General features: G+C 52.1%; 6 protein-coding genes across 6 annotated transcripts; 3 read left to right on the top strand and 3 right to left on the bottom strand.

The window, feature by feature from the left end:
* Positions 1-12432: 12432 nt before the first annotated feature.
* LOC136787256 (olfactory receptor 14C36-like) lies at positions 12433-14008 on the top strand. Its single transcript, XM_066984413.1, has one exon. The coding sequence runs from the start codon at positions 12433-12435 to the stop codon at positions 13345-13347; it is 915 nt and encodes a 304-aa protein (XP_066840514.1). The 3' UTR covers positions 13348-14008.
* A 4860-nt stretch (positions 14009-18868) lies between these two features.
* Positions 18869-20855, top strand: LOC136787157 (olfactory receptor 14C36-like). Its single transcript, XM_066984290.1, has 2 exons — positions 18869-19799; positions 20764-20855. Exons 1-2 carry the CDS (start codon positions 18869-18871, stop codon positions 20853-20855), a joined length of 1023 nt encoding a protein of 340 aa, XP_066840391.1.
* A 3157-nt stretch (positions 20856-24012) lies between these two features.
* Positions 24013-25396, bottom strand: LOC136787039 (olfactory receptor 14C36-like). Its single transcript, XM_066984146.1, has one exon. It carries the CDS (start codon positions 25052-25054, stop codon positions 24119-24121), a length of 936 nt encoding a protein of 311 aa, XP_066840247.1. The 5' UTR covers positions 25055-25396; the 3' UTR covers positions 24013-24118.
* An 11786-nt stretch (positions 25397-37182) lies between these two features.
* On the top strand, positions 37183-38646 carry LOC136787302 (olfactory receptor 14C36-like). The gene has a single exon (XM_066984462.1). The coding sequence runs from the start codon at positions 37608-37610 to the stop codon at positions 38565-38567; it is 960 nt and encodes a 319-aa protein (XP_066840563.1). The 5' UTR covers positions 37183-37607; the 3' UTR covers positions 38568-38646.
* A 5422-nt stretch (positions 38647-44068) lies between these two features.
* LOC136787156 (olfactory receptor 14A16-like) lies at positions 44069-56283 on the bottom strand. Its single transcript, XM_066984289.1, has 2 exons — positions 55289-56283; positions 44069-44175 (listed from the first exon to the last, which is right to left on the bottom strand). The coding sequence occupies exons 1-2, from the start codon at positions 56253-56255 to the stop codon at positions 44069-44071; spliced, it is 1074 nt and encodes a 357-aa protein (XP_066840390.1). The 5' UTR covers positions 56256-56283.
* Positions 56284-62373: 6090 nt separating this feature from the next.
* Positions 62374-63648, bottom strand: LOC136787316 (olfactory receptor 14C36-like). Its single transcript, XM_066984475.1, has one exon. The coding sequence runs from the start codon at positions 63539-63541 to the stop codon at positions 62597-62599; it is 945 nt and encodes a 314-aa protein (XP_066840576.1). The 5' UTR covers positions 63542-63648; the 3' UTR covers positions 62374-62596.
* Positions 63649-69165: the final 5517 nt, after the last annotated feature.

Below are 69165 nucleotides of genomic sequence, written 5' to 3'. Positions count from 1 at the left end.
AGTGCAAACCTTCCAAGGTACACTTTGTGGCAATTTTTTCTTTCATGCTCTTTCCTACTACCTTAGAAAGCTCCATAAGGGTAGAAACCACTCCTGAAGTAGGCATCCCAACCCATCAGGCTCCTTGCGGCCTCTCAGCCAACCAGACAGGAGTCACCTCACCAGCATCTTCCAAGACATGGGCCTGCTGCTGGCCTTGCAGCTTCTTGGCCAGATGCACCCAAGCCTTGTGCCTCCTGCTGTCCAGTCATGGACTCAAGCAGAAGGGACAGCACAACCCATATGCGGGCCTTCTTTCTGCCTGGGTCCTCCTGGGTATGTAGGCAGAGGGGATCCCACAGTCAGCATGCCAACCAGATGCCTTCTGCTGGCCTTCCAGGGCCACTGGCAGATGTCAGCCAAAAAGTACAGATCCCAGGGAGAAGGCAAGGGTGACCTGTCAGCTACTTCAGACAGAAGTGACCTCACAGTCCCTTTCCGTGACATGTTCCTGCTGCTGCCCTATCAACTGCAGAGACAGAAGTGACCTCACAGTCACTGTCCCAGTCACATTCCTCCTGCTGGGGCAGGAGATCCTGAGGCAGAGCTGAGCTCATCAGAACATTCCCACCCATCTCCTCCTTGTGTTTGACGAGCTGATCAGATCCATGGCCCCTCACATTCATCTTTGAATGCCATGTGTCTGCACAGCAATCTCAAATTTCTGCCCTGCCCCAAAGGGCCAAGTGCATAAAGTTAAGGGTTAGGAGAGGGGTTGAAGGTGAGGAGGTTAATGCACAGGAACAGGGGCTTTGGGTTTTAGTTGTTCATGTATAGGATTAGGGACTAGGGCTCACCTTTCTGAGTTAGAGATTAAGGAAAATTTAGTGGAAGTGTTTGGTGTTCTGTTTAAGGTGTGACGTCTGTGGTTAGGGTATGGACAAGCTTTGTGGTTTAGGGTTTTGTTTAGGTCTGTTAAGAAGAAGTCCAGGGTTAAACAGCCATGTGACTGCACAGCAACCCCACTTTCCCTGCACTGCCCCAAGGGGTCAAGAACCTAAAGTTAAGGGTGTTAGGTATGGTTACTTATGGGATTAGGGACTAAGGACCACCTTTCATGGTGAGAGCTTAAGGAAATGTTTAGTGGGAGGGTTTGGTGTTCTGCTTGGTGTGTCAGGTCCATGGTTAGGGTATGGGCAAGCTCTTTGGTTTAGCGTTTTGTTTATATCTGCAAGAATACTAGAGTTAAATAAAGCATTTTAATGCTAGTTTTAAGGGCAGGGATCAGGGTGAGCAAGAGAGTAAAGGTAATGGAAAAAGGTTTATGGACTAATTTTTGCTTCAAGGGATATTGTGGTCAGAAATTAGAGCAGTGGATTCCTGTCAGGGTGTGGAGTGGCATTTAGATTTAGGTATTAATGTTACAGGTTAGACTAGGGCCTCACCTGTCTGCTTTAAGTCTGCTTTATGGTGGGATCAACATTACCTGAACATTCTTACCTCTTCAAAATCATTAGCTTCTGCTGTCCAAGCTCCTCTTCCCTCCCCCAAATCTCGCACCTCTCCTGTCCAGGCTTCTCCTGACTTCCCCATATCAGTCATCTTCTTACGGGCAGCTTTCTGATGGCTTTCATGATCTCAGAGTATTTGTCTCACCTCGGCTGGCTACTCTGTTCCTGAGAAAGAAGCAGCTCGTAAGCCAGCAAGGAGAAGGACACCAAGGTCTGTAGGAGCACCCTTCACAATGTGCCCAGCAGCTCTGCAACACCACAAAAGCAGCCCTGAAGGATGAGTTCAGGCAAAAGCGGATACCTCTGACATGACAACCCCAGTCCAAGACCTCTTCCTCTATGGGGCCTACCAGCTACTTAGGAAGAGAGGATCTCACAAACTGTGTGCAAAGCAGGTGCATCTGCTGGCCTATCATGGACCCTTGGAAGATGTGAGCCTAAAGACACAGATGCCATCCGGGAGTCAAGGGGCGGCCTGTTGGCTACTTCGGAAAAAAGTCACCTCACAGGCTATTTAACAGCCATTAGCTTCCTACTGGACTTACAGCTTCTGAGGCATCACTGCCCTCGTAATACCATACGTACAAAACACCCCCTTTTTGGCCCAGAATCTGCCCAGCTAGAAGTGATCTGGTTGTGATCCTTCAAGCCCATGGCACACCTCCCGGGCTCCCAGCCTCTCTGACACACAGGAGCCAGTGCCGTGCCGGTTCTGTGAGGTGCTAGAGCAGGAGGAACCTTGCAGTCAAATCACTCGCCAGACTCCTTTGCTGGGGCTGCTGCGTGCCCTGGGGCTGCAGAGCTCTCCTCTGCCTGCTCGCACCAGATTGAGCACTTGAGCTCTGGTCAGTCCACCTTTGAGGAGATCACTCCTTAGGAGGGAAGTGCTGCAGTGGAGGCTGGCTGTGCCACTGCTGTGCCCACTGCCTGTCCCTGCCTGCAGTCCCAGCACAGCCCCACAGCAGCACTGCCACCAAGCTACAGGAGCAGCCAGGCCTGACCCCACCAGCAGGGCTCAGCAGGAGAGGGTGGCAGTGGCAAGAGAGCATCTCTGCATGCACCAGGCGCTGGTGTTCCCTGGCCGTGCTGCTGGGCCACGTCTCTTTCCCCCTCCACATCTGCACAAGGGCACTGGCTCTGCATACACAGAAAAGACCTTAGAGGAAGGATATTACAACAGAAGTCAATTGAATTGGTTTAAATAAACAAGCAATCTGAAGAATGACTTCTAATGGTGAACAACATTTCTAAGAATAAAGCTGGGAAGAAATACCACAAACCAGAACACAAGAAAGGCTTGACGTATAATGAGGAACATTATGAATGATTTGCAGAACAAAGCAGGCAGTTTTTTGCTTATGAAAAACAGATGAGCTTCAGCTTCCACACAGCACCCTTGAGCTCCTTGTTCCTCATGCTGTAGATGACGGGGTTCACTGATGGAGGTACCACTGAGTACAGAACTGCCACCACCAGGTCCAGGGATGGGGGCTTCAGCTGTGCAAACATGATAGTACTGATAAAGAGGGAGACCACAACCAGGTGAGGGATGCACATGGAAAAGGCTTTGTGACATCCCTGCTGGGAGGGGATCGTCAGCACAACTCTGAAGATCTGCACATAGGACAGAGCAATGAAAACAAAACACCCCCCAAATAGAAAAGCATTAATCACAACCATTCCAGCTTCCCTTAAGTAGGAGTTTGAGCAGGAGAGCTTGAGGATCTGGGGGATTTCACAGAAGAACTGGTCCATGGCATTACCATTGCACAGAGGTAGTGAAAATATATTGGCAGTGTGCAGCAGAGCATAGAGAACCCCACTGCCCCAGGCAGCTGCTGCCGTCTGGGCACAAGCTCTGCTGCCCAGGAGGCTCCCGTAGTGCAGGGGCATGCAGATGGCAACATAGCAGTCATAGGACATGACAGTGAGAAGAAAAAACTGCTGGTATCAAGAAGACAAATGAAAAGACCTGTGAAGCACATCCTTGATAGGAGATGGCCCTGGTGTCCCAGAGGGAATTGGCCGTGGCTTTGGGGAGAGTGGTAGAGATGCAGCCCAGGTCGAGGACGGCGAGGTTGAGGAGGAAGAAGTACATGGGGGTGTGGAGGCGGTGGTCGTAGGCTACGGCGGTGAGGATGAGGCCATTGCCCAGGAGGGCAGCCAGGCAGATGGCCAGGAAGAGCGCGAAGTGCAGGAGCTGCAGCTCCCGCGTGTCTGCAAATGCCAGCAGGAGGAACTCGCTCACAGAGCTGCTGTTGGGCATTTGCTGGTTCTGGCCATGGGGACTTGCCCAAGGAGGAAAAGTAAAGTAAGAAAATACAACAGACTTATCTGACAAGGAGTAATTCATGCACATATATGTCAAGTCCCTTTGATGAGTTCTGTCCAGTTCTGCCTGAGGGTGTCCCTGGGAGCAGAGGACACTGCTTTGGTAATGCAGGAGGTAAACCTGCTCTACAGCAACAGATAAAGACAGGCAAAGGGTAATGCCAGATTCAATTCATTCCTGATATGTGATTATCCACATTTTTGCTCCCAATTCACCTGAAAGGAAGCGGGGCTGCAGGCCTCTTTTTTGCATATTTTCCTTCCTGCTGCACTCCAGGTGAAACCTGGATCTTCAGAGAAAGGGACACTCCCTTTAGTTCAGAATATCCTTCAGAGGGGAATGCCCATCTGTCTATCAAGGCTGGTCTCTTCTGCTGGCATCTCTTTCAGCTGTATGACAATGACAGTCACATCCTCACCTGAAAAGAACCAGGACACTGCTGAGAGCAGAGGAATCCAGGCTCAAAGTGCACATCTCCAGACCCCCCACCCTGTCCCCATACTCCCCTTCCCCCAAGCACACCGAGGGCTCACTCCATGGGCATGTGAAACCCCCATCCCCAGCCAGCCTGGGAACAAGACCAGCAGCAGCACGGCCAGGTGGAGAAGCCAGGAGGAATGGCAGCGTGCTGCTGCCAGGGGAGGCAAGGCCAGGGAGGGACAGACGGACACTCAGCAGACCCTCCTGTGCTGCCATCTGGCTGCAGAGGAGGCAGCTCATGCTCGTTGCAATTGCTGTGTGCTCTGCTTTGGCCTGCAGACACCTCCCAAAGCCAGGGGGTATCAGGGGGTTTGTAGCTCCTAAAAATCAGCTAGGATAAAACCTAGCTGGGTAAAAGGATGAAAATATGATGTTGGTGCAGTCCGTGAGATGAGGTTTGGGAAGGTACTTTACAAATTTAATCACTGACATTCTGATTTCTCAGTGCAATGCTCCAGGAGTCTCAGCCTCCTGTACAATACTGACAATTCATTAACATGAAATCTGGCTCCCCTCCACTGCAGGAATCTGAAAGCACGGACTGCAGAAAAAGCCTTACCCTTCAGATAAACCAAGACTTGATCTTCCTATTGAAATGTCCCCTCATAATGCCATTCTCTAAAGCGCTTCAGAAACAGAGAGAACTGTCCTGACAGATGCTATCAGCCATCGGATGTGCCAGCTGTAGAAGACCCCTCTGGCAACTGCACCTGCATTGCCCTGCTGCCAGAGACTCACGGTGTCAAGAGTCTGCAGGAGCCCGGCCCAGCTCAGCAGCACAGCACCCGACCGTGGCATCGCTTGCTCTGTGCCATTGGGCTCCCTCGAGGTGTCCCCAAGGCCTCGGGGCTGACAGCTCCTGAAGGCAGCAGGGTCTCTCCTGGGGTGTGGTGTTTGAAGCAGACTGAAGGCATCACTGACTGCTCCTCTCTGACCATGGGAGAAAAGCATTTTAGAAGTGTGATTTGTGCTGGAGTGTGTGGTTTTCTAACAACAGTACAAATGATTAACCCTTCCCTTTTCCATGGTGCGGTAGCACACCTCAGCCATGGCAGGCAGGGATCATTTTAACCATTCAAACACCCTTCACCATTTCTTTTAGGAACTGAGAAAGAAACATCTTGCTTATTGGTGTCCTAACAAGAGATAGGGGAACAGAATGCTCTAAAAGGGTTTCCGTGAAGAAAGGGGAGTGGGAGACTAAGACACCATTTGTTGAGTTTCCCCAGCTGTTCATCTGGAAGATCCTCTACCCATAGACAAATCTCTTCTTCCTCTCTCGCATGACCAGCACGGTGACTGGGATGTGGAACACCCTCATCATTGTGCTGGTGCCTACAAGCTAACACCTGCAGATGCCCGTGGCCTTCTTCCTGGGGGAGATTTGTTCTCCTTGCAGACCTTGTACAGCTCCACCACCCTGTGCCAGATGCAGGACAGCTTCCTGACTGGGGACAGCACCCCCTTTGCTCACAGAGGTGGGAGCACTATCAGCTGCACCTTCTGCATGAATTGAGTGCTTCCTGCTGAGGGCCATGTCCTACGGTCAGCCCTGGGCTGTATGCCATCCCTGTTCTCTGCAAGGCTCGAAAGTGGAAGGTGTGACTCTAGAAGGCAGCTGTACCTTAACACAAGGGATTTCTTTCATGCACAGAAACCATTTAATTCTTTTCCCAGCTACAGTTCTGTGGTCCCAATGTTGTGGACCCCTTCTGTGATTTTTCCCCTTGCTGGAGCTCTCCTGCAGTGCCACGGTGATTCTCATAGTCTTTGCCTTCATAATCTGCATTTTGGATCCAATTTTCCTTCTCATGTGGTTTTCATGTGTGTGCATCCTGTGTTGGCATGCCCAAGGCCTTATCCACCTGCTCCTCTCTCCTCACTAGTGTCACTGTTTTCTATGATACTGCCATCATTGTCAGTGTGGAACCCATAACAGCCTGCCCTGGTTTTGGCTAGGATAGAGTTAATTTTATCTCCTAGTTGCTGCTATGGTGCTGTGTTTGGGATTTAGGATGAGAATAATGTTGATATCACAATGATGTTTTAATTGTTGCAGAGCAGTGCTTACACTAAGCCAAGGACTTTTCAGCTTCTCGCTCTGTCCTGCCAGCGGGCAGGCTGGGGGTGCAGCAGGAGCTGGGAGGGGACAGACCCAGGACAGCTGACCCCAACTGGCCAAAGGGGTATTCCATACCATCTGACGTCATGCTAAACAATATATAGGGGTGGCTAGCAGGGGTGGGGTGGGCAGCTGCTCAGAGATAGGCTGGGCATCAGTCAGTGGGTGGTGAGCAATTGCGTTGTGCATCACTTGTTTTGTATACATTATTATCAGTATTATTATTATAATTATTATTTTTTTCCTTTCTTTTCTGTCCTAATAAACTGTCTCTATCTCAACCCACAGGCTTTATTTTCCTGATTCTCTCCCCTATCCCAGAGAGGGAGGGAGGAGGGGGAGCGAATGGCTGTGTGGTGCTTAGCTGCCGGCCGGGTTAAACCACAACGTAGCCCTCCTCAGAGATTTTAAGCAAGCCTTTTCCAAAACCTTCATCATGCTCCTGGTCAATCCTCAGGTTGAATAGAGGTGATGTGGGAAGGGTGGGAAAGGTGCTGGTTGAGCTGCTGACGTAGTCATAAGACCTGTCTCAAAGAGATGGGAAAGGACAAATTGATCAATGACATTCCTTGGGACTCAGAAAAGGCAGATGTCAAACCCATTTCCTACTAGAAGCACGAGCAGAAGGATGATTATGCCTAGTCAAGAATTAAAATGCTAGCCTTAACCCTAGCCCTCAGCCAAGAACTAAACAAAACTCTAACCCACAAAGTTTGCCCTCATCCTACACCTTGAGTAGGCATCTTGAGCAATCCCACCAATCCCTCCCTCAAAGCCCTTGCCATTCCATTAGCCATTCCATTAGCCCAAGCAGTTGACTTCTAATCTCTAAACGTTAAATTGAACACCTAAACCCCAAAGCTTTCCACTACACACAGAGCACATCTCATCTTCAACACCACTCCTACCCCTAACTTCAGCTGTTTGTCCCCTTGGGCAGGGCAGGGATTGTGAGGTCCTTGAACAAAGAGTCACTCTCCATCTTTTTTATAAGCCACCTTTAAGTACTGAAAGGCTGCGATGAGGTCACCCAGGAACCTTCTCTTCTCCAGGCTGTACAGCCCCAGCTCTCTCAGCCTTTCTTCAAAGGAGAGGTGCTCCAGCCCCTTGATCATCTTCTTGGCCCTCCTCTGGACCTGTTCTAACAGATCCACATGCTTCTTGTGCTGGGGGCCCCACACCTGGACACAGGACTCCAAGTGGGGCCTCAAAAGGGCAGAACAGAGGGGGACAATCACCTCCCTCCACCTGCTGCCCACTCCTCTCTTGATGCAGCCCAGGATACAGTTGGCCTTCTGGGCTACAACCACGCACTGCTGGCTCATGTTGAGCTTTTCGTCCAGCAGAGCCTCCAAATCCTTCTCTGCAGGGCTGCTCTCAATGAGTTCTTCTCCCAGCTGTCCCTCCTGTCTGGGACTTCCCCAGCCCAGGTGCAGCACCTTGCACTCGGACTTGTTGAACCTCCTTAGGTTCACATGGGCCCACTTCTCAAGCTTGTCCAGGACCCTCCGGACAGCATCCCTTCCTCTGTTGCATCAACTACACCTCTCAGCTTGGTGTCATCTGCAAGCTTGCTGAAGGTGCACTCGACCCCACTGTCTATGTCATTGATAAAGACATTAAAAAGTACTGGTCCGAGGACAGACCCCTAAGGTACACCACTCATCACCAGCCTCCACCTGGACATAGAGCCATTGACCGCTGCTCTCTGGGTGTGACCTTCAAGCCAACTCCCTATCCACTCAATGGTGCACCCATCAAATGCATCTCTCTCCAGTTTGGAGACCAGGATGTCGTGTGGGACCGTGTCAAATGTCTTACGGAAATTCAAGTAGATGACATTGGTTGGTCTTCCCTTGTTTTCCGATGTGGTCACTCCATTGTGGAAAGCCACCAGATTGGTCAGGCATGATTTACCCTTTGGTGAAGCCATGCTGGCTGTCTGAGATCACCTCTTTGTCTTGCAAGTGCCTTGACATTGATTCCAGGAGGATCTTTTCCATGATCTTGCCAGTCAGTGAGGCGAGGCTCACCATTCTGTAGTTCCCTGGGTCCTCCTTTCTACCCTTTTTTAAAATGGGAGTGATGTTTTCCCTTTTCCAGTCACCAGGGACTTCACCCGACTGCCAGAACTTTTCAAATATGATGGAGAGAGGCTTGGCAACTACATCAGCCAGTTCCCTCCGGACCCTGGGATGCAAGTCATCAGGCCCCATAGACTTGTATGTGTTTATGTTCATCAGGTGGTCCTGAACCTGCTCTTCACTTACAGCAGGTGGGACTTTGCCCCCCCAGCTTCCATCTATGGGTTCAGGGAAACGAAAGACTTGGGAAGCCTGACTGGCAGTGAAGACTGAGGCAAAGAAGTTGTTGAGTACCTCAGCCTTCTCTGTGTCTGTCATTACCAGTTCACCCCTCTCATCCGTCACAGGGGGTACACTCTCCTTGGCCTTTCTTTTCTGAGCAATGTATCTATAGAATCCCTTCCTGTTACGCTTTGCATCCCTTGCCAAGCTCAGTTCCATCCGTGCCTTGGCTTTCCTTATCCCATCCCTGCTCATCCGAAACTGAAGCATGCGTGAGGGCCTGGGAAAAGGAACCCTGGATCCATAGAAGCCATTTGGGAAACAAAACTTGTAGGTAGGAAGCGCAATTTTGTGGAGGTGCAGAGCTGATGGACACACTGTGGAGGATGCTCCTAAAGACATGTATGTCCTTTTCCCTCCTGACTACAATGCCACTTCCTTCTCAGGAATGGAGTAAGCCAACAGAGGTGAGACAGATACTCTACGATCATCAATGTCATCAGAAAGCTGATCCCAATAAAACATGGGAAGGTTAAGAGCAGCCTGGACAAGAAAGACGTGAGATTTTGGGGTGGGAAGAGGAGCATGGAAGCAGAAAATAATGATTTTGTAGAGGTAAGAGGGGTCATGTAATGTAGATATTGCGGTAACACTGACTTAAAACAGTCATGTATGGCCCTTACCTTATTTTAACCAGTAGTTTTAATCCCTAAACCTAAATGCTACTCCAGCACTCTGACAGAAATCCCCTACTCTAATGCTTGAACTCAAAGTATCCCGTGAAGCAAAACTCAGGCCATAGCCCCTTTCCCTTACCTTTATTCTCTTACTCACCCAAATGCCTTCCCTTGACACTAGCATTAAAATGCTCTATTTATCCCTAGACTTCTTGGCAGACCTAAACAAAACCCTAAACAGCAGAGCTTGTCCATACCCTAAACACAGAAGCACACCAAAACTTCCCAGTAAAAGTCTGTTTACTCTCTAACCCAGAAAGGTGAGCCCTAACCCCTAAGGGACTAGAGAGAGGTCAGCTCTGCCTCAGGATCCCCTGCCCCAGCAGGAGGAATGTGACTGGGGCAGTGACTGTGAGGTCACTTCTGTCTGAAGTAGCTGACAGGTCACCCTTTGCTTCTCCCTGGGATCTGTACTTTTTGGCTGACATCTGCCAGTGGCCCTGGTAGGCCAGCAGAAGGCACCTGGTTGGCATGCTGACTGTGGGATCCCCTCTGCCTACATACCCAGGAGGACCCAGGCAGAAAGAAGGCCCACATATGAGTTGTCCTGTCCCTTCTGCTTGAGTCCATGACTGGACAGCAGGAGGCACAAGGCTTGGGTGTGTCTAGCCAAGAAGTGCAAGGCCAGCAGCAGGCCCATGGCTTGGAAGATGCTGGTGAGGTGACTTCTGTCTGGTTGGCTGACAGGCCACAAGAAGGCTGATGGGTTGGGATGCCTACTTTAGGAGTGGTTTCCACCCTGATGGAGCTTTCTTTGGTGGCAGAAAAGATCAGGAGAGAAAAAACTGCCACAAAGTGCACATTGGAAGGTTGGCACTGGCCATGAGGAGGAAGAAATGCCCAGGGGATCAACTGCTCTTGCTCTAGAGACTGAGGCAAAGAAGGCATTAAGTGCCTCAGCCTTTACCTCATCTCTTGTCACCAGGTTTCCTCCCACATCCAATAAAGGAAGATGATTCTCCTTAATCCTCCTTTATTTAAAGTGTTTATATAAACAGTTTTTGTTTTCTTTGACAGTAATAGACTGATTGACCTCCAGCTGGGCTTTGGCTCTTCTAATTTTGACTTGCACAGCCCCATAACATTTAGGACACAGCTCCAGACAAACTGACAGTATGCATGAGAATGAAGAACAGAAAAGGTGGAACCTGGCAGCATTCCATCCCCTACCCTTCTGTGACTCTATGCTGCAATTCCATTCAGCTGGTTACTCCTGTATTATCCAAACTTTCCTGCAACTCCTGATGCTGCCATCTTGTCAGAGAGAGCACAATCACGTGAAGGTTGAACTGTCTGCCTGCAGACATTAAACGCTGACAAAATGGAGCATCAGTGTGGGGGAATCTTGAGAAACTGCAGGATTCTGCCTACAGAAACATCCTGACATTTACAACGAGAAGAGCCTGGTCCTACACCAGAGGAAGAGGAACCCCACACATCAGGACAGATTGGGACCCTGCTGAGTGAGCCGTGCCCAGGAGGAGGAGGGCCTGGGCACCGTGAGGGATCTCATACAAGCTACTCAGCTAAGACCCAGTGTGACACAACATGGACAAGTGTCTACAGCCAGCTGGGAAAGAGGTCTAGGTCTGGGAGACACTAGGATACTCTGGCCTTTAGAGGAGCAAGGACATAGGCAAGGCTGAAAGTCCCAACAGGACCCAGGTCTTTGTGTCCATGGCTATGGCTGTTGTCTCTGCCACTGAGGCCTATGAGGAGACAGCTTATCGTTAAAGCACCAGGGCCTCATTTCCTCCTCACCACCAACCATGAACCAGGCAGGGGTCATACCATTCTCCTGCACTTGGCCATGCACATCTCCATCTCCTACTGCCCCAGGAAGAACGCTGAGCAAGGTGTGAAGGGAAAGGATCTCCCTTCCCAGGGGCCTGGGGACAAGGCCTAGTCCTTTTCTTTGGTGAAACACATCCAGGTTGTCTACACATCAGTGTCACCTTCACATTGCCTTTATCTCCTTGTCCTCACTGCCTCCAATGTTCTGCTCTAACGAGCTCCAAGGGAGGCTGTGTCAGTCCTGGCCCTCGAGGGACACTGCAGGAAACTTGCATCTGACTTGAACTTCTTGAGAGATTTCTTCAATTGTCTCTCAGTGCCTGAGGTTCGTGGGCTCATCACCAAAGCCCCCAGAGGGGTGATTCCAATGCCTTGGGCTGGGCCTCTGGTGCTGAGCTGGGCCGGGCTCCTGGGACAGAGAGCTCCTGGCAAGAGGGCCCTGGTGCAGAGACACAGCTCTGCCCAGGAGCAGCGCCTCTGCACAGCTCAGCAGGGCTGGGGGCTCTGACTGAAGCAGAGACACAGAGAAGAGAGAAGGAGAGGGGTTGAAGGCAGTTGGGAGTGGGAGGATGCTGAGAGCTGACTGCAGGAGAAATCTGCACAGCCCTTGACAAGGTAAGTGTCTGGCTGCAGGGCCATGCAGCTGCACGTCCTGGAAGGGTCTCCTCCTGGGTCTGGTTTTCAGAGAGAAAAGCTGAGATCCTGCTCATGCACCTGCAGACAAGGTGAGGATTCTGTCCAGCTGCACTGGGACTGGGGCTTTAAGCTGTCTCCATTTATTGGGAAACACAAGAGTGTGATCATTGTCCTAAGCAAAAGAAAATCTGCCTTGCTCCACACTGTGGTTGGAGGTGTACTTTGCAACAACACTGCAAAGTTCATGGATCTGATAAGTGGACTGAACTTGAGTTTCCCCCATGGTCCTGCTTCCCGCCTGCTTCACGGCAGGAGGGACTCCTCTGGAGCCCACAGCAATCCCTGCTCCCAGTGCCACTCTCAGACAGCATCAGCTGGGACTCGAGTGATAGAGCTGCAGAAATGTTCTCTTGCAAAGAGAGAGGCTCAGGCGTGGGTTGCTCTAAGTTTTGTGATAGGTTTTCCTCAGAGAAGTCTCTTCTAACTTTTTTCTGCCTTATCCTCTTCAACAGACATCTGTGTCCAATGTCAGAAAATGCCCAACAGCAGCTCCATCACCGAGTTCCTCCTGCTGGCATTCGCAGACACGCGGGAGCAGCAGCTCCTGCACTTCGCGCTCTTCCTGGCCATCTACCTGGCTGCCCTCCTGGGCAACGGCCTCATCCTCACCGCCGTAGCCTGCGACCACCGCCTCCACACCCCCATGTACTTCTTCCTCCTCAACCTAGCCCTCCTCGACTTGGGCTGCATCTCCACCACTCTCCCCAAAGCCATGGCCAATTCCCTCTGGGACACCAGGGCCATCTCCTATCAAGGGTGTGCTTCACAAGTCCTGTTTTTCGTCTTCTTCTTTGGTTCAGAGTATTCTCTTCTCACCATCATGTCCTACGATCGCTACGTTGCCATCTGCAAGCCCCTGCACTACGGGAGCCTCCTGGGCAGCAGAGCTTGTGCCCAGATGGCAGCAGCTGCCTGGGGCAGTGGCTTTCTCAATGCTGTCCTGCACACTGCCAATACATTTTCCCTGCCCCTCTGCCAAGGCAATGCTGTGGAGCAGTTCTTCTGTGAAATCCCCCAGATCCTCAAGCTCTCTTGCTCAGATGCCTACCTCAGAGAATTTGAGCTACTTGTTTTCAGTCTTTCTTTAGTATTTGGTTGTTTTGTTTTCATTGTGTTATCCTATGTGCAGATCTTCAGGACTGTGCTGAGGATGCCCTCTGAGCAGGGCCGGCACAAAGCCTTTTCCACGTGCCTCCCTCACCTGGCTGTGGTCTCCCTGTTTGTCAGTACAGACATGTTTGCCCACCTGAAGCCCCCCTCCATCTCTTCCCCATCCATGGACCTGGTGGTGTCAGTTCTGTACTCCGTGGTGCCCCCGGCAGTGAACCCCCTCATCTACAGCATGAGGAACCAGGAGCTCAAGGATGCCTTGAGGAAACTGATGACCTGATATCTTTCAAAAAAAAAAAAAAAAAGCCCATTTTCTTCTGCATATGACTCATAATTCATTGCAGGAACACGGTTATCTTTTTGGTCATTTTTCATACTCTGGAGAGCGTCATCACAAGCTCAGAGCTGTGGGGTGTATGGGTAGGAGGTTCAGCAATAGTTGACCAGGCCATTGCTCATTGCTCACTTGGGAAATGCTCCCTGGGAGACAGGATTTTCCAGAAGATCAGGGCCTGCTGTATGTGCATGGGAGATGTGGAAAGAGAAACCCAGTGCTGGTGCCAGCAGGCACATCATATGCATGTGGAGAGATGAACACGATGGAGCACCAAGTCCATCAGCTATTCCTACAAGTGTCACGAAGGCCAGTTGGGCAGATAGTGTCACAAGACTAAGTAACGTCCCCTGGGAAGCCACCTGAAGGCAGCTCTGGGATGTGCTTCCTTGAACCGCGGTCCCTGTGCCCATTCCTCATGTCCTGGGGTATCTCAGACGAGGGAAGAGCACGGTGAGGTACTGCAGGGCTGAGGTGCCTCCCAGCCTCTGGCAGTGGCTGCAGGAGCCAGAGGGACACTGCAAATAGTGCATTGCACTGTGCATGGGTGTGCAAGGCAGAGAGTCATATCTCTCAACAGCCCTGTGTGTATGAGGCAAGCTCAGATGTGGACACCTCACAGAGCCCTGCCATTGCCCTGTGTGACTCCAGAAACAACCCCCAGTGTCCCTGTGAGATTTCTGTCACCCCCCTTGCACACGTTCATTGCAGATGCCCCTCTCTGCTATGTCACACTACCCTGCCTTTCTGGACCAGGCCATCAAGCATTTGGATCAGCAAGATTTCTGGGGACTTGGAAAAGGCAGGCATCAAACACATCTTCAGGAAGGGCAAGAAAAAGGATTGGCAGAATTGCAATTGTCACCTCTACCCCTGGGAACGTGGTGGGGAAAGTCCTGCCACAGCCATCTTCAGGGACATGGAGGAAACAAAGGAACTGCTGAAACAGAAGGGGAGGGGAAAGAAGGCATTGTGGTGAACCTGGACTTTAGCAAGGCCTTTGCCATGGTCTCCTGGAGTCTCCCTTTAGCCAGACTGGTGATATTTGGACTGAAGAAGGGGATGATGTTGGGGGAAGGAAGGTGGCTGGACATTAGTGGAAAAAAGTCCCTCAAGGGGTCCCTCAAAAAGGGGCTAGACTTTGACTAGACTTTTAGCCTAGACATCAGGAAGAGGTTCTTCACCAAAAGGGTGGTTGCACACTGGAACAGGCTCCCCAGTGAAGCAGTCACTGCACCAAGCCTGTCCGAATTTAAGAAGAGATTGGACTGTGCACTTAGTCACATGGTCTAAACTTTAGGGCAGACCTGTGCGGTGCCAGGAGTTGAACTTGATGATCCTTATGGGTCCCTTCCAACTTGGGATATTCTATGATTCTATGAAAGTCTTCCTGCCAGCCAGTTACCAGCAGCACGCTTTAGTCATGGGCACTTGGGCTAACACTGTCGACCCTCTTTTTTATCTTCCTTTATGATGGCATTGAACACATTTCTCAATCTTGATCTCTTAAACGGGAGTTATTCTTTAATTCAGTGACTTCTTTCCTTGGAGTTCTGCTTGAAGACAGAGGAAGCAGAGGAAGAAGAAAAAAAAAAGTTGGGAAATATATTTTGGTAAATGTTTGCATAAGGCTATTCACAGAAAAAGCGTAATTTGGTTGATTGTACTTGTTCACAGTGCCGTCAATTTTTAAAAAAAAAAAAAAAAGAGAGAGAGAATAAATCAAGAAAATTCATAGAAAAAAAGCTGGTGGTGCTGCCAAAAAAGACTCTTTCAGCTATTACTTAGAGCCCTTTTATGCACAGGTTTCCATTGTTTCCTAGATCTACTTTTATGGCTGGTTTCAATTCCCTATTCAGAGGTGGCCACTGCCTCCAGGATGCCCTGGGGTAGCCAAGGCACGCAGGTGGGACAAGTGACGCAGGACCTAGGGGAGTACTTTTGGAGCACAAGCTGGGGGGCATGAACTGAGGCTGGGCCCCGCAGGGGCTGTACAGGGCTGCTAAGCACAGAATCATAGAAGGGCTTGGGTTGGAAGGGACCTTAAAGATCCTGTGGTTCCATTAGGTTCACATGCACCCAGATCTCAAGCTTGTGCTGCACTGGTGCTGGCCTAGGCCTTTTATTTCAGGTGCAGGCCTTTTCCTGGAGCATATACTGCATTGGTCATGGCACAAAAATGCTGTTTCTACACCAGCGATCTGGAGCCTCCTTCTTGTTAGGCCACATTTCAGTGTCCTTCCTGCTGCTTAGATTTTTTTTATCGCATGGACGAACTGGATCACTGAGTATTCTGAAGCCAATTACCATGCTTTGTGTTTTTTTGTTTTGTTTTGTTTTGCTTTGTTTTTTCCTCTGAAGTACAATCATAAAATCATAGAACGGCTTGAGTTGGAATGGACCTCAAAGATCATCTAGTTCCAATCCCCCTGCCATAGGCAGGGACACCACCCACTAGATCAGGTTGCTCAGGGCCTCATCTAACATGGTCTTGAACATCCCCAAGGAAGAAACATCCACAAACTCTCTAGGCAAACTGTTCCAGTACCTTACCACCCTCTGAGTGAAGAATTTCCTCCTAACCTCTAATCTATATCTCCCTTCTTTTAGTTTAAAACCATTTCCCCTTGTCTTGGGCTGTGTGCCATCCCTGTTCTCTGCAAGGCTCATGAAGTGGAAGGTCTGACTCCAGAAGGCAGCTGTACCTGAACCAGGGGAATTTCTCTCATGTACAGTAATTATTTCTCCTCCTCCCAGCTACAGTGCTGTGGCCCCACTGTCATGAACCTCTTCAGTGATTTTGCCCCATTGCTGGAGCTCTCCTGCAGTGCCACAGTGATACTCATGGTTTTGCTTTCATAATCTGTATTTTGGATCCAATCTTCCTCTTTCAAATCATGCAGTTTTCATGTGTGTGCGTCCTGTGTTGGCAGACCCAAGGCCTTATCGACCTGCTCTTCTGTCCTCATGAGTGTCACTGTTTTCTATGGCACCATCATCACTGTGTGTGAAGTGCATAACAGCGCATAACAGAAGCTACTAATACAATCACCAAGTCAAAAAAAAAACAAAAGAAATCAGTATCTTATTCCCTTCAAGCATTTGTTACAGCATTGTTTTTACAGTAATCATAATATTAGTCTTTCCACACAGGAACAGGACATACTCATAGGCATGCATAAAAGTTTCTTTGTAGAGAGAAGAACTTTTGGTCTTCCTCCTCAGAGATTTTAACCAAGCCCTTTCCCAAACCAACATCATTCTCCCGGTCAGCCCTCAGGTTGCTTAGAGGTGGTGTGGGAAGGATGAGAGAGGTGCTGGTGGAGCTGCAGATGTAACCATAAGACCTCTCTCAAAGACCTTGGAAAGGCCAGATAAAGGAGAGACGTTGCTCAGGATTTTGAAAAGGCAGATGTAAAAGGCATCTTCTACAAGAAGGGTAAACACAAGGATGATTAAGCCTAACGAAGGATTAAAATGCCAGCCTTAACCCTAGCCCTCTAACCAAATCTAAACTAAAAGCCTCAAAACTTGTGCTTATCCCAAATCTTGAGCAGGCAGCTTGAGCAGAACACCAATCCCTCCCTTGATGCCCTTGCCATTCCCTTAACCCTGGAGGGTGACCTCTAATCCGTAAACATTAACCTGATCATCTAACCCGCAAAGACCTCCACCATGCACACAGCACACCTCATCTTCAACCCCACTCCTACCCCGAACTTCAGCTCTTTGTCCCCTTGTGGGAGGGCAGGGACTGTGAGGTCCTGCAGCAGTCCCATGGCATTGGAAGAGGCGTGTGAGGTGATAGGTATGTGGTCAGATCAGAGGCCACAGGGAGGAGCTGGCTGGGAATGCTGTGATGAGGTCAGGTGTGCCTCAGGATCTGCTGGGCCTGCAGGAGGCCCATGGCTGTGAAGGAGGCTGGGAGGTCACTTCTGTCTCTGGAGCAGACGGACCATCAGGAGGAATGTGGCACAGATATGGACTGTAAAGGCCAGAAGCATGCACATGGCATTGAAGATGATGGTGAGGCACCTTCTCTTCTGGTCAGGTGATAGACCACCGGAAGGCTAATGGGATGGGAGCCATGCTTGAGGTATAGTTTGTGAGACCATAGAATCATAGAATGGCTCCTGTTGGATAAGACCAACAGTGCTGGCCCTCAGGGGGACGCTGCAGGAAACTTGCATCCGACTTGGACTTCTTGAGAGATTTCTTCAGTTTGCTCTCAGTGCCTGAGGTTTGTGGGCTCATCACCAAAGCCCCCAGAGGGGTGATTCCAATGCCTTGGGCTGGGCCTCTGGTGCTGAGCTGGGCCGGGCTTCTGGGACAGAGAGCGCTCGTGGCAAGAGGGCCCTGGTGCAGAGACACAGCTCTGCCCAGGAGCAGCTCCTCTGCACAGCGCAGCAGGGCTGGGGGCTCTGACCGCAGGTAACACACGGAGAGAAGAGAAGGAGAGGGGTTGAAGGCAGTTGGGAGTGGGAGGATGCTGAGAGCTGATTGCAGGAGAAATCTGCACAGCCCTTGACAAGGTAAGTGTCTGGCTGCAGGGCTATGCAGCTGCACGTCCTGGAAGGGTCTCCTCCTGGGTCTTGTTTCTGGGAGGGCAGTGGGCAATGCAGTAGGCTTTGAGAGTCCTGCTGGATTGCACTGCGAGGTGAGGAAGTCTGGCAGAAGCCCCTTGGAGTGTCATAACCTAGCTGCCCCTAGTAAACCAAAAGCAGAGTGGCCAAGCCTGCTCCAGACACTGCAGGGGTGCAGCTGGGGTGCTGGGACACCCCAGCTTGCAAATATTCATCTCTGTCCTTGGGGCGTCCTCCTGGTGTGCAGGCTGCTCTCCAGCAGGATGCAGCTCTCTCATGGCATCCTTGTGTTATCCAGGTGCCCGAAGGAGAAGACACCTCCGTGCTAAGGCCATGTCCGTGCTGCTGGATGGCTGTCTGTGGGCAGCTGGAGGGAGGCATCTGCAGCCCTGGTTAGGAGGAAAGAGCTGAGATCCTGCTCATGCACCTGCAGACAAGGTGAGGATTCTGTCCAGCTGCACTGGGACTGGGGCTTTAAGCTGTCTCCATTTATTGGGAAACACAAGAGTGTGATCATTGCCCTAAGCAAAAGAAAATCTGCCTTGCTCTACACTGTGGTTGGAGGTGTTCTTTGCAACAACACTGCAAAGTTCATGGATCTGATAAGTGGACTGAACTTGAGTTTCCCCCGTGGTCCTGCTTCCCGCCTGCTTCACGGCAGGAGGGACTCCTCTGGAGCCCACAGCAATCCCTACTCCCAGTGCCACTCTCAGACAGCATCAGCTGGGACTCAAGTGACAGAGCTGCAGAAATGTTCTCTTGCAAAGAGAGAGGCTCAGGCGTGGGTTGCTCTAAGTTTTGTGATAGGTTTTCCTCAGAGAAGTCTCTTCTAACTTTTTTCTGCCTTATCCTCTTCAACAGACATCTGTGGGCAATGTCAGAAAATGCCCAACAGCAGCTCCATCACCGAGTTCCTCTTGCTGGCATTTGCAGACACGCGGGAGCTGCAGCTCCTGCACTTCGCGCTCTTTCTGGCCATCTACCTGGCTGCCCTCCTGGGCAACGGCCTCATCCTCACCGCCGTAGCCTGCGACCACCGCCTCCACACCCCCATGTACTTCTTCCTCCTCAACCTCACCCTCCTTGACCTGGGCTGCATCTCCACCACCGTCCCCAAAGCCATGGCCAATTCCCTTCATGATACCAGGGCCATTTCCTATGCAGGATGTGTTGCCCAGGTCTTTCTGTTCGTCTTCCTGTTTTCAGCAGAGTATTCTCTTCTCACCATCATGGCCTATGACCGCTATGTTGCCATCTGCAAGCCCCTGCACTATGGGACCCTTCTGGGCAGCAGAGCTTGTGCCCAGATGGCAGCAGCTGCCTGGGGCAGTGGGGTTCTCTATGCTCTGCTGCACACGGCCAATACATTTTCCCTGCCCCTCTGCCAAGGCAATGCTGTGGACCAGTTCTTCTGTGAAATCCCCCAGATCCTCAAGCTCTCCTGTTTACAGTCCTTCCTCAGTGAAGTTTGGGTTCTTGTGGGTAATGTTTTCATCGACTTTGGGTGTTTTGTATTCATTGTGCTCTCCTATGTTCAGATCATCAGGGCCGTGCTGAGGATGCCCTCTGAGCAGGGACGGTACAAAGCCTTCTCCATGTGCCTCCCTCACCTGGCTGTGGTCTCTCTCTTTATCAGCACTGTCATGTTTACCTACTTGAAGCCCCCCTCCATCTCCTCCACATCCCTAGACCTGGTTGTGGCAATTCTGTACTCGGTGGTGCCCCCAGCAGTGAACCCCTTCATCTACAGCATGAGAAACCAGGAGCTGAAAGTTGCACTGAACAAAGTGATTTCATTGGCATTTTTCACTGGTGGTAAACTTCTCATCTGTCTCCACAAATGACTCACAGTATATTCATTGTATATTCAGTACATTCCTGTGTGTTGTATTATTATTATTATTGTTATTATTATATTATATTATTTTTGTTGTTGTTGTTAAGTACCATTGTGATGTTCCTACACACATTTGGCTTCATCTCATTTCATCTGAAACATCAACCTGCTCTCTTTCTCTGTAGCCCCTATAAAATATGTGTGCCACTGGGACTGAGCTGACTCTCCCATAGTGTCTGTTTGATATCTCGGCTTCTACAGGCAAATGAGATGTTTGCAGTCTCCACGGAGGAAATGTGGACCCAGCGGGCACAGGGAAGGTGGGTCTGGAAAAGGATTCATGTCATCCTCAGGCACAAAGGCATGGCACAAAGCTGCACCAGGGGAGGTTCAGACTGGACATTAGGAAAAATTTCCTTACCATGAGGGTGGTCAGACAGTAAAGACTATCCCCACACCCACAGGCCCTCAAGCCAGGTGTGTCAGGGCACAGATTCAGCCCAGTTTGTAACATGAACAAAAAGGAGAAACTGCCCAAGAAAGCTACCACCAGCCCCCGCCCCTCACAGTTCCCAGCACCAGCCTTCCACCACGGTTTGGGGAGGGCTGCTTGCTGAAATGTGAGCAGTTCCATCCTCCTGCTGGGCTCAGGGCCTGTACCGGGGGAACGGCCAGCCCAGCCTGGTTCCTCTCTGGGCCCAGAGCCCAGCCAGCCCCATGCTGGATTGGCCTCTATGAGAACAGATTTAAGGAAGGGGAAAAAAAACCTGCTCTGAAGCTGCAGCTGGGAGAGAGGAGTGAGAAAATGTCGTGAGAAGCAGTCCTTGGTACGGACACCAAGGTCAGTGCAGAAGGAGGGCAGGAGGTGCTCCATGCACCAGAGCAGAAGTTCCCCTGCGGCCTGTGGACAGGCCCCTGGTGGAGCAGGCTGTCCCCCTGCAGCCCATGGGTCCCACATGGAGCAGATCTCCATGCTGCAGCCCGTGGAGAAGCCCTCGGTGGAGCAGGTGGATGTGGCCTGGAGGAGGCTGTAGCCCATGGAGGACCCCTGCCGGAGCAGACTCCAGGCTGGACTGTATCCCATGGAGAGGAGCCCACGCAGGAGCTGGGGGCCTGGGAGGATCAGTTCGGGAAGGATGGTATCCATGGGAGGGACCCCATACTGGAGCAGGGGCAGAGGGTGACCATGAAGGAGCGGCAGACACAAAGTGTTATAGACTGACTGCAGCCCCCATTCCCTGTTCCGCTGCACCACTGGGGGGAGGAGGTAGAAGACGGTGGACGGGGGTGAAGGTGGTTTTAGGCCTTTAGTTTCTCACTGCTCTCGTCTGTTAGTAATGCTCAATAACTTACCTGAATCTCTCTATGAAGTCTGTTAAGACCATGACTGAAATATATCAGTCATCTGCCTCTCCCTTAAATCAACCCTGGAGTCCTTTTCCATTTTTTTTCTCCAGATTTTCCTTTAGAGGGGAACATGCTCAGCCATGTTATTGGCAACATCTTTGAAAGAAGAGACAGGATTTCAGGCAGTGCACTGGGGAGATTCCATTTTATTAAGCAGATGCTAAGAGAGAGTACTGGCATCCAGGTAGACAAAAAATGTCCAGAGAAAAAAAAATAGCAATTTCATACCTCGGGAGAAGTGGGGTGAATAAAATACTTCTTTCTACAAAAGTAATACATGGAAATGACACTGAAGATAAATATAACATCATGGTAATGAAAGTAAGTACCAAGCCTCCAAGGGAAACCAAAGGAAGTCACTTGTGGAGAAAGAGGAGAAATGTATCAATCTTAAGAAAAATCCATGTAATCACTTTCCTGATAGCACGCTTGAGCTCCCTGTTTCTCATGCTGTAGATGAAAGGGTTGAATATCGGGGGCACCACTGAATACAGAAGTGCCACCACCAGATCCAGGGACGGGGAGGAGAGGGAGGGGGGCTGCAGGTAGGCAAACATGCCAGTGCTGAGAAACAGAAAGACCACAAACAGGTGAGGGAGGCACGTGGAAAAGGCTTTGTGCCGGCCCTGCTCAGAGGGCATCCTCAGCACGGCCCTAAAGATCTGCAAATAGGAGAGTACAATGGAAGCAAAACAACCCAAAACCAGAACACTACTGAATGTGAGAAGCCCAGCTTCCCTGAGGTAGGAGTTAGTGCAGGAGAGCTTGAGGATCTGGGGGATTTCACAGAAGAACTGGTCCACAGCATTGCCTTGGCAGAGGGGCAGGGAAAATGTATTGGCAGTGTGCAGCAGAGCATAGAGAACCCCACTGCCCCAGGCAGCTGCTGCCATCTGGATTTATGGAATTTATGGAAGGCAGGTCCTGCTTGACGAACCTGTTCTCCTATGAAAAGGTGATGCACTTAGTGGATGAGGGAGAGGCTGTGGATGTTGTCTGCCTAAGGTTTAGTAAAGGTTTTGACTCTGTTTCCCAGAGTTAAATCCAATTGGCGGCCAGCCACAAGTGGTGTCCCCCACGGCTCAGCGACAGGACAAGAAGAAATGGCCTCGCGTTGCACCAGGGGAGGTTTAGGTTGGATATTGGGAAAAATGTCTTCCCTGAAAGGGTTGTGATACATTGCAACAGGCTGCCCAGCGATGTGGTGGTGGGGTCATCTCTGGAGGTATTCACAAGACATACAGATGTGGTGCTTAGGGACATGGTTTAGTGATAGACGTGGCAGTGTTAGGTTAACGGTTGAACTTGATGATCTGAGAGGTCTTTTCCAATCTACATGATTCTGTGGTTCCATGGTTCTAGGAGTCTAACATAGGTCATAATCATTGGAAGGCAGCCACTGCAGTCTGGGAACTCGAGACTATGGCCTGGACAAGACCATAGGCTGTGTGAGGGATTCCTGTGGGCTGGCACCATGCATCCTGGCACACGTTCCAGTGGATTCCTGGAGTTAACTACACTTGAAATGGCCATTGAGACCCCCAAGAAAATCGTTTTGGTCCATGTGCGATAAACTCAGGCTGAAAGACTCAAGAGCAGGTGATTTTGAGTGGCTGTGGCAGAGCCCAGCAGCTTGCCCCAGTCTGGGAATATGTCCCCTTCCATCTAGTGAATTTAAAAGGGATTAATATGAACAGACCCATCAGGTCAATCTGCATAATATGGAGAAGTAACGGTTCTTGTGCTGTAGGTGCAGCAGGTAGGAGGCCTTGGATAGGGCCTCATAAGACTCAAGCAGGTCTAATCTGGTTGATCCATGAACTAAACTAAGACAAACACTGTGAGCAGAGCGAAGGACACCGAGTGGTGCCCTAGCATGAAGGAGGATGCAGAGCACAGCTGTAAGAGGCGTCTTTCTTGTGCCACGACTGACGCAGGTTCGTCTGAAGTGAAAGCCCCAGCCCAGGACCCATGGAGTGAAGGTCCCTGGGCACAACTGCAGAAAGACTTTGCAAGACCTCTGCCACTGACAGCTTGAAACACCAAATGCATCTTGGCAGTAGTAGGTCCTTTTGGCTCAGGGGCAGATGTCCTCCCTGGCAACACCACCACGGAGGCCACCACTGCAAAGCTGCTGCGTGACACCGACTTTTGTCCCCGGGGTCCAGGCTGCTGCAGGGCTCTGGGCACTGCCACCACAGCCCCAGCCCCTCTGAAGGGCACAGCAGCTCCTGGGGGCACAGAGGGCTCAGCCCCACATATGGGACAACCATGGCACAAGCATACAAAGGTCAGTGTCCCCTGCTGTGTCCCCTGCTCTCTTCTGCAGCACATCCTCAGAGGCCCGCAGCCCCTGTGGGCCATCCCTGGGGGTCCTCAGGCAGCTCCTGCTGCCCCAGGGCCAGGGCAGCCTGCCCCGAGTTGCTGCAGCCAGAAAGGGGTTTGCTATTCCCATTACTTCCTGATCAGCTGAGAGTGGGTCTCAGACAAAGAATTTTTTGTGGCTTCATTTATTTTGTTTAAATACACAAAGAATCTGGCTCCTCATTTCTGCAAAGCCTCAGGGTCACACAAGATATCCATCAGGCTGGATGCGGCTCTGGGCAGCGTGCTTTAGTGGTTGGCAACCCTGCCCAGAGCAGAGCGGTTGAAACTACGTGATCTTGAAGGTCCTTTTCAACCCTGGCCATTCTATGATATGTTGGTACTTGAGTACAACAGGATGAAGAACAGCATTGCTTTGTGGAAAACATTATCACATGGGGAAAAAGAAAACCAAACAAATCCCTCCAGAAGTTAAGACAGGCTTGCCATGTCATTACATAAACTGTAATTCATCTGAAGAAGAAAAGAAGCACTTTATAGCTGTGGAAAGGCACAGTCAGTTTCCTCAACACATCCTTACAAACATCCATGACATCACTTTCCTAATGGCATTCTTGAGCTCCTGGTTCCTCATGCTGTAGATGAGGGGGTTCACTGCTGGGGGCATCACCGAGTACAGGAAAGCCATCACAAGGTCCAGGGATGGAGAGGAAATGGAGGGGGGCTTCAGGTAGGCACACATGCCAGTGCTGAGAAACAGAAAGACCACGGCCAGGTGAGGGAGGCACGTGGAGAAGGCTTTGTGCCGTCCCTGCTCAGAGGGCATCCTCAGCACAGCCTTGAAGATCTGCACATAGGAGAAAAGAATGAAAACAAAACACCCCCAAAACAGAAAACCACTGAATGTGAGAAGCTCAATTTCCCTGAGGTAGGAGTCTGAGCAGGAGAGCTTGAGGATCTGGGGGATTTCACAGAAGAACTGGTCCACAGCATTGCCTTGGCAGAGGGGCAAGGAAAATGTATTGGCCGTGTGCAGGACAGCATTGAGAACCCCACTGCCCCAGGCAGCTGCTGCCATCTGGGCACAAGCTCTGCTGCCCAGGAGGCTCCCATAGTGCAGGGGCTTGCAGATGGCAACATAGCGGTCATAGGACATGACGGTGAGAAGAAAATACTCTGCTGATATCAAGAAGACAAACAGAAAGACCTGTGCAACACATCCTGCATAGGAAATAGCCCTGGTGTCCCAGAGGGAATTGGCCATGGCTTTGGGGAGAGTGGTGGAGATGCAGCCCAGGTCGAGGAGGGCGAGGTTGAGGAGGAAGAAGTACATGGGGGTGTGGAGGCGGTGGTCGCAGGCTACGGCTGTGAGGATGAGGCCGTTGCCCAGGAGGGCAGCCAGGTAGATGGCCAGGAAGAGCGCGAAGTGCAGGAGCTGCAGCTCCCGCGTGTCTGCCAATGGCAGGAGGAGGAACTTGGTGATGGAGCTGCTGTTGGACATCTGATCCTCCTGGGAATGGGGATCTGCTGCTCTGAATAGGGAGGCCTGTCCAAGGAGGAAAGAGAATTAAATTGTTAGGGTAGACCTCTGTGAGGAAAACCTAGCCTACATTTTTACATTTATTTTTCTTTCTTTTTTTTTTTTTTTTTTTTTTTTATAAAAAGCTGCCTCTTCAATTTTGGGAGGACTGGTCCTCTGCTTGATGTCAAAGTGGTGCTTCCTGAGGGTGCTACTGGCGGCAAGAGACTCTGCAGGAGACAGTGCTGACCTATAGCAAGAAGTAAATGGAACATGGGGTGGTCTCAGATGAACTGTGTTTGACGTAACAAGGAGTTTTGGAGTACACTTTCTCAAAATTCACCCAAGTGCAGAGCAGGGCTTTGTGCAGAATGCTTTGGTTTGTTACTTTATATTTGTCCCCCTACACCTGAGGAGTGCATTTAAGGCACAAATCCTTGGCACATTTACTGCCCACCAAGTGAAACCTTGGCCTCCTGGGAGGCAAAGGGACTGTCCCTCAGGGCAGAGTGAGGACAGCTGGTGTGTCCATCCATCCTGGTCTCAGCTGCCTTGTGCAGGCACCTCTGGAGGATGGTCACACTCAGGTGTTCCCCTGAAAAGAACCTGGATGCTGCTGAGAGCAGAGGAATCCAGGTTCAAAGTGCAGATCTCCAAACCCCTCACCCATCTCATCGTACCTGAGGAGGATCTCAGCACCCTGCTTTTCACCACTGACACAGAGGGATCATAGCAGCTGCCCACATACAGCCATCCACCAGCATTTCTATGGCCTTAGGACTGAAGATTCTTCTCCATGGGGATGCTAGATAACACAGAGCTGCTAGGGAAGAGCTTTGCCCTTGTGCAAGGCAGCCTGCAGCCCATCAAAAGCCCCAGTGACATTAGGGCTGGAATTCTATGGTGTGAGAAAAAGGAGAGTAGGGGGTGGCTCCAGGGGAGGCATCTGCAGTACAGGGAAGGCAGGGAAGTGCTCAAATCTCCCCTACCACGGCGTTTCTGGGAGCAGCTCCCTATCACTCCCTGACCAAGGCTCTGCTGCCTGCAGCTGTCCCTGCCTGCAGCTGGGTCTCTGTCCCCACGCCTCCTGCCTGCAGGTCACAGCCCCCATCCCACCCGCCGGGTGCTCAGCTCTGCCCTGCAGACACCTCCTGGCAGCAGGGCTCTGCCCAGGGGCAGCTCGCTGGGGACACGTCCTAGAGACCAGGTCACACAGACCCTGCTGGTACTGCCCATGTGGTGGTGGAGCTTTCTATGGGCTGAGGGGAAGGAAAAGGACGTGGTACAGTCCTTCTAATGCTTGTTGTGAAGGCTTAGGAGAGTCTGACTTCTCTTGGAAATAACGGCATCTATTGCTATTCCCACTGAGCCAAAGAAGACAAAATGGAAAGCTCAGCAGGATCAGGAAAGCTGGGACTGTAGCTGAAATCCCCTGCCTGATCCCTTCTCTTGTAATGTCCCCTTGAATACATCAAGGTTGTGCTGTGGATCTGTGAGGAGCCTGCCCGAGGCAGCAGCCACCCTAGGTGCCTGGGTGCCTGTATATCTTTGCAGGTAGAAAAGGACCTGTGAGAAAGCTCTGACAGGTTCAGCAAAGTTGATGCTGTTGCTTTTGATAGGAAGAGCAGAGGTTGCAGGCATTCTCAGGGCTTGCTCACAAACATACTGATCATAAAAGTTACAGTTCAGGAGTCTCGGCAATATGCTCATAATTGCTCACAACTGACAAAATTGCTCAGGTCTCCTTTTCCATTTCTCCCTGTTCCCACCCCTCCCGTCCCTCCCCCCATCAAGTAGAGTAGGTAACTGAAAATACGGTAGAAAATCCCTGTTTTTACCTTTCTTCTGAAAAAAATGCTTGGGAAATGCCCTTGCAGTGCTGTGGATCTGTGAGCAGGCTGCCCCAGGCAGCAGCCTCCCGCCAGCAGCAGGACCCTGCCCTGCCGGGGGGGCTCCTGCCACCCACAGCTTCTCCCCGCAGCGCCCTGGGCAGCTCCCCGGGCAGGCTGAGTGCTGAGCCTGGCAGGCGGCAGAGGCCCTGCCCCGGCACACAGCCCCTGGGGCACAGCAGGGACCCTGCTCTGCACCACAGCCCTGGGCACCCCTGCCTGCACCCGCGGCTTCTCCTTCCTCCAGGAGCTGCGGCTGCATTGCCCTCCAGCCAGAGACTTACCGGGGTCAGGGCTGGCAAGTGTTCTCCCCCAGCGAGCTCTGTGCATCCTGCCACTTCTGCCTGCCTTTACCCACTCTGTCTCTGCAGGCAGTGCCCCCAGCCCTGCTGCGCTGGGCAGAGGAGCTGCTCCTGGGCAGAGCTGGCTCTCTGCAGCGCTGCCCGCTTGCCAGGAGCTCCCCTTGGGCCCAGGAGCCCGGCCCAGCTCAGCAGCACAGGCCCAGCCCAAGGCCTCCCTTGCTCTGCCCCCCACCAGGCTCCCTGCCCATGGCCCTGGGGCTGCAGGGGAACCTGCTGGGAAACAGCCTGAAGGGATCTCTGGGGTTCCCTCTCTCACCTGGGCATACACACTTCCTGGGGGTATGCTCATTTCTCCTTGCAGAAAACCAATTAAGTGGAACGATCACATCTCCTTTTCCCAGTATCAGTTTGGACATGAAGTCATGGTCAGGGACTGATCTCCTTCATCCCCATTTGAGGAAGGAATTCAGCAGAGTCAGTCAGGCATCTCATGCTGGTTGTTATTCCTGGGGCTGGAAGGGGTCTCAGCTCCCTCCCATGTCTGCCACAGGCCCGCAGGACCTGGGATTCCTCTGGCGTAAGTTCAGGTGTCCACAACATAGGCAGCTTAATGCGAATTACTGAGCCACAACAGCTCCTTAGTGGAGATGGAGGACAGGCAGGAGCTGTTCAGATGCGAACATCTGGTGAAATTTGAGGTTGATTCCCTGGGAGTGTGGTGGAGGCATTCCTTTGGGTAACTGAAATGGCAGCAGATGGGCTTCCCTCCCTCCCCTGGCACACACACTTCTTCACACCAGGGTCTTTTCTCCTAGCAGAAAGTGAATTAGCTGTAATAATAACTTCTTCATGTCGCAGTATCAGTTAGGACATGAAGTCATGGTCAGGGACTGATCTCCTTCATCCCCCCTTAAGGCAGAGATCCAGCAGAGTCAGTTAAAGCATCTCATTCAGGATTTTAGTCCTGTGGATAGAAGGGTGCTCATCTCACTCCCATGCCTGCACCAGACCCACAGGAGCTGGGATTCCTCTGCCCTCCCTTTAATGTACACCACATGGGCACCTGAAGGTGAGCTCCTTGTCTCAGCTCCAGCATCATTAATGGAGATGGAGGAAATCAGGGGGCTGCAAACACCTGGTGACATGTCAGGGGGCAGAGGGATGTGCAGGTATCTACCCTGCTCTACCCTGAGGGACAGGGCAATAATATTGCCCTGGAGGAATCCCACTGAGGCTGGTGGGGAATACTTTTGGCCAGCTGAAGTGACAGCAAATGCACACATTTAGGACAACTAAACCTGTCCCTCCTCAGTAGGCTCAGGGCAGCCTGTAGAGGTATCCACCTGACCCAATGGAGAACTGTGCCACAGGGAGACCTGAGTCACTCTCTCCCTCTTCTCCATCTGGTTTTCCCTCCATCTCCAGTGACTGTAACGGCACTTGTCTCACGGACATCCCTACATTGCCTAACCTCGTTCAGGGCAGCTGCTCCATGTACTAGCCAATTCCAGGCCTGCAGTGCTACCTGAGATGCTAGTGCTGCCCAGCACCACTGGAGCATGCAGCTGACACGGGCAGCACAGGACCCACAGGACAGCTCTGGCCATTCATAGCTGGTACTTAACGGGAATCCCTGATGGCATCTCCGACAGACCTGATGCTTATGAGCAAGTGGCCGCTTCCCAGGGCTGCAGCAAGCCAAGGTCTGGCCCTCCTCTATCCAGCAGAGGCAGGCAGTGCATGGATATGAGGCACATCACACCGGGGTTTCCACTTGTGTTTGCAAACACTGCTGCTGCTTCTCACCCCCATCCTTCACTCAGTCAAGACACAGCCCAGTGATTTTTTCTGTGTCCCTGGATCACAGGATGCCCATAGCCAAGGACTTTGGCAGCAGCCCCTTCTCCTGCCTGGAGATCAGCCCCAGCTCCAGCACTGGCCCTCAGGGCTGCACCAACACCACAAAAGGCCCTCTGCTGTCAGGGCGCCACAGCCCAGGCCTGTTTCCTTCTGGCCTCAGGAACACCAGGGCGTGCTCTGCTTCGGGCCCCTCATTTCATCCTCCCATGGCCATCTGCCATCCACGGCAGCATGTCTCTGCTGTGAAGCATGCCCATGCTTGGGCACAAGATCTGGGACAAGGCTGAGTTTGGCCCTTGTGCCACAGCTGAGGTGCTGCAGCCCAGATGTGCCCCAATGCCCTCAGCCTGGGGCACAGGCAGGAGGAGCTGGATCCCCGCCTGCTGTCACAGGGCTGGGACATGGATGGAAGAGCTGCTGAGGTGTGGGGGGACAGGTCCCTCAGCTTGGGGGGCTGTGCTGGATGGGTGCAGATTCTTCAGACGAGACAGGTGGGGATGATCAACAGTGATTACGTTTGCCATTCCCTCTTGTACCACCTCTGCCTCCTGCATGGCAGACTGGGAGATGTTGCTGAGGCCTTCTCAGAGCACAGAGCCTTGTGGGATGTCCAGGGAGGAAGGCCCTGGCATGCACTGCAATTCCATCTGTATAACACATCCTACTTCTCCAAGTGAGGGACTTGCAGTGAAAAGGAGTTCGGGCGTGGTGAGGGGCTGCTGCATCCCAGGTGCCTTCACTCCCATCTTTTGAAAAAAGCCCAGGCCCAGGACAAGCCTCAAACCCCACCTTCCTGGAAGGGCTTCCAAGATCAGAGGTGTGTTGGGGCAGGAACACAGCGGTGACTTCTCCAGCGCTCCACTTCCTATATCCAATGGCCTTTGTCACCATTTGGAGATGTTCCTGGTGGATTTGTCAGGATCCTGTGGAAAAGAACTGGGCAGAAGGGAGGTGACAGTTTCTCAGGACAAGAAGGGAAATCTCTCGTCTCTCTCCCGACCTGCGCCATCTCCTTGCTGGTGACCTCACAGGCCTTCAAATGACACGTTGTCCTGGTTCCAGTTAGGACAGAGTTAATTTTCCCTCATAGTAGCTGGTAGGGTGCTATGTTTTGGATTAGGATGAGAAGAGCGCTGATAACATGCTGATGTTTTAATTGTTGCAGAGCAGTGTTTACACCAGGCCAAGGACTTTTCCGCTTCTCGCTCTGTCCTGCCAGCGAGCAGGCTGGGGGTGCAGCAGGAGCTGGGAGGGGACAGACCCAGGACAGCTGACCCAAACTGGCCAAAGGGGTATTCCATACCATCTGACGTCATGCTAAACAATATATAGGGGTGGCTGGCCGGGGTGGGGGGGCCGGCTGCTCGGGGATAGGCTGGGCATCGGTCAGCGGGTGGTGAGCAATTGCGTTGTGCATCACTTGTTTTCTTACACATTATTATTATTAATACTATTATCATTATCACTATTATTATTATTATTGTTATTATTATTTTCCTGTCTTAATAAACTGTCTTTATCTCAACTCACCGGCTTCACTTTCCCGTTTCTCTCCCCCATCCCAGAGAGGGAGGGGGGAGGGTGAGCGAACGGCTGTGTGGTGTTTAGCTGCCAGCCGGGTTAAACCACAACACACATGCTGATGTCACAGGGGGATGGATGCACTGCATCACCAGGATATCTTCACTGGAGCAGCGGCAGTGCCGGCACTTCCCTGCAAGGCCTGGTCCCTGCTGGGCACTGTTTGGGTGCTCCCCACCGCTGTCCTTCTGTGGCCAGGAGTGGGGGCAGCAGGCAGCAAGGTTGCACTGGGCGACCCTCGCTGACGGGTGGAGGAGCAAGGGCACCTTGCAGAGGAGCTGTGGTTGAGGAGCCAGGGCGGGCATCCCTTGTCGTGAGCTGAGGGCCAGCAGCAAGCGAGATGGAGGGTTGCTGGAGTGCGACCATCACCTCCGACCTGACTTCCATGTTCCCAGTGCTCCTGCAGCTCTCCTCCAAAGGTGAGGGTGTCAGGAGCCCCTTCCCAAGGGGTGTCCCAGGGGCTGTCAGCTGTCCAGAGCTTCATGTCCAGGGCTTTGGGAGGAGGCTGGATAGGGCTGATGGCTGCTGCAAGAGTCCTGCCTGAGGGTCCTTTTGGGTCCGGGGACAATGTGGCAGTCAGGATTCCTGGGTCCTGAGGCTGGGGCTGCCCTGAGACCCAGGGCTCCTCTGGGCATGGCTCAGACTTCTCCTGATGGGGACAATCCAGGGCCAGGTTCCCCTGGGAGCTGATGCCTCTTTGGAATCTGTCTCTGGGAGGAAAGACCTCTGGTGTCCCAGAGACTTCTGTGGCCTGCAGCTCCCCCAGGCCTCTCAGGGATGTGCCAGAAATGCCTGTGTTGGAAATCAAGCCTTCCTCTTCCCTTCAGGGAAACCTCTGTTCCTTCTCTTCTGTGCAGGCAGGCTGGCAGAGCATGTCTTGGGTGTTGAGATGCCATCCCTGGGTGGCCACAGTCCTGGTGCTGAACCCTTTCCATGTCCATTACTGTGGTGGTGTTATCCAGCTACGCAGGTGAACTCCACGGCAACTGTGCTTTCACTTCCAACCTACAAGGAAAAGGGGGAGAAAATATGATGACAAGAGCTCAGGGGTTGGGGTAGAGCACGAGGTCAGCCACCAAATACCGTCATGGGCATCAATTATCATCATGGGCAAGACAGACTTAGCATAGGCAGATTAATAGAATTTATTGCCTATTACCAGTGGACTACAACCATCAGGAACCACAAGCAAACTAAAAACACCATTCCCCCCATCCAGCCTCTTGTAACTCCTTCCCCTGAGTGGTGCAGGGGAATGGGGATTGCAGTCAGTCCATGACACTTGTCTCCACCGCTCCTTGACAATCCATCTCTGCCCTCTCTGGGTCTCTCCTGCAGGATGCCCTCCTTCCTGAATGGGTCCTGCGTGGGGCCCAAAGGGTTGAGATAATAACAGATATGACCAGATCATGTTAAAATAAAATGGTTACAAGCATTATATCTGCTTCATAGCTGCTGACCACAAGGTGTATTTTTTTATTTATTTTTTAATCTCGGTGCAGTAGTTGTGTTTCGCCTCAGAATTCTGTTAGATAGCACATTACGTACTCGGTGTATTCCCTGTTGTGCTGGGGGCTTTCTGGGGGCTGGTTTATGGTTATTAGTTTACTCTACTGGGTAACGCTACCTTATGTTATGATGAAATTGCTGGTCATGAGACTAACCTGGTAGTTGTACTCAGCATTGCTGTCACCTCCATACTTGAGGAACCTTCTCTCGGAAACTGTTCATAATTAACAGTCTTTACCTGTTCTCCTTGGGGAAACATCTATGGGAGGGATGAGGGGGGACACTTCTTCTCCCCAATTCTTCCCTTTCCCTTTCTCCTTCACCTCCCCCTTTCTCCTCCAGGCTAGGTACAATAGTTCTTCAAAACTTTCAATATCCTTGGGATGTTCAAACCAACTTCTTCTTATTCTTATTTCTCCTGAATGTGTTTCAGGTTTTGTTTAAGGTTAGGGTAACCTATTTCTAGAATGCCACACAGTGATGTGCCTTGAGGCAGGATAATTATGAGTGGCAGGGAGTGTGGGAGGATATGGGCGGGCACCTGGAACTGTGGGCACCTGCAATGCCTTGGAACGTCACCCCTGAACAAGTGCAGAAACCTAAAAAAATGTCAGAATGCTTGAAAAAGGAGTGTCATCACCCTGGCAATTCCAAAGAGACAGAAATCACTGCAATGTGCTGGGGCTTGGCCTTTGCTTACTGAGTTGCAATCTACACAACTCCAATCCCTGTGACTGGGCCACAAAACCAACCTGTGCCTGTATCAGTCATACGTATACGTGAGAAAAAAACACCTTGTTTAGCAAGGAAAGAAGCTCCTACTCATAGAGGGAAGGAGGAAGAAGAAGATGAGGCAGGCTACTCCCAAGTAGGGCAATCAGAGGAACAGGTGGATGAAGAGTGAGATATCATAAAATCATCAGTAAGCACCTGATCACTGTTCCTTGGGGAGCTGTGAGATGTGCGAAAAGATTTCAGCCATCATCTAGGCCAGCACATTGTCACCTGGCTGTTCCGATACTGGGATACCAAGGCCAGTAGCCTGGAATTAGAGGGCAGGGAAGCCAAGCAGCTGGGATCCCTCCCCAGGGAAGGGGGCATTGACAAAGCAGTTGGAAAGGGGGCACAAAGCCTCACTCTCTTGAGGCAACTCCTGTCAGGTGTAAAGGAAAGGTATCCCTTCAAGGAAGATGTTGCATGTCACCCAGGCAAATGGACCACCAGGGAGAGAGGCAGCCTGTATCTGATGGAATTGGCCATGCTGGAGGTGATTTATGGTGATTTATGCACATTAAACAGTTTTCTGCCTTGCCTGGTCCCTCACAGGATCCTTCAGTTGTGGGGTTGCTCAGGGTCGAAGTGCCAGTAGCTACCCAAATGGTGCACCAGTGGCAATATGGCACTATCCGAGACTCCCTGATTACCATATATATGCTGCTTCATTACTGGAGAGCCAAGGACTGATCAGCAAAACTCGCTCACCCTTTAATAATCCCATAGGGTCAGTGCAAATGTCTAATGGAGAGCTGCAACTAACAGTGGAGTACTGTGTCTAGAATGAAGTCACACCAGATTCAATAGGTCATCTATAGTCTTCTCTCCTTACACTCTTAGCTCTAAGAGCAGTTAAATGATCCCTTACAGTATCTGAATGCTGCTGTCCGATCCCTTCCTGGGATCATAAGGAACCAGTACCTCCAGGCCAGAACACTCTCCCTGTACCCGTGGATGCACGCCCTAAGGTCCCATGAACTGTTAAGGGTGTAGTTTGCAAAGTAACCACTGATTTTGTCCCCACCTGTTGTACCCCTGCAGAGTCCTGCCTCAAGGCACAAAGGGCAGGGAGACCTTGCTGGTGAGAGCTGAGGCCCTGTGGAGATGTCTGAGACACAACAGCCATTACAGCCATGGGGCATGTAGAAGACGAAGAAAATGGTTTAGCTCTCCCTGTGACACATGACTCCTTTTGCTCTGCTGACAGCCTCTGCAGGCTGCCCTGCACATAAGGAGTAGGGACAGGTTCAGTTGTCCTACATGTGGCATCTGCTGCCATTTCAGTTACCCAAAGGAATGCCTCCACCACACTCCCAGGGGATCAACCTCAAATTTCACCAGATGTTTGCATCTGAACAGCTCCTGCCTGTCCTCCATCTCCACTAAGGAGCTATTGTGGCTCAGTAATTCGCATTAAGGTGCGTATGTTGTGGACACCTGAACTGAGGCCAGAGGAATCCAGGGTCCTGTGAATCTGTGGCAGACATGGGAGGGAGCTGAGACCCCTTCCAACCCCAGGAATAACAAGCAGCATGAGATGCCTCGACTGATTCTGCTGACTTCCTTCCTTAAGGGGGGATGAAGAAGATCAGTCCCTGACCATGACTTCATGTCCTAACTGATACTGGGACATGAAGAAGTTATTGTTACAGCTAATTCACTTTCTCCTAGGAGAAATGAACATGCTAGCAAGAAGTGTGTGTGCCCAGGGGAGGGAGGGAAAGCTAGGGATCCCTTCGGGCTGTTTCCCAGCAGGTTCCCCTGCAGCCCCAGGGCCATGGGCAGGGAGCCTGGTGGGGGGCAGAGCAAGGGAGGCCTTGGGCTGGGCCTGTGCTGCTGAGCTGGGCCGGGCTCCTGGGCCCAAGGGGAGCTCCTGGCAAGCGGGCAGCGCTGCAGAGAGCCAGCTCTGCCCAGGAGCAGCTCCTGTGCCCAGCGCAGCAGGGCTGGGGGCACTGCCTGCAGAGACAGAGTGGGTAAAGGCAGGCAGAAGTGGCAGGATGCACAGAGCTCGCTGGGGGAGAACACTTGCCAGCCCTGACCCCGGTAAGTCTCTGGCTGGAGGGCAATGCAGCCGCAGCTCCTGGAGGAAGGAGAAGCCGCGGGTGCAGGCAGGGGTGCCCAGGGCTGTGGTGCAGAGCAGGGTCCCTGCTGTGCCCCAGGGGCTGTGTGCCGGGGCAGGGCCTCTGCCGCCTGCCAGGCTCAGCACTCAGCCTGCCCGGGGAGCTGCCCAGGGCGCTGCGGGGAGAAGCTGCGGGTGGAAGGAGCCCCCCCGGCAGGGCAGGGTCCTGCTGCTGGCGGGAGGCTGCTGCCTGGGGCAGCCTGCTCACAGATCCGCAGCACAACCCAAGGGGGTTTCCTGACCCTTGGTTGTATCCAAGGGGACTTTTCATGAGGAATTTCAAGGCAGGAATTTTCTGCTTTGTTTTCACTTTCCAACACTTACGGGATGGAGAGAGGTTGCAGAATGAAATGGAAAAGTAACTGTGAGGTTTGAACACATCTCTGGGATTCCTGAACTGTAACTTTGATCATCGGAAGGTTTTTGAGGGGGCTGATAAATTGCCTTCAGCCTCCATTTTGTTCATGGACAGGTTCAGCATCAAGTTTGATGAACCCATCAGTGCTTTCTGACATGTTGTTTTACACCTTCAAAGATGCACGTGCCCCTAGCTGGTGCCCTGCATACAGGCAAGTTTCTGAAGGGCAAAGCTTACTGCACAGGGATTGGGTTGGGGCTGTGAGCAAAAACAGGACTAAGATATGAGACAGGGAAACCTGGAAATAAAACCTCCAGGGATACGATCAAGGAATGATAAGCAATTAAAACCAAAAATGTTGTCAGAAGGAGAATTCATCAGAAACGACCATATTTTTCTTCGAATCAGTGCAGAGCCCTTCCTCTGAGCAAGTCCCCTTGTCTCCTCTCCCACCCAGGAAAACCCCTGCCCTGGTGGCCGTGGCTCCAAGGCATGAAGCACGTCCTCTGCAGCCACACCTCCAGCAGAGCAGAGGCGCATCTCTCCAGCCATGTGCCCATTTTCCTTTGTGGTGCAGGGGGGCTGCCTAGGATCACGGGCAATGCATTCTGTGAGGCTGGGGAATGAGTTGACTTTCCCTTAATGAGACACCGTCATTAGGACACTTGGCTATCTCCTTGAGGTGTCCTTTCAAGTGGTGAGCTGCCCTGCAGGATGCAAATATTTTCCATAGCATCTTCATGTTATTTGAAAGCCCAGGAAAGAAGCAGAGAGATGCTGCATGCAAGGACATGCCGTTGGGTTGGTGAAATGAGTGATAGGTGTCCTTGGCTAGAGTTGTGATGCTGAGACCTTGCTCAGGTACCTAGAGAAAGGCTGGGCACTCAGTGACTGGCAGTGGATTCCTTTGCTCTCAGCAGTGTCTGGCAACTTTTCAGGTAACAGAAATGTGATTGCTGTCCAAAAGCTGCAGGTTCAGGGCAGTTGGGAACAAGTCCAGCCAGCTCCCTCACTCTGCTCTGAGCCACAGGGAATCCCTTTGCCTCTCAGGTCTCAAAACCATTCCCTGTGAGTGCAGCAGAAATGCTCAGGATTTCTGACTTCAGAGAACACTGCTTCAACATGAAGAGGGGGAAAAGGGTATGTAGAAAAAAAATGTCTCTAAAACTCCTTTCTGCCAACTTCATTCTTGTCCTGGTTCCAGTTAGGACAGAGTTAATTTTTCCTCATAGTAGCTGGTAGGGTGCTATGTTTTGGATTAGGATGAGAAGAGCGCTGATAACATGCTGATGTTTTAATTGTTGCAGAGCAGTGCTTACACCAGGCCAAGGACTTTTCAGCTTCTCGCTCTGTCCTGCCAGCGAGCAGGCTGGGGGTGCAGCAGGAGCTGGGAGGGGACAGACCCAGGACAGCTGACCCAAACTGGCCAAAGGGGTATTCCATACCATCTGACGTCATGCTAAACAATATATAGGGGTGGCTGGCCGGGGTGGGGGGCCGGCTGCTCGGGGATAGGCTGGGCATCGGTCAGCAGGTGGTGAGCAATTGCATTGTGCATCACTTGTTTCTTACACGTTATTATTATTAATACTATTATCATTATCACTATTATTATTATTATTGTTATTATTATATTCCTGTTTTAATAAACTGTCTTTATCTCAACTCACAGGCTTCACTTTCCCGTTTCTCTCCCCCATCCCAGAGAGGGAGGGGGGAGGGTGAGCGAACGGCTGTGTGGTGTTTAGCTGCCAGCCGGGTTAAACCACAACAATTCTGTAGCACTGTGAATGCAGATGCTGACATGGCCTTCTGTGTAAGAAAGGATTTCATCTGACAAAATCTGAAAATAAAACTTTGCCCAGCTGTCATGTTCCTGTGCACTCACTGCTCTGAGTCAGGACTGATTCCCTCAAGAGTCCAGGAGCAGAGGTCCCTGCTTCTCACGGCACACTGAACTTTAGAAATGAAGCTTATGTCATGAAGTTGAATGACATTTTTCAACAAAGAAAGAAGAACCATTTGAGTCTGGCAGGGGGAGGGTCTACAAGGAATGGCATAGGTTTAACTCAGAGAAGACTCCCCTGACTTGTCATGCTGTTTTCCGACCTGTCCAGATCTCCATACCCAGAGGCAGCACCAGATGTCCAACAGCAGCTCCATCACCAAGTTCCTCCTGCTGGCATTCGCAGACATGCAGGAGCTGCAGCTCCTGCACTTCGCGCTCTTCCTGGGCATCTACCTGGCTGCCCTCCTGGGCAACGGCCTCATCCTCACCGCCGTAGCCTGCGACCACCGCCTCCACACCCCCATGTACTTCTTCCTCCTCAACCTCGCCCTCCTCGACCTGGGCTGCATCTCCACCACTGTCCCCAAAGCCATGGCCAATTCCCTCTGGGACACCAGGGCCATTTCCTATGCAGGATGTGCTGCACAGGTCTTTTTGTTCCTCTTCTTCATATCAGCAGAATTTTATGTTCTCACCGTCATGTCCTACGACCGCTACGTTGCCATCTGCAAGCCACTGCACTACGGGACCCTCCTGGGCAGCAGAGCTTGTGCCCAGATGGCAGCAGCTGCCTGGGGCAGTGGGGTTCTCTATGCTCTGCTGCACACTGCCAATACATTTTCCCTGCCCCTCTGCCAAGGCGATGCTGTGGATCAGTTCTTCTGTGAAATTCCTCAGATCCTCAAGCTCTCCTGCACTGACTCCTATCTCAGGGAAGCTGGATTTCTCATGTTCAGTGCTTTTTTGGGGTTTGGATGTTTTTCTTTCATTGTGGTGTCCTATGTGCAGATCTTCATGGCAGTGCTGAGGATGCCCTCTGAGCAGGGCCGGCACAAAGCCTTCTCCACGTGCCTCCCTCACCTGACTGTGGTCACCCTGTTTATCAGCATGGCCATATTTGCCTACCTGAAGCCCCCCTCCATCTCCTCCCCATCCCTAGACATGGCAGTTGCAATTCTGTATTCAGCAGTTCCCCCAGCAGTGAACCCCCTCATCTACAGTGTGAGGATTGAAGCACTAAAGGATGCTATTTTGAAAGTGTTTTTAATTATATTTTTTAGGAATCATAAAGTTCCCGTATCTCTCCACAGGTGACTCTCAATATATCCCATTCCAGCCTTGTGCTTTGTTCTTTTCCATTATTATATTTTTTCTTGTTTCCATATTTCATTATTTTAATTTCATTATTTTTAACTGTTTGTTCTTCTGCTGTTCCCCTCCCCCCCCCCCCCCCCCCCAAAATATATATTCACTCCTCCCACTGCTATTGCTGAATGAACCTGCATTGTCTCAGCAGAAGCTTGGATAAAAGTCAGTCTCAAAGTGTGTAGCAGTGCAGACTGTCTCATAGCAACATAATTGCTTTCTCTATATAATAAATGGGATTTTTTCACTTCCTGAAGGCTGGGCTTTTCTTTCAAAGCTCAGCAGAGCTGGCATCAACCAAAAGGAAAGTATAAAATCCCAGGTGGGAACTGGTCCTGGAAATGTCTGGCTCCTTCCTCATGCTATGATCTGTGCCTGCACTAGAGGAACAACCAGCCCTGTCACCCATGCCCAGACCCTACAGACTCTAGAGTGGGGCTGTCAGCGAGCCCCTGTGTGAGACGTAGCAAGGGCTGGTCTGGGGCCTGGCACTGGGAAAAGCAGCCAGACCAGGAGGGCTGTGGGGGGACAAGGCACCAAGCTCTGTTGTGGGGACTGTGCCAGGGGGGTTGTTTCCCTGGCCCTGATGCCCTCTGCCCCAAGCAGTGCCGACACAGAGGGGACATGGGGCTGTGAGTGGGGCAGTGATGCTGGGCCAGCCCAGAGACAGGCCTGTGGACAGGAGCCACAGCACTGCAGCAAGTTCTCACACGGCCACCACCCCCAAACTACTGCCAGGCCCCACGCCCCAGCCAGGCCGGCCTCTCCCCTCAGTCACAGCCATGGCTGCAGGGACCAGGAGACACCTGGGGCAGGATGTGTGGGTGGGCAGCACCAGCCCCAGTGCTCCTGGCAGCCCCTCTGCAGCCAGAGCAGCTCCCAAAGGTCAGGACGGGCCTCAGTGCTGCCCACAGGGCCAGGGGCTTTGGGACTGCAGGTACTGACAGCACCTGCTGGGAGACCCCAAAGCCAGGGCTGAGCATCAGTGCCTGGTACCACAGCTCACAGTGCCTCCTGTCCTGTGTCCTGACCTCTCTCAGGAGCACCGCTGGGTGTGTTATTCCCTGCATGGGTGTGGAAAGGAGCTGCTGGAGGGCTTCACTGGTGATCTCTGTAGCCCCTGGCTCTGGCCCCACATCAGCTCACAATTACTGCCACTGTCCCTCTGCACTGGCTGTTGGGTTTCTCACGTGCCCTCCTCTGATCTCATGCAGTGCATCTCTTCCTGGAGCAGGCCCTCACAGCCTGCTTGCAGAGTCCCAGGGGATCCTGGTGAGGCTGTGCTTCAAGAGCAGGCTGGGATTGCCCTTGGTCTGAGTAGGTGTGGTGATCTGGCAGGGGCACAAGTTGGGGCAGAGAAGATAGAAAAAGCAGAAAGATATCAAATGAAAGGAGGAAAAAAAATCACCTCTGGGCATGAGAGGTGAACCAAGCACTGACCAACGTGATCTAGCTGCCAAGTTATCCCAGCTGAGGGCAGGCCAAGGTACAGGCCTCCAAAGGTTCTTCCAATTCATAATCCTCAAGGCAGTGGAGTCTGGACCTGGGAATACTGCTGTGGGTTGAGACACTGCCTGCTTTTGTAATCTCTGCTCATCAGGGTTACCTAGTGAGTGAGGTCATCCTAAAAGCAAACTCTGTTCCTTGGGCACCAGGACTCAGACTGGTTTGAGGTACCACGGAAAAGTTTCCAGAAACACTGCCAGGTATCATAGAATGACAGAATGTTTGAGGTTGGAAGGGAGCTCTGGAGATTGCCTAGGCCAACCCCTTTGCTCAAACAGGATCAGCCTGAGCAGGTTGCCCAGGTCCATGTCCAAATGGGTTCTGAATACCTCCAGGGATGGAGGCTCCACAACTTCCCTGAGCAACCACAAGCCTCCACGATCTGAGGACATCTTTTAGTGGAAGGCAGTCAGGTTTGTTAAACACATTTTCCGCTTTATAAATTCCTACTTACTCCTCCCAGTCGTGTTCTTAACCACCACTTCTTTGGAATCCAGTTTGCCCAAGGGTTCCCTAACAAGGTCCTCCACCTCACAAAGTACGACTTCCCTGCTTCAGGCTTTTTTTGTTCTGATCTCAAGGACTTGCCGTTCCAGAGGCCAAGGTTGGAAAGAATGCGGCAAAGAGGACAGTGAGCAGTGCCTCAGCCTTCTCTATGTCCTCTGCCACCTTGGCCTTCTCTGTATTTAGCAGTGAGTCTGCATTTTATCCAGCCTTCCATTCAATGCTGATGTCCTTGTAGAAGTCCTTCTTGTTGTTCTTCACGTCCTTTGCCAGATTCAACTCCAGGAGGGCTTTGGCTGTCCTAACAATATCTTTGCATGCTCATCAATTTAGCATTGATGCCCTCCAGAAACCCGTTAGATGGCTTGTGCTCTGTTGTACTGGTATTCTAGCAGAAATCTGAGTGTTTCAACTTCCCCCGTGAGGACCATTTCCTGCAAACTTGAGGCATTTTCCAGTTGTCTGAGGAAGGCCATACCTGCTGCTTCTTCCTTACAGGAGGTCTCTAGGTGACACCAACTACAAGGTCACCCATGTTCGTGTGCCTGCTAATCCAGACCCATGAATTCTCATCACCAAAACCAGGGCAAAGCTCCTTACGTTGCCGCTGCTCTCCCCCTGAAAGGTCTGCTCTCCCTCCGTGCCTTACAATCCTCTCCACCCCTGGACGCACCCCTGTTGTGGGCTGTTACACCATCTCTGCTATCCAAAATGAGAGCTCTGTAACCACACACAGACCTCTGGTTCTTCCTCTTTTTCTATGCACTATACACATCAGTGCCCTGGCACTTCAGGGAGATGCCCAGGAATTCCAGTTTCCCAAAAGGGATATCACTGGCTGTCAAGCTGGTAAGTCTCAAGAAACTCTTGGTGAATCCATGCTGACTCCTGATCACTTTGTTATCCTCCGTGTGCTTGGAAATGTTTTCCATGTTTAGCTACCCCATCAGATTCCCAGGAACTGAGGAAAGGCTGTCTGGCCTACAGTTTCCTGGGTCTTCCATCTTGCATTCCTTTAAGACAGGGGTCACATTTGCTTTCCTCAGCTGTGCCCTGGGCCTTAAAAAGGAGTCTCAGGGGAGACCTTACCGTGCTTTACAATCACCTTAAAAAGACTATAGTGAAGTGGGGATCAGTCTCTTCTCAAAGTACCAAGTGATAAGACAAGAGGAAATAGCTTTAAGTTGTGCCAGGAGACCAAGTGATAAGACAAGAGGAAATAGCCTTAAGTTGTGCCAGGAGAGGTTTAGGTTTGATATTCAGAATAATTTCTTCTCTGAAAGAGTTATGAAGTATTGGAACAGGCTGCCAGGGGAAGTAGTTGAGTCATCATCCTTGGAGGTCGTTAAAAAACATGAAGATGTAGGGCTTTGTGACATGTTTTAATGGTGGACATGGCAGTGCTAGGTCAAAGGTTGGACTGGATAATCTTAGAGGTCGTTTCCAACCTAAATGATTCTGTGATTTGCTGATAATTCTGTGCTCCGGGCTTCTGAGTGTTGGAGTCTGCCACTTGTGCCATAAAGATTTGGCTGGTTCATAAACAGGAAGGATGTGTGAGGGAATTCCTAGCACAGGTGTGGCCGCTGCTTGACAGCAAAGAGATAAAAGCAGGATGTGTCCAACCTCTCTAACCTTCATTGCTCTCTGCTCTGCTTAGACCTGAGATGTAAAGGTGAAATGTGCCAATATGCGCATGTCCTGGGAACATAATCTCCCTTTCAAGTGTTGGGAAGAAATATATTTTTGGAGAGAGTTACATTTTTTTTTCTTCACATAAAGGGGGAGAAAGTGTCATAACTCACTGCTCCATGTACATCACCTTTTAAAAAAATGATGATAACTTGTAGACAAGCATAAAAAATTCTGAAATTGAAGTCTTCTTACAAATTTATTACATTAAGGAATTTTCCACATACATTTCAGTTTGGCCTACAATATCCTTCAGGGCTTGATTCAGTTGCCCACAAAGATGTTGCTGCTGCCTCAAGGATACCCTGGAATAGCTGAAGCACCCATTTGGGGCTATGAGATATGACACAGGACCTTCTGTCTTTAAAAAAACATTTTCAGAGTCCCTTAGAAGACATTCAGAATTAATATCAGTTGGAGGTCGCTGATATCATTTTATCTGTAGGAGGACAACTAAAAAAAAAAAAAAAAAGGCAGAAAGAAGAGATTCTTTCCTAGAAGGTTGTTTATTATTATTATTATTATTAAATTCTTTCCCTTTAAGAAGACTCCTGGCATCTCCCTAATTAACCCATAAGAATTGAAGACTTCAGGAGAATTATGCCCAGAGTCTTGGCTTCTGAGGGAGTTTTGCATGTTGATTGGCCTTCTGCTGCCAAGTTCCTGAACTGCAGAACCAGAAAGCTGGAGCAAGCCTCTGAAGAAGTAAAAGACGAGCAAGCCTCTGAAGAAGTAAAAGACAAGCAAGCCTCCAACTGTTTGAGGGTGTTGGCCAGCTCCACTGAGGGCCATCCCTGAAGAGACCACGATGGGAACAAGTGGACAAGGTGCCTGTCCCTGGGAGATGGTGAAGGAGGAAATCAGAGGCACTGGTTACAGGTGGAAAATCAAGTGGGGATGTGGCTCTGAAAGCCCTTGATGTGTTTCACCAAGGGGGATGGCCAAGGCCTGAGCGCATCCCCTGGAAAGGGGCATCCTGCACTTCCTGGGCTGCTCGGGGCTCTGGCAGGGGCAGTGTGATGTGGGGGTGTGCAATTCCGAGTGCAGGACATTGGTAGGACACTTGCCAGGCTCTGTGGGGTTGAGGAGCTAACAAGGCCCAGGGGCTGTAAGGGACCGGTGTCCTCTGCTGGGCCTCAGAGGAAGAGGCTGCAGCTGTAGCCCTAAAGACACCGGTTCCACTGGGGGGCTCCAGCCCCACAGTGGCCCTCCGCCATGCCCCTCCACATCATGTCGTACATTTTCCTGTATCTGTGCTTGCATCCCTGCAGAATTTTACCGCACACTCACATTCCCACCTCCCTCTGACCCCATGATTGCCAAAGCTCTCCTAATTTCTCTCCATCCTTACTAGCTTTGGCTTCAAACACAAACCTGTGTTTTCCTGAGGATTTCCCAATACCTGTGGTTTCCCCACGACACATCAGGCTTCTTCCAAAGCCTCACCCTATTGGAACTCTATCAGCCAGTATGTCCCAGCCCCACAGTTGCCTGAATTGTCATTGGATTGAATCTCTACATTGCCGCCCTGAACTCGACATAATCCCCCGGCAAACATGCAATTTCCTTCTTTTGAAAACCAAGCATGGCCTTGGCGCACACAAGCACCTCCCTGGATCAGCATGGGGAGGTGCTTATGCGTACCAAGGCTGTGATGGGTGACACAGAGTGATGCTTGGGGATCCTGGGGATCTACCTCTCCTACCCCAGGGAGAAGTTACGGTACTCCAGAGAGGTCTCTGCATGCTTCACAGAGGTGCTTTTTGAACGACCGAGATGCTGAAAGAACTTGCTTGGGGCTTGCAGATGGCAACGTAGTGGTCGTAGGACATGGTAGTAAGGACAGAAATTTCTGCTGATATGAAGAAAGAAAGAAAAAGACCTGTGCAACACACCGTTGATAGATGGCTCTGGTGTCCCAGAGGGAATTGGCCATGGCTTTGGGGAGAGTGGTGGAGATGCAGCCCATTTCGAGGAGGGCGAGGTTGAGGAGGAAGAAGTACATGGGGGTGTGGAGGCGGTGGTCGCAGGCTACGGCGGTGAGGATGAGGCCGTTGCCCAGGAGGGCAGCCAGGTAGATGCCCAGGAAGAGCGCGAAGTGCAGGAGCTGCAGCTCCCGCGTGTCTGCGAATGGCAGGAGGAGGAACTCAGTGATGGAGCTGCTGTTGGAGGAGAGTTTGGACAATGCAGGAGTAACTAGTTGAACGGAATTGCAGCACAGACTCACAGAAGGCTAGAGCATGGAAGGCACCTTTTCTGTGCTTCCTTCTCATGCCTTCTGTCATTTTGTTTGGAGCTTTGTCCTAAATGTTGCAAGGCTTTGCAGGGACAAAATTAGAAGGGCCAAAGCCTAACTGGAGATCAGTCTGGCTGTTACCATCAAAGACAATAAAAATGTTTTTAGAAATACACGAGAAGGGGAGGATTAAGGAGAATCTTCGTACTTTATTGGATGTGGAGGGAAACATTTTGAGAAGAGATGAGGAAAAGACTGAGATATTTAATGCCTTCTTTGCCTCAGCCTTTATCAGCAAGACCAGTTGTTCCCCTGGTACTCAGCCCCTGAGCTGGTAGATAGGGACAGGGAGCTGACAAAAGGGTGACACTTTTCACAACTTCTTCACTCTCCCTTTCTCCTTCACCTCCCCTTTCTCTTCCAGGCTAGTTACAATAGCTCTTCAAAGCTTTGAATATCCCTAGGATGGTGAAACCAGCCTGTTCCTATTGTGATGTCTCCTGAATGTGTTTCAGCTTTTGTTTAAGGTTAAACAAGTACTTGAGAATGCCATCCAGAAGTCTGCCCCGAGGCAGGAGATTTAGTAGGGGCTAGGAGCATGGGAGGACACTGGCAGGACCCTAGAGCAGTGGGCACATCCAATGCTTTGGAACTTCACCCCTGAGCAAGTGCAGAATCCTAAAAAACTGGTGAAATGCATGAAAAAGTCTTGTGAAAAGACACAAATCACTGCAACATGCTGGGCCTTTTCCTAAGTATAGAAGACACAGTCAATGCTACTCCAAGTCCAGTGACAGGCCGCCACTCCAACCTGTGTGACGGTCCCTACAGCCACTCCAACTCCTCTGAAAGGCCCCGCAGCCACAACAACTCCTGGGATGGGCTCTGCAGCCTCTCCAACCCCTGTGACAGGCCCTGCAGCCACTCCAGCCTCTCTGATGGGTCCCATTGCTGTGCCAGAGAACCAACCTGTGCCACTATTGGTTGCTCCTATATGCAAGAGAAAACTATGGACGTAAAAAACATTTATTTATTTTTTTCTTAGAAAGGAAAGAAACTCCTATGCAGACAAGAATGGAGGAAGAAGACAAGGAATGCTTCAACAAGTTGGGCCACCAAGGAAGAAGGAGGGCAAAGAGGAAGAGATCAGAATGGCATCAGTAACCTACAAGACCCTTATCCCAGGGCGAGCTATGAGATTTGTGAAAAAATTTCAGTCATCATCTAGGTGAGCACACTGTCACTTGGCTGCTCCAGTGCTGGGAGAACAGGGCCAATAGCCTGGAATTAGAGGGCAGGGAAGCCAAGCAGATGGGATCCCCCTCTAGGGAAGAGGTGACTGACAAAGCAATTGGCTCTACCATTTATCATGGACTGACCCAGACTGCCCTGGAATGGGGGAAGCTCCTGAACACCTGCAATACCTTGGTGACATCGTCATGTGGGGCAACAGAGCAGAAGTATTTGAGAAGGGAAGGAAATAGCCCAAATCCTTCTGAAAGCTGGTTTTACCCTAAAAAAAATGTCAAGGAACCGCAACACTGGATCCCGGTGCAGGCTGGCCAGGGTCGGGGGGACCGCTGCTCGGGGATGGGCTGGGCATCGATCGTTGGGTGGTGAGCAATTGCCTTGTACATCATTGCTTTGTACACCTAATTATTACTGTTGTTATTGTTGTTGTTATTATTAATCTCTTCCTTTTCTGTCCTTTTAAACTGTCTTTATCTCAACCCATGAGCTTTACAGGTGTGGAGCTGCAGGGGCAGTGAGCTAACAGCTGTGTGGTGCTGAGCTGGGTTAAACCACAACATCATGTTTGACAACTGCACATCAACAGCACAAATCACACTTCTAAAATCAGTCTCTTCTGTGTTCAGTGAGGAGCAGTTGGTGATGACTTCAGTCTGCTCCAAACACCATACCCCAGGAGAGACCCTGCTGCCTTCAGGAGCTGTCAGCCCTGAGGCCTTGGAGACACCTCGAGGGAGCCCAATGGCACAGAGCAAGCGATGCCATGATCGGGTGCTGTGTGCTGTGCTGCTGAGCTGGGCCGGGCTCCTGGGCCCAAGGGGAGCTCCTGGCAAGTGGGCAGCGCTGCAGAGAGCCAGCTCTGCCCAGGAGCAGCTCCTCTGCACAGCGCAGCAGGGCTGAGGGCTCTGACCACAGGTGGCACGGGGAGAGGAGAGGAGAGAGGTGTTGGAGGCAGCGAGGAGCGCAACAACAGAGGGCAGCGTGTGGCAGGAAGGTCTGCAGACTCTTGACACTGTGAGTCTCTGGCAGCAGGGCAATGCAGATGGGATTGACAGAGGGGTCTTCTACAGCTGGCACATCTGATCATTGATAGCATCTCTCAGGGCGGCTCTTTTTGTTTCTCCAGCACAGAGTAGAAGATGCTGTAGAGAATGGCATCTGTGATTGGATTTTTCAAGAGAAAGACCAAGGCAGGGGCTAACCAAAGGGTAAGAATTTTTCTGCAGTCTGTGCTTGCAGATTCTTGCAGTGGAAGGCAGGCAGGTTTCATGGTAATGGGTTGTTGGGATTGTACAGGAGACTGACACCTAGAGCATTGCAATGGGAGATAATGTGTCAGCGATGGACTTCATGACATCCCTTTCCACACCTCAGCCCACAGGCTGCACCAACACTATCTTTGTGGTCCTCTCCTGTTTTATTCTAGCTGATCTTCAGGAGCTGGAAACCCTCTGATGCCCAGGGCCCTATCTTTGTGTCTTCCTGCCAGAACAGAACACACAGTATTTGCAACGAGCATGAGCAGTCTCCTCTGCAGGCAGAGCTGCAGCAGAGGAGGGTCTGCTGAGTGTCTGTCTGTCCCTCCCTGGCCTTGCCTCCCCTGGCAGCAGCACGCTGCCATTCCTCCTGGCTTCTCCACCTGGCCGTGCTGCTGCTGTTCTTGTTTCCAGGCTGGCTGGGGATGGGGGTTTCACATGTACATGGAGTGAGCCCTCGGTGTACTTGGGGGAAGGGGAGTACGGGGACAGGGTGGGGGGTCTGGAGATGTGCAATTTGAGCCTGGATTGCTCTGCTCTCAGCAGCGTTCAGGTCCTGCTCAGGTGAAACTCTGATTGCAGTTGTCCTGCAGCTCAAAGAGATACCAGCACAGGGCAGCTCAGACCAGCACTGATGGACAGACTGGCTGTCCTCCCTGAAGGACACTCTGCACTAAAGGGACAGTCCCTTTGCCTCTGAGGATCCACTGGATTTCACTTGGAGTGCAGAAATGCCCAGGATTTCTGCCTCAGAAAAAGAACTTAAACGCTGGGGAGGTATCAATAACAAAAAATACAAAAAAATAAATCCCCAAAGTCCTGCTCGGCAATTGGTTGAACTGTGAGAAACAAAGGGGTAAGACTCTTTGATATCATCACTAAATTTTATCTGAGATTACCCCATGTTCCTCTTTACCTCTTGCTATAGGGCAGGACTTACTCCTCTGTTGCCTACAGCAGAGTCCCCTTCTCCCAGGATACCCTCAGGCAGCATGAATCAGAACTCCTGAAAGGGACCTACCAATTGTCTGCCTGGAAGGGAACAAGAATTTTGGGGGGTTTAAGCTGAGAAATAGAATGAGTTTTTCTCACTCAGTCTGCCATAACTTCTCAGATAAGTCTGCAGTAACTTGGCAGTGCTTTTTCTTCCTTGAGCAGGACCAAAAGACCAAAAACAGCAAATGGCCAACAGCAGCTCCATCACCGAGTTCCTCCTCCTGCCATTCGCAGACACGCGGGAGCTGCAGCTCCTGCACTTCGTGCTCTTCCTGGGCATCTACCTGGCTGCCCTCCTGGGCAACGGCCTCATCCTCACCGCTGTAGCCTGCGACCACCGCCTCCACACCCCCATGTACTTCTTCCTCCTCAACCTCGCCCTCCTCGACCTGGGCTGCATCTCCACCACTCTCCCCAAAGCCATGGCCAATTCCCTCCTGGACACCAGGGCTATCTCCTATCAAGAGTGTGTTGCACAGGTGTTTTTGTTTGTACTTTTTATGTCCGTGGAATATTCACTTCTCACCATAATGGCCTATGACCGCTACATTGCCATCTGCAAGCCTCTGCACTACGGGAGCCTCCTGGGCAGCAGAGCTTGTGCCCAGATGGTAGCAGCTGCCTGGGGCAGTGGCTTTCTCAATGCTGTCCTGCACACTGCCAGTACATTTTCCCTGCCCCTCTGCGAAGGCAATGCTGTGGACCAGTTCTTCTGTGAAATCTCCCAGATCCTCAAGCTCTCCTGCTCAGATTCGTACCTCAGGGAAGTCAGGACACTTGTGTTTAGCTTTTCTTTAGGCTTTGGTTGTTTTATTTTCATTGTGGTGTCCTATGTGCAGATCTTCATGGCTGTGCCGAGGATGCCCTCTGAGCGGGGCCAGCTCAAAGCCTTTTCCACGTGCCTCCCTCACCTGGCCGTGGTCTCCCTGTTTGTCAGCACTGCCATCTTTGCCTACCTGAAGCCCCCCTCCATCTCTTCCCCATCCCTGGACCATGTGGTGGCAGTTCTGTACTCAGTGGTTCCTCCAGCATTGAACCCCTTCGTCTACAGCATGAGGAATAACAGACTGAAACATGCCCTGTGGAAACTGATATCTTGAGGTGTTTCAGAAGAAATTATTTTTCAGTCATCTTCTGCGAATGACTCATAATGTCACTTATTACAGGAAGAGCCAATATTCTCTTCAATATTCTCTTTTGCTTTCTTTGTTTGTTTGTGTCTTTGAGTATGTGTTTCTAGTACCAGTATTTTTTAGCTTTAATTCAGCTGTTGCCCAATAAAATATCATTATTTGTCCCATTTCCAGTTCAGTATGTACATGTTGAGTGTATGTACTGAGATTCTGTACCTGAGGAGCCATGCTCTCTGTGAATTTAAACAAAATAAAGGAGCCTGCACTGCCTTCTTTGTCTGACGTCCATCCTCTGAGACCTGTCCTGGCTCTGCAGGGACAGTGCCCGTGTGCAGGGGTGCAGAGGAAAAGAGTCCCATCCCAGCAGCACAGCCAGGGAGCACCAGTGCTTGGATCTGCAGGGGAAGTTTGAGTCCAGGAAACAGCAGTGAATGGAGCCTGCAGAGCATGAGCCTATCCCAGGTGGCCTGAGCAGAGCTCAAGTGCTCAATCTGGTGTGAACAGGCAGAGGAGAGCTCTGTAGCCCCAGGGCACTCATCAGGCCTGGCAAAGGAGTCCAGCGAGTGATTTGTCGCAGCCCTGGGGCAATGGCAGTGACCCCATGAGCTGGGTCTGCCTCCCAGCCTGCCCAACACAGCCCTGCAGAGTGCCCCTGTGCCCCGGGTACCACAGCCCCCTCGCTCTGCAAAGCAGCACCGCCAGCTGCGGCTGGGGCAGGGGCTGGGGCTGGGAGGGTGCCTCCCCTGAGTGTCTTCTAGGCCAGCTGCAGGCACATGGCTTCTGGACGTCAGCGTGATCTTCACTGTGTGGAAGGAGCTGAGAGACTGCCAACAGGCACGGGGCTTGAACACTGCCTGCAAGGTCCCTCCTGCCCTAGCACCTCCCAGGACTGGCACAGAACTGGCTCCCATGCATCAGAGAGGCTGGGAGTCCAGCAGCAGTGCCATGGGCTTGAAGGATCACAGCCAGCTCACTTCTACGTGGGCAGAGCCTTGCCCAAGAAAGGGATGTTTTGTAGGTATGGTATTACGAGGGCAGTGGTGCCTCAGAAGCTCTAAGTCCAGTAGGACACGAATGGCTGTTAAATGGTCTGTGAGTTGACTTCTTTCTGAAGTAGCCAACAGGTCTTCCCTTGACTTCTGGCTGGGATCAGTGCCTTTAGGCTCACATCTGCTGGTGTCCATGACAGGCCAGCAGATCCACCTGCTTTGCACGTAGGTCATAAGATCCTCTCTTCCTAAGTACCTGGCAGGCCCCGTAGAGGAAGAGGTCTTGGATAGCTGTTGTCATGTCAGAGGTTTCAGCTTTGCCTAATTCATCCTTCAGGGCTGCTTTCAGTTTTCTACACAAAGGGGGCCACTGCCTCCCAGATGCCTGGGGGAACATAAAGCCTGCATGAGAGCCTGGAAGAAGTTACCCTGGGTCCATAGGAACCATTCTGGAACCAAAACTTGTAGGCAGGAAGCACACTTTTGTGGTGTTGCAGAGCTGCTGGGCACATTGTGCAGGGTGCTCCTACAGACCTTGGTGTCTTTCTCCATGCTGGCTTAGGAGCTGTTTCTTTCTCAGGAATGGAGTAGTCAGCAGAGGTGAGACAAATACTCTGAGTTCATGAAAGCCATCAGAAAGCTGCCCCTAAGAAGGTGGCTGATATGGGGAAGTCAGGAAAGCCTGGCCAGAAGAGATGAGAGATTTGGCGGAGGGAAGAGGAGCTTGGATAGCAGAAGCTAACGATTTTGAAGAGGTTAGAATGTTCAGGTAATGTGGATCCCACCGTAAAGCTGACTTAAAGCAGTCATGTGAGGCTCTTAACCTATTTTATTCTGTAACATTAATCCTTAAACCTAAATGCTACTCCACACCCTGACTGGAATCCAGTACTCTAATATTTGTCCACAATATCCCTTGAAGCCAAACTTAGTCCATAGCCTTTTTCCATTACCCTTACACTCTTGCTCGCCCTGATCCCTGCCCTTAACACTAGCATTAAAATGCTCTGGTTAACCCTAGTCTTAATGCAGACCTAAACAAAACCCTAAACCACAGAGCTTGACCATACCCTAACCACAGACCTGACACCACAAGCAGAACACCAAACATTTCCACTAGATTTTGCTTCATCTCTAACCCAGAAAAGTGAGCTCTAGTCCCTAATGCCATACATGAACAACTAACACCCAAAGCCCCCATTCCTGTGCATTAACCTCCTCACCTTCAATCCCTCTCCTAACCCGTAACTTTAGGCGCTTACCCCCTTGGCGCAGGGCCGGAGCCGTGAGGTTGCTGTGCAGTCACATGGCATTCAAAGATGAATGTGAGGGGCCGTGGATCTGATCAGCTCGTCAAACACAAGGACGAGATGGGTGGGAATGCTCTGATGAGCTCAGCTCTGCCTCAGGATCCCCTGCCCCAGCAGGAGGAATGTGACTGGGGCAGTGACTGTGAGGTCACTTCTGTCTCTGCAGACGATAGGGCAGCAGCAGGAACGTGTCACGGAAAGGGACTGTGAGGTCACTTCTGTCTGAAGTAGCTGACAGGTCACCCTTGACTTCTCCCTGGGATCTGTACTTTTTGGCTGACATCTGCCAGTGGCCCTGGTAGGCCAGCAGAAGGCACCTGGTTGGCATGCTGACTGTGCGATCCCCTCTGCCTACATAGCCAGGAGGACCCAGGCAGAAAGAAGGCCCGCATATGGGTTGTGCTGTCCCTTCTGCTTGAGTCCATGACTGGACAGCAGGAGGCACAAGGCTTGGTTGTGTCCAGCCAAGAAGTGCAAGGACAGCAACAGCTCCATTTCTTGGAAGATGCTGGTGAGGTGACTCCTGTCTGGTTGGTTGACAGGCAGCAATTATGCTGATATGTTGGGATGCCTACTTTAGGAGAGGTTTCAACCTTGATGGAGCTTTCTTTGGTAGTAGGGAACAGCAGGAGGAAAAAAAAAAAAAAACAGAAAAAAAGCAAAAAACACAGCACAAAGTGCATCTCGGAAGGTTGGAAGTGGCCACGAGGAGGAAGAAATGTCCCCCACCATGACTTCATGTCCAAACTGATACTGGAATTTAAAGAAGTTATTGTTACAGCTAATTCATTTTCTGCTAGGAGAAATGACTCTGTTGTGAAGTGTATGTGCCCAGGGGAGGGAGGGAAGCCCAGGGATCCCTTCAGGCTGTTTCCCAGCAGGTTCCCCTGCAGCCCCAGGGCCATGTGCAGGGAGCCTGGTGGGGGGCAGATATCAATGTATGTCTTCTTCTTACAGAAGGTCAGCACTGACTGTTTTAGTATCTGCTTAATAAAACAGGATCTTAATAGTGCAGTCTGAACACTTCACTCTTCTTTCACAGCTTGTGCCAAAATCTGGGCTGTGCACTTGCTCCCCGGCAGGCCTGTTGCTGCATGGATTTGGGAGAGACCAAGCATAGGATTTAAGAGCAACATGTTGGTGTCTAATGACAGCAGAGATGGTCACTGAGGTACATAGGCATGATTGTCCCACATGGGGCAGGGCAGAGGACATCCTCCAGGACATAAATGTGAAGCTGCCTGGAGAGTCCATCAGCTATGTGCAGATCTTTAGGGCTGTGCTGAGGATGCCTTCTGAGCAGGAAGGTCTGCAGGCCTCTTGGGGATCTGTTGCAGAAGAGAGCAAGGCACACAGCAGGGGACACTGACCTCTGTACGCTTGTGCCATGAAATACCCATCTGCGGGGCTGAGCCCTCTGTGCCCCCAAGAGCTTCTGTGCCCTTCAGAGGGGCTGGGGCTGTGGTGGCAGTGCCCAGGGCCCTGAAGCAGCCTGCGGTGGGCACTGCCCTGGGGCTGCTGCCACTGGACTGGGATGAGGGCAGGGAGGTGGGCAGAGATCAGGGAGGTGGGAGAACCGTGCTCAGGGTCTGTGTTGGGGGAACGGCCAGCTGTGCTGGCCTCTGTCCTGGCCCAGAGCCCTGCAGACCTGGAGCAGGGCTGTCTGCAGAGGCCCCCATGGGATGTGGCTGGGTCAGGGCAGGGGCCATGGGCTGGAGGAGGTTGCAAAGGCAGGAGGGCCATGGCAGGAAGGGACCCTGAGGGTGCCATTGGGATTGTAACAGGGGGATCTTGACCCAGCCCTGAATGTGCACTGCCATGTGCGGTGCCTTGGCAGCACGGCTGTGGGAGCATGTGTGGGGCAGTGGGACTGGGACGTTACAGTAACAGGGTGCTGAGAGGGGCCACAAAGGATCTGCCAGGGTTTGGCAGCAAGGACAGGCTCCAAAACAGAAATTTATGGTGGAGGTGGAGGTATGGTTTTAGCAAGGGCAGAGCTCACCTGGAAGTGGTGTTATTGAGAAAAGTCAAGAGCAAAGAGAAGAGCTTTTGCTGGAGCTAAGGCACAGATTTCCCACCCAGCTCGCCCAGGGCTCGTCCTGAGCAAGGCGGCCACGAGCCCTGCCTGCCCTCCTGCCTGCCCCGCGCCGTCAGGTGGCTGTAGCAGAGGGGACCCACAGCCAGCCCCTCGATGGGGCTCTGCCAGCCCCTCGCCCTCCCCTCTGCATTGACGTCATTTCTGCCCAGGGGCTCTCTGATGCGCGGGATGATATCATAGTGCCTGCCGGCCAGCCCTTCTGAGGGCCAGTCAGGCTGCTGCAGTGGCAGTGACCTCACTCCAGCCCCCTCCCCACAGCCTGCCTCTCCCCTTCCCCTCTCCCCTCTCTGGACCCCGGGGTGTCACGCAGTCGGTGTCACGCAGCAGCTTTGCAGTGGTGGCCTCGGTGTTGGTGTTGCCAGGGAGGACATCTGCCCCTGTGCCAAAAGGACCTACTACTGCCAAGATGCATTTGGTGTTTCAAGCTGTCACTGGCAGAGGTCTTGCAAAGTCTTTCTGCAGTTGTGCCCAGGGACCTTCACTCCATGGGTCCTGGGCTGGGGCTTTCGCTTCAGACGAACCTGCGTCGGTCGTGGCACAAGAAAGACGCCTCTTACAGCTGTGCTCTGCATCCTCCTTCATGCTAGGGCACCACTCGGTGTCCTTCGCTCTGCTCACACTGTTTGTCTTAGCTCAGGGATGAACAGGATTAGATCTGCTTGAGTCTTCTGAGGCCAAATCCAAGGCCTATTGCCTGCTGCACCTACAGCACAATAATCATTACTTTCCCTTACTGTGAGGATTGACCCAATAGGTCTCTTCATATTAATCTCTTTTAATTTCCCTAGTTGGAAGGGGACATATTCCCAGACTGGGACAGGCTGCTGGGCTCTGCCACGGCCACTCAAAATCACCTGCTCTTGAGTCTTTCAGCCTGAGTTTATCACACATGATCCAACACGAGTTTCTCGGCGTCTCAATGGCTGTTTCAAGTGTAGTTAACTCCAGGAATCCACTGGAACGTGTGCCAGGATGCATGGTGCCAGCCCACAGGAATCCCTCACACAACCTATGGTCTTGTCCAGGCCATAGTCTTGAGTTCCCAGACTGCAGTGGCTGCCTTCCAATGATTGTGACTTATTTACACTCATAGAACCATGGAACAATAGAGCCATGTAGATTGGAAAAGACCTCTCAGATCATTTGGCTCAGGCCAAAGACGACAAGATAACAGACTCTGACCTCTATACAGCCCTTCCTGATAAATTCGGCAGTGGCCCTGTGTTATCTTTATTTCCTCTTTAACTGTAACAGGAACAGTTCACCTTGGTACCATGGCACAAGCATACAAAGGTCAGCGTCCCCTGCTGTGTCCCCTGATCTCCTCTGCAGCACATCCTCAGAGGCCTTCAGCCCCTCTGTGCCATCCCTGGGGGCCCTCAGGCAGCTCCTGCCACCCCAGGGCCAGGGCAGCCTGCCCTGACCTGCTGCAGAGAGAAAACAGTTTATTATTCCTGTTTTTAATCCACTGAACGTAGGTCTCAGAGAAAGAAATTGCTCCAGCTTCATTTATTTTGATTAAATACACAGAGCCTGGAGCCTTTTTTTACTGAAACCATAGGTCACACAGACAACGGAATACTCAGCTAGTGAAGGGCTTTTCTGCATAGAGAACATTATCACAGGGACACAAGGGAAAAACAACCAAACAAACCAACAAACACAAAGCAGAAAGGCAAGACTGCCTGTCGTGACATACAGTGGGAGTCATCTGCAGAAAAAGGTAGACAGTCTGTCACCACAGATAAAAACCCAATCAACATTTTCCATATTGAATCCTTGAGATCCTGGTTCCTCATACTGTAGATGAAGGGGTTCGCTACTGGAGGCAGCATGGAGTACAGAACTGCCACCGCCAGGTTCAGGTTTGGGGAGGAGATGGAACGGGGCTTCAGGTAGGCAAATATGACAGTGCTGAAAGAGAGTGAGACCACGGCCAGGTGAGGGAGGCACGTGGAAAAGGCTTTGTGCCGGCCCTGCTCAGAGGGCATCCTCAGCACTGCCATGAAGATCTGCACGTAGGAGAGCACAATGAAAACAAAGCATCCAAAACCCAAAAAGGAAGTGAACATGAGAAGCCCAACTTCCCTGAGGTAGGAGTCTGTGCAAGAAAGCTTGAGGATCTGGGGGATTTCACAGAAGAACTGGTCCACAGCATTGCCTTGGCAGAGGGGCAGGGAAAATGTATTGGCCGTGTGCAGCAGAGCATAGAGAACCCCACTGCCCCAGGCAGCTGCTGCCATCTGGGCACAAGCTCTGCTGCCCAGGAGGCTCCCATAGTGCAGGGGCTTGCAGATGGCAACGTAGCGGTCATAAGACATGACCGTGAGAAGAAAAAACTCTGCTGATATCAGGAAGACAAATGCAAAGACCTGTGCAGCACATCCTGCATAGGAGATGGCCCTGGTGTCCCAGAGGGAATTGGCCATGGCTTTGGGGAGAGTGGTGGAGATGCAGCCCAGGTCGAGGAGGGCGAGGTTGAGGAGGAAGAAGTACATGGGGGTGTGGAGGCGGTGGTCGCAGGCTACGGCGGTGAGGATGAGGCCGTTGCCCAGGAGGGCAGCCAGGTAGATGCCCAGGAAGAGCGCGAAGTGCAGGAGCTGCAGCTCCCGCGTGTCTGCAAATGCCAGCAGGAGGAACTTGGTGATGGAGCTGCTGTTGGACATCTGATCCTCCTGGACAAAGGGACGATCCAAGGAAGAAAAGACAGTGATAATTAGCAGAGACATCTCTGAGAAAACCTTACTCCACCTCTCACTGAAACCCCCCACAGTGACTTTCCCCTTTCTGAGACCTTTCTGCTGCTCTGTTGCTTGAGCTTTGGATGGTGCTGGAGGAGAGTGCCTCTGGGAGCAGGGGACCCTGCTGTGCACTTTGGAGGCGTCACACCTGCCCTACAATTCTAGGTATAAAGAAATCAGGAGTGACCTCTGATTAAATCTACCTCCGATGTACGTGGACTTCCCAGCATTACCACTCTCAACACTCTTGACTGCCAAACAGCGTTTGTGGTTTAATTTGTTCCAACTGCATGTGTGACACTCGGAAGAGTTTTTTTGAAGGTAGAATACCGTGGCGTTTGTAATATATTCCAGGTGCAATTTTGTGAGTCCCAGGGGCAAAGTGAATGTCCTTAGTGCAGTGTTGGTAGCCAGTCTGTCCATCTACCCTGGCCTCAGCCAGACTCCTCTAGGGCTCAGTCCAGTTCCCCACATTGAGCTGCTCAATTATTGTGGATTCAGGAACACCCGGGAAAGTGATTCAGCTTTTTCCTTCCCCATAGACTGCATTGCCCCAAGTCCCAGAGTTGAGAACGGGGTTTGGGCACCTTTCCCCTAAGGACAGGTCTGCGTGGTGGGACCCAGAGGGTCAGAGCTTGAGCTGCAGCTGAAAGCCAGATCTACAGGGATCCATAAAGCAACAACAGCAACAGTAGGTGTAGGAGCAGAGAAAAATAGCACAGGGCTTCTGCCAGGAGAGGCAAAGCCAGAGAGGTACTGACAGAAACTCAGGAGAGTCTGCTCTGCTGGAAGTCGTGCTGCTGAGGTTATGAGTCACGTCCTGAATCTTGTGGCACTGAGGGCGGAAAGGGAAGTACCAGAGTATTCTGTTAGCACTGTCCTGCCATTCCCTGCCCATGGCTCTGCCGCCTGCAGCTGTCCCTGCCTGCAGCTGGGTCTCTGTCCCCACGCCTCCTGCCTGCAGGTCACAGCCCCCATCCCACCCGCTGGGTGCTCAGCTCTGCCCTGCAGACACCTCCTGGCAGCAGGGCTCTGCCCAGGGGCAGCTCGCTGGGGACACGTCCTAGAGACCAGGTCACACAGACCCTGCTGACACTGCACATGTGGTGGTGGAGCTTTCTGTGGGCTGAGGGGCAGGAAAGGGACTTGCTGGGGTCCTTCTAATGCTCCTTGTGGAGGCTTAGCAGTCAAAGCCTCTACCCTGAAGTGACAGCCTTTATTTCTATTCTCACTGAGCCAAAGAAGAGAAAACTAAAAGCAGAGAGTCTGGAAAGCTAAGAGTGCAGCAGGAATTTCCTATCATTATCCCTGCTCTTGCAACGTCCCCTTGGATACATACCAGTTGCGCTGTGGAGCTGTAAGCAGGCTGCCCCAGGCAGCAGCCTCCCGCCAGCAGCAGGACCCTGCCCTGCCAGGGGGCTCCTTCCACCCGCAGCTTCTCCCCGCAGCGCCCTGGGCAGCTCCCCGCGCAGGCTGAGTGCTGAGCCTGGCAGGCGGCAGAGGCCCTGCCCCGGCACACAGCCCCTGGGGCACAGCAGGGACCCTGCTCTGCACCACAGCCCTGGGCACCCCTGCCTGCACCCGCGCCTTCTCCTTCCTCCAGGAGCTGCGGCTGCATTGCCCTCCAGCCAGAGACTTACCGGGGTCAGGGCTGGCAAGTGTTCTCCCCCAGCGAGCTCTGTGCATCCTGCCACTTCTGCCTGCCTTTACCCACTCTGTCTCTGCAGGCAGTGCCCCCAGCCCTGCTGCGCTGGGCAGAGGAGCTGCTCCTGGGCAGAGCTGGCTCTCTGCAGCGCTGCCCGCTTGCCAGGAGCTCCCCTTGGGCCCAGGAGCCCGGCCCAGCTCAGCAGCACAGGCCCAGCCCAAGGCCTCCCTTGCTCTGCCCCCCACCAGGCTCCCTGCACATGGCCCTGAGGCTCCTGGGCTCACAGCTCCCGGATGGCAGCAGGGTCCCTCCTGGGGAACACACTTGGAAGCAGACAAAGCAAACACTGACTGGCCCTCTCTAAGCACCGTGCTGACTGATTCCTGCAGCAGGAATTGCCCTGCCAGGGTGCGCAGGGGTGCGGGACGTGCCAAAGTTCCTCTCTGTTGTTCAACTTACTCATCAGTGAAGTCAATGATGTAACAGAGTGCACCCTCACAAACTTTGCTGATGACACAGAGCTGGGAGGAGTGGCTGATACCACAGAGGGACCTGGACATTCTGGAGAGATAGGCTGAGAGGAACCCCACGAAGTTCAACACGGGCAAGTGCAGGGTCCTGTCTCCTTCCTAGGGTGGAATAAACCCCAGCACCAGTACAGGCTGGGAATGACCTGCTGGAAAGCAGCTCTGCAAAGAAGGACCTGGGAGTCCTGGTGGACAGCAGGCTGAGCATGAGTCAGCAGTGTGCCCTTGTAGCCAAGAAGGCCGACGGTATCCTGGGGTGCATTAGGAACAGTGTCACCAGCAGGCCAAGGGAGGTGATCCTCCCCCTCTACTCAGCCTGTACAGGTGCTTGGTGTTATTCCTCCCTAGGAAGGAGACACCACAAAGAAAAGGTGGTATGCATGAGAAGCCTGACAGGGTTAGAAAAGCAGCGTTTAGTTGCAGAATAAGCACTAGGGCTGGATTCCCCTGAAAAGCTACCAGTTCCTTGACAGAGCGGCACACTGCCACAGTCATGGTAACAGCCTGGCAGCTTTGTGCCTGGGTATCACTGTGAGATCAGCCAAATGGGATGAAGGCTTTGTTCCTCATCCCTTCTGTTGAGAGAGGGGTTTTGCCTCTCGGCAGGAGCTATCTCTGCCACATGTCACCCAGGCAATGTCTGTGAGTGGCATCTGCCCCTGGGGCCCAGAGATGTGCAAAGCCTTGGTTCTCTTGCTTTCCAATATCCACTGGCATTCCATCCAAGCTGAGCAACCCAAGGCCTTCTCCGGAGCTGGTCATCAGGGAAAGGCACTTCTGGGACTCCTTGCAACAGCCTGCAGTAATGCTGCCGTTGCTTATGTCAATTGTGGGTGCCTGGAGTGTTTTGGACTCTTCTAGAGGTGAGTTTGAAGTATGGGAATGCTTTATACAAACACAAAAAAGCTTCGACATGTTGGCTTGTGCTCAGTGACTTCTGACCTAGAGCACTGCAGGTTATTGAATCAAAGACTGGAGTGCGCGGAGCGCATCCAGTGTCCTAGAGCCACTCACACACTGGCCGATACTGACTTGGTTACTGAAAATACAGTCAGGTTGGGGTCTTCAGCTTCCAAGATGTCTGCCGGAAAGACAGTACAGCAGAGAGGAAATAGTCTAGGAGGTGTCTGCAGTGCTTGGAAGATGAGCAGGGGAGGTCCCAGTCAATTGTCGGTTAGCAAATGTGACGTCCATCTACAAGAAAGGCCCAAAGGAGGACCCAGTGAACTACAAGCCTGTCAGTCTGACTTTGGTGCCGGGGAAGGTTATGGTGCAGATTATCTTGTGTGCCATCCTACTGCATATACAGGACAACATACAGGTGATCAGGCCCAGTCAGCATGGATTTATGGAAGGCAGGTCCTGCTTGACGAACCTGTTCTCCTATGAAAAGGTGATGTACTTAGTGGATGAGGGAGAGGCTGTGGATGTTGTCTGCCTAAGGTTTAGTAAAGGTTTTGACTCTGTTTCCCAGAGTTAAATCCAACTGGCGGCCAGTCACAAGTGGTGTCCCCTACGGCTCAGCGACAGGACAAGAAGAAATGGCCTCGCATTGCACCAGGGGAGGTTTAGGTTGGATATTGGGAAAAATGTCTTCCCTGAAAGGGTTGTGATACATCGGAACAGGCTGCCCGGCGATGTGGTGGAGTGGTCTTCCCTGGAGGTATTCACAAGACATACAGATGTGGTGCTTAGGGACATGGTTTAGTGGTAGATGTGGCAGTGTTAGGTTAACGGTTGAACTTGATGATCTGAGAGGTCTTTTCCAATCTACATGATTCTATGGTTCCATGGTTCTAGGAGTCTAACATAGGTCATAATCATTGGAAGGCAGCCACTGCAGTCTGGGAACTCGAGACTGTGGCCTGGACAAGACCATAGGCTGTGTGAGGGATTCCTGTGGGCTGGCACCATGCATCCTGGCACACGTTCCAGTGGATTCCCGGAGTTAACTACACTTGAAATGGCCATTGAGACCCCCAAGAAAATCGTTTTGGTCCATGTGCGATAAACTCAGGCTGAAAGACTCAAGAGCAGGTGATTTTGAGTGGCTGTGGCAGAGCCCAGCAGCTTGCCCCAGTCTGGGAATATGTCCCCTTCCATCTAGTGAATTTAAAAGGGATTAATATGAACAGACCCATCAGGTCAATCTGCATAATACGGAGAAGTAATGGTTCTTGTGCTGTAGGTGCAGCAGGCAGGAGGCCTTGGGTAGGGCCTCAGAAGAGTCAAGCAGATCTAATCTGGTTCATCCCTGAGCTAAGACAAACACTGTGAGCAGAGCGAAGGACACTGAGTGGTGCCCTAGCATGAAGGAGGATGCAGAGCACAGCTGTAAGAGGCGTCTTTCTTGTGCCACGACCGACGCAGGTTCGTCTGAAGCGAAAGCCCCAGCCCAGGACCCATGGAGTGAAGGTCCCTGGGCACAACTGCAGAAAGACTTTGCAAGACCTCTGCCAGTGACAGCTTGAAACACCAAATGCATCTTGGCAGTAGTAGGTCCTTTTGGCACAGGGGCAGATGTCCTCCCTGGCAACACCAACACCGAGGCCACCACTGCAAAGCTGCTGCGTGACACCGACTGCGTGACACCCCGGGGTCCAGAGAGGGGAGAGGGGAAGGGGAGAGGCAGGCTGTGGGGAGGGGGCTGGAGTGAGGTCACTGCCACTGCAGCAGCCTGACTGGCCCTCAGAAGGGCTGGCCGGCAGGCACTGTGACATCATCCCGCGCATCAGAGAGCCCCTGGGCAGAAATGACATCACTGCAGAGGGGAGGGCGAGGGGCTGGCAGAGCCCCATCGAGGGGCTGGCTGTGGGTCCCCTCTGCTACAGCCACCTGACGGCGCGGGGCAGGCAGGAGGGCAGGCAGGGCTCGTGGCCGCCTTGCTCAGGACGAGCCCTGGGCGAGCTGGGTGGGAAATCTGTGCCTTAGCTCCAGCAAAAGCTCTTCTCTTTGCTCTTGACTTTTCTCAATAACACCACTTCCAGGTGAGCTCTGCCCTTGCTAAAACCGTACCTCCACCTCCACCATAAATTTCTGTTTTGGAGCCTGTCCTTGCTGCCACACCCTGGCAGACCCTTTGTGGCCCCTGTCTGCATCCTGTCCCTGCAGCGCCCCAGCCCCACTGCCCCACACATGCTCCCACAGCCGTGCTGCCAAGGCACCACACATGGCAGTGCACATTCAGGGCTGGGTCAAGATCCCCCTGTTACAATCCCAATGAGACCCTCAGGGTCCCTTCCCGCCATGGCCCTCCTGCCTTTGCAGCCTCCTCCAGCCCATGGCCCCTGCCCTGACCCAGCCACGTCCCATGGAGGGCTCTCCAGACAATCCTGCTCCAGGTCTGCAGGGCTCTGGGCCAGGACAGAGGCCAACAGGGCTAGCCGTTCCCTCGACACAGGCCCCGAGCCTGGCTCTCCCAAATCCTTGCCCTCCGCCCACCTCCCTGCCCTCATCCCAGTCCAGTGGCAGCAGCCCCAGGGCAGTGCCCACCACAGGCTGCTTCAGGGCCCTGGGCACTGCCACCACAGCCCCAGCCCCTCTGAAGGGCACAGCAGCTCCTAGGGCACAGAGGGCTCAGCTCCACAGATGGGAACATCCATGGAACAAGCGTACAGAGGTCAGTGTACCATGCTGTGTCCCCTGCACTCCTCTGCAGCACATCCTCAGAGGCCCGCAGACCCTCTGTGACATCCCTGGGGGTCCTCAGGCAGTTCCTGCTGCCCCAGGGCCAGGGCAGCCTGACCTGAGCTGCTGCAGCCAGAAAGGGGTTTGCTATTCCCATTATGTCCTGCTCTGCTGAGAGGGGAGTCCAGACAAAGAATTTGCTGTAGGTTCATTTATTTTGTTTAAATACACAGAGAGGCTGGCTCCTTGTTTATGCAGAGCCTCAGGGTCACAAAAGATATGTTGTTATTTAAGTACAAGGTCATGAAGAATGGCATTTCTCTGTGGAAAACATTATCACAAGGGGAAAATGAAAAAGAAAACCAAATTCATCTAGAAGTACAACCAGGCTTAGCCTGTCATGACATAAACCACAATTCAAGTGTAGAAGAAGACAAGAAGCAGTCTATAGCTGCTGAAAGGTCCAATCAATTTCCTGAGCAAATCCTGATAAACATCCATGACATCACTTTTCTAATGGCATTCTTGAGCTCCTGGTTTCTCATGCTATAGATGAGGGGGTTCACTGCTGGGGGCATCACTGCATATAGAACAGCCATTATCATGTCCAGGGATGGAGAGGAGATAGTGGGAGGCTTCAGGTAGGCAGATACACCAGTGCTAACCAGCAGGGAGACCACGACCAGGTGAGGGAGGCACGTGGAGAAGGCTTTGTGCCGGCCCTGCTCAGAGGGCATCCTCAGCACAGCCCTGAAGATCTGCACATAGGACAGCACGATGAATACAAAACACCCCAAAACCAGGAAACCACTGAATGTGAGAAGCCCAACTTCCCTGAGGTAGGAGTCTGAGCAGGAGAGCTTGAGGATCTGGGAGATTTCACAGAAGAACTGGTCCACAGCATTGCCTTGGCAGAGGGGCAGGGAAAATGTATTGGCAGTGTGCAGCAGAGCATAGAGAACCCCACTGCCCCAGGCAGCTGCTGCCATCTGGGCACAAGCTCTGCTGCCCAGGAGGCTCCCGTAGTGCAGGGGCTTGCAGATGGCAACGTAGCGGTCGTAGGCCATGACGGTGAGAAGAAACAAATCTGCTGACATCAGAGAGGGAAAGAAAAAGACCTGTGCAACACATCCCGCATAGGAAATGGCCCTGGTGTCCCAGAGGGAATTGGCCATGGCTTTGGGGAGAGTGGTGGAGATGCAGCCCAGGTCAAGGAGGGCGAGGTTGAGGAGGAAGAAGTACATGGGGGTGTGGAGGCGGTGGTCGCAGGCTACGGCGGTGAGGATGAGGCCGTTGCCCAGGAGGGCAGCCAGGTAGATGCCCAGGAAGAGCGCGAAGTGCAGGAGCTGCAGCTCCCGCGTGTCTGCAAATGCCAGCAGGAGGAACTCGGTGATGGAGCTGCTGTTGGACATCTGATCCTCCTGGACAAAGGGGACTACCCAAGAAAGAAAAGACAGTGATAATTAGGAGAGACGTCTCTGAGAAAAACCTACTCCACTTCTCACTGGAACCCCCCACAGTGACTTTCCCCTTTCCAAGACCTTTCTGCTGCTCTGTTGCTTGAGCTTTGGGTGGTGCTGGAGGAAGGTGCTGCTGGGAGCAGGGGACCCTGCTGTGCACTTTGGAGGAGTCACGCCTGTCCTACAGGTCTAAGCATAAAGAAATCAGGAGTGATCTCTGATTAAATCTACCTCTGACGTATGTGGACTTCCCAGCATTACCACTCTCAACACTATAGACTGCCAAATGGCATTTGTGGTTTAATTTGTTCCAACTGCATGTGTGACACTCGGAAGAGTTTTTTTTTGATGGTAGAAAACCCTGGCATTTTTCGTACATTCCAGGTGAGATTTTGTGAATGTCCTTAGCGTAGTGAGGATAGCCAGTCTGCCCATCTACCCTGGTCTCAGCCAGACTCCTCTAGGGCTCAGTCCAGTTGCCCACATCGAGCTGCTCAATGACTGTGGTCTCAGGAATATCCGGGAAAATGATTCAGTGTTTTCCTTCCCCATAGACTGCATTGTCCCAAGCCTCAGAGTTTAGAAGGGGGTTTGGGCACCTTTCCCCTAAGGACGGGTTTGCGTGGTGGGACCCAGAGGGTCAGAGCCTGAGCTGCAGCTGAAAGCCAGATCTGCAGGGAGCCCCAAAACAAGAACAGCAACAGTAGGTACAGGAACAGAGGGAAATATCACAGGGCTTCTGCCAGGCGAGGCAAGGCCAGGGAGGGACCAAACGGAACTCGGGAGAGTGCGCTCTACAGCAGGTCCTCCTGATGAGAGGTTATGAGTCATGTCCTGAATCCTGTGGGCTTGACGGTGGACAAGGAGGTGCCAGAATACTTTGCAGGCTCTGCTGCCTGCAGCTGGGTCTCTGTCCCCACGCCTCCTGCCTGCAGGTCACAGAATCATAGAATCATAGAATCATAGAATATCCTGAGTTGGAAGGGACCCTTAAGGATCATCAAGTCCAACTCTTGGTACCGCACAGGTCTACCCAAAAGTTCAGACCATGTGACTAAGTGCACAGTCCAATCTCTTCTTAAATTCAGACAGGCTCGGTGCAGTGACCACTTCCCTGGGGAGCCTGTTCCAGTGTGCAACCACCCTCTCTGTGAAGAACCCCCTCCTGATGTCGAGCCTAAATTTCCCCTGCCTCAGCTTAACCCCGTTCCCGCGGGTCCTGTCACTGGTGTTAATGGAGAAAAGGTCTCCTGCCTCTCGACACCCCCTTACGAGGAAGTTGTAGACTGTGATGAGGTCTCCCCTCAGCCTCCTCTTCTCCAGGCTGAACAGGCCCAGTGACCTCAGCCGTTCCTCGTACGTCTTCCCCTCCAGGCCTTTCACCATCTTTGTAGCCCTCCTCTGGACACTCTCCAACAGTTTCATGTCCTTTTTATACTGTGGTGCCCAGAACTGCACACAGTACTCGAGGTGAGGCCGCACCAGCGCAGAGTAGAGCGGGACAATCACCTCCCTTGACCTACTAGCGATGCCGTGCTTGATGCACCCCAGGACACGGTTGGCCCTCCTGGCCGCCAGGGCACACTGCTGGCTCATATTCAACTTGCTGTCAATCACGACCCCCAGATCCCTCTCTTCTAGGCTGCTCTCTAGCGTCACATCGCCCAGTCTGTACGTGCAGCCAGGGTTTCCCCGTCCCAGGTGCAGGACCCGGCACTTGCTCTTATTGAACTTCATGCGGTTGGTGATCGCCCAGCTCTCTAACCTATCCAGATCCCTCTGCAAGGCCTTTCCACCCTCATTCGAGTCAACAACTCCTCCAAGTTTGGTGTCATCAGCAAACTTGCTCAAAATACCTTCTATTCCTACATCCAGATCGTTTATAAAAATATTGAAAAGTACCGGCCCTAAAATGGAGCCTTGAGGGACACCACTGGTGACCGCCCGCCAGCCTGACGCAGCCCCATTTACCATAACCCTTTGGGCCCTGCCCGTTAGCCAATTGCTCACCCATCGTATGATGTTTTTATTTAGCTGTATGGTGGACATTTTGTCCAGTAGGATCCTATGGGAAACCGTGTCAAAAGCCTTGCTGAAGTCCAAAAAAATCACATCAGCTGGTTTCCCTTGGTCCATCATACGGGTGATCTTATCATAAAAGGAAATCAGGTTAGTTAGGCAGGACCTGCCCTTCACAAACCCATGCTGGCTGGGACCAATGACTGCTTTGTCCCCCAGGTGAGCCTCAATAAGTTCGAGAACCATCTTCTCCATGATTTTACCAGGCACTGACGTGAGACTGACAGGCCTGTAATTGCTAGGGTCTTCTTTCTGACCCTTCTTGTAAATCGGCACAACATTTGCCAGCTTCCAGTCTACCGGGACCTCTCCAAATTCCCAGGATCGTTGAAAAATAATTGAGAGAGGTTCCGCGATGACGTCCGCCAGCTCTTTCAGCACCCGGGGATGAATCCCATCCGGACCCATGGACTTGTAGGGATCCAGGTGGAGTAGCAAATCCCGCACACGTTCAGGGTCGGTTGGGAGTTTGTCATCCCCACGGTCCCAGTCCTCTAGCTCAGGGCACCCTGGGTCCCGAAGCCCATCATCGGCATTGAAGACAGAGGCGAAGAAGGCGTTAAGCGTCTCTGCTTTGCCTATGTCATTGTCTGTGAGGAGACCTTCCCTATCAAGGAGCGGCCCTATGTATTCTTTAGTTCTCCTTTTTCCATTCACATATCTGAAAAAGCCCTTTTTATTTTCTCTCACAGACACAGCCAGCTTCAACTCAAGGTGTGTTTTGGCCACACGAATTTTCTGCCTACAAACACGAACGGCATCCCTGTATTCTTTCCATGACACCTGGCCCTCCTTCCAGTAGCGAAACACTCTCTGTTTCCGCCTAATCTCCATTAGAATGTTCCTGGTCAGCCACGCCGGCCTCCTGCCCCGCCTGCCTGACTTGCGATATTTAGGAATTGCTTGATCTTGTGCTTCTAGGAGGCATCGTTTAAAGAATGACCAGCACTGGTGGACATCGAGGCCTTCAAGAGCAGTTTCCCAGGGGACCTTGCTGACTAGTTCCCTGAGCAGCCTGAAGTCCGCTTTCCCCATATCTAGGGATGAGGTTTTGGTGGCACTTTTCTTTCTGTCACCGTAAATTTTGAACTCAACCACTTCATGGTCGCTTTGACCAAGGCAGCCACCAATCACCACATCTCCCACCAGACCCTCTCTGTTTTCTAGCAACAGGTCTAGGAGGGCACCTTTCCTAGTTGGCTCCGTTAGCACCTGCACCAAGAAGTTATTATCTAGGTGCTTCATGAACCTCCTGGACTTGCTCGTGTCAGCCGTGTGGCACTCCCAGTTAACGTCTGGCAAGTTGAAGTCCCCCATAAGGACAAGGGGAGTTAATCTCGAGGCCTCTCTTAGTTCTGTAAAGAATAATTTATTGGCGCTATCGTCCTGGCCAGGCGGTCTGTAATAGATTCCCACAACGACATCCCCTTTATTCGTTCGTCCCTTGATCCTTACCCAGATGCTCTCAACTTTTCCATCTCCGACCTGAAGTTCCACACAGTCCAGCCCCTGCTTCACATACATCGCCACCCCACCACCTCGCCTACCCTGCCTGTCCCTCCTGAAGAGCCTGTAACCATCTATCGCAACACCCCAGTCACAGGACTCATCCCACCAGGTTTCGCTTATGCCGATGATATCGTAGTTGCAGGACTGGGCCAGGACTTCTAGCTCATCCATTTTATTCCTCATACTGCGTGCGTTCATGTAGAAGCACTTCAGGTGCGTCTCCTTACACTCAGCACCTTGTGGATCTGCCCGAAGGACCTCACTGGCACCCAGCCCCTCTGATTCTAGCGTACCTTCCCTTAGGTCTTCACCGGCGTGCCTGGTTTTAGCCCCTTCCCCCTTCGACTCTAGTTTAAAGCCCTATCTATCAGCCCTGCCAACTCCTGACCAAAGATCCTTACCCCTCTCCGAGAGAGGCACATCCCATCTGGTGCCATCAGGCCCTGTGTAGCATAGACCTTCCCGTGATCAAAGAACCCAAAGTTCTGCCGGTCACACCAGTCTCGAAGCCACGAGTTTATGTGAACAGCATGCCTTTCAGCTTCGATCCCCCCTATCGGAAGGACAGAGGCAAACACAACCTGCGCCCCTGATCCTCTAAGTAGTCGCCCCAAATCCCTAAAGTCCCTTTTGATCGCCTTCGGACTTCTCGTTGCTACTTCATCGCTACCAGCCTGAAAGACCAGTAGCGGGTAGTAGTCAGTGGGCCGTACCAGGCGCTGGACTTTCTTGGCGAAGTCTCTCACCCGAGCCCCAGGGAGGCAACAGACTTCTCTGCGGGTTGGGTCCGGTTGGCATATCGGTCCCTCTGTCCCTTTCAGAAGGGAGCCCCCCATAACAATAGCCCTTCTTTCTTTTTTGAAGGATGATGTGGCCATGCGGTGTGTAGGTCGCCTTGTCTTAGGCGCCCCCTCCAGCTGGGACGGGTTTTTATCTACTTTATCGTTCGGATTGTCTTGTTCTAGTCCTTCATATCGATTATTTAAGGGTAGATGAGAAGGTGAGGTGGGCAGAGAGAGGGCTCGCCTACCACCCCGAATAGGCACCTGCCTCCATTCCCCCCCTTGATCTAGGTCTCCTCCCACTGCCTGGCAGGAGGAGGGAACCTCCGTCTTCTGCATAACAGGAGACGCCTGTGCTGTGGCAGGCTCGTGAGCCTGCCTCAGAGAGGGTAGAGTGCACCTCCACCAGTCAATTTCCATCTCCGATTCCCTGATGCTCCTGAGCCTGTTCACCTCCTCCCGGAGCACCGCTACCTGGCTGAGCAGTTCTTCAACCTGGGCACACCTCCCACAGGCATACCCACCACTGCTGTCGGAGACTGACAGAAGGCTGGGGCACACTCTGCAGCCCAGGACCTGGACGGCTGCGTGTTTCCCGGGTCCCTCCGTCTGAGTAGCCACCGTGGTGACCGTGGCTGGAGATGCCGCACGAGATGCGGAGGCCACGGTTTTCTGCCTGGTTGATACCATGGTCAGGTTCTACGCAAGCAGGTTACAAGCACGGAAGGGAGAGGTAGCTGCAACAGAGCAACGATGGGTCCCCGCCCTTCCTGCCCGCGCTCACTGCCTCGCTAACATCAGCGAGGGCTAACACAGCCCCCATCCCACCCGCCGGGTGCTCAGCTCTGCCCTGCAGACACCTCCTGGCAGCAGGGCTCTGCCCAGGGGCAGCTCGCTGGAGGCATGTCCTAGAGACCAGGTCACACAGGGGACACTGCATGTAAGCTCCACATGTGGTGGTGGAGCTTTCTATGGGCTGAGGGGAAGGGAAAGATCCTTGTAACCTCTCAGCCATCATGGAGCCTCAGCCTCTTCTTGGAATTAAAAGCATATGTTTCTATTACCACTGAAGCAAGTAGAGAAGATTGAAAGCTCAGGAGGCTCAGGAAAGCTGTGACAGAAGCTGAAATCCCCTACCTTACCCTGGCTGTTGCAAAGTCCCCTTGGATACATCCTGGTTGTGCTGTGGATCTGTGAGCAGACTGC

Source organism: Anser cygnoides, chromosome 28 (genome assembly GCF_040182565.1).
Source record: "Anser cygnoides isolate HZ-2024a breed goose chromosome 28, Taihu_goose_T2T_genome, whole genome shotgun sequence".
Lineage (NCBI taxonomy): Eukaryota > Metazoa > Chordata > Aves > Anseriformes > Anatidae > Anser > Anser cygnoides.
This window is presented reverse-complemented; position numbering and strand designations above follow the sequence as displayed.

Coding starts and splice junctions, on each gene's coding strand:
- LOC136787256 (XM_066984413.1), top strand. CDS start 12,433: ATGCCCAACAGCAGCTCCATCACCGAGTTCCTCCTGCTGGCATTCGCA.
- LOC136787157 (XM_066984290.1), top strand. CDS start 18,869: ATGCCCAACAGCAGCTCCATCACCGAGTTCCTCTTGCTGGCATTTGCA. Junction 19,800..20,763: donor ATTGGCATTTTTCACTGGTG/GTAAACTTCTCA, acceptor GTCCCCCTGCAG/CCCATGGGTCCCACATGGAG.
- LOC136787039 (XM_066984146.1), bottom strand. CDS start 25,054: ATGTCCAACAGCAGCTCCATCACCAAGTTCCTCCTCCTGCCATTGGCA.
- LOC136787302 (XM_066984462.1), top strand. CDS start 37,608: ATGTCCAACAGCAGCTCCATCACCAAGTTCCTCCTGCTGGCATTCGCA.
- LOC136787156 (XM_066984289.1), bottom strand. CDS start 56,255: ATGTCCAACAGCAGCTCCATCACCAAGTTCCTCCTGCTGGCATTTGCA. Junction 44,176..55,288: donor TTCTGCAGATGACTCCCACT/GTATGTCACGAC, acceptor TCTTCATATCAG/CAGAAATTTCTGTCCTTACT.
- LOC136787316 (XM_066984475.1), bottom strand. CDS start 63,541: ATGTCCAACAGCAGCTCCATCACCGAGTTCCTCCTGCTGGCATTTGCA.